The sequence below is a fragment of the Alosa sapidissima genome, chromosome 3, assembly GCF_018492685.1.
Source record: "Alosa sapidissima isolate fAloSap1 chromosome 3, fAloSap1.pri, whole genome shotgun sequence".
Taxonomy (NCBI): domain Eukaryota; kingdom Metazoa; phylum Chordata; class Actinopteri; order Clupeiformes; family Clupeidae; genus Alosa; species Alosa sapidissima.
In genome coordinates, this window is record NC_055959.1 from 38,976,679 (window position 1) to 39,035,600 (window position 58,922).

General features: G+C 41.9%; 2 protein-coding genes and 1 long non-coding RNA gene across 7 annotated transcripts; 2 read left to right on the forward strand and 1 right to left on the reverse strand.

Annotated features, from left to right (window-relative positions):
- The first annotated feature begins 8,422 nt into the window (after positions 1–8,422).
- LOC121705676 (endochitinase A1-like) lies at positions 8,423–14,044 on the forward strand. 5 transcript variants are annotated; one of them, XM_042086845.1, is made up of 6 exons: positions 8,423–8,522; positions 8,729–8,809; positions 10,172–10,198; positions 11,056–11,615; positions 11,664–11,716; positions 13,832–14,044. In XM_042086845.1, exons 2-6 carry the CDS (start codon positions 8,770–8,772, stop codon positions 13,845–13,847), a joined length of 696 nt encoding a protein of 231 aa, XP_041942779.1. In that variant the 5' UTR covers positions 8,423–8,522; positions 8,729–8,769; the 3' UTR covers positions 13,848–14,044. The 5 variants fall into 5 exon arrangements, with proteins under 5 accessions (XP_041942779.1, XP_041942780.1, XP_041942781.1 ...); XM_042086846.1 differs by having other exon boundaries at positions 11,056–11,606; positions 11,691–11,716; XM_042086847.1 differs by having other exon boundaries at positions 11,056–11,504.
- Positions 14,045–18,878: 4,834 nt separating this feature from the next.
- LOC121705678 (integrin alpha-M-like) lies at positions 18,879–39,782 on the reverse strand. The gene is made up of 8 exons (XM_042086849.1): positions 39,663–39,782; positions 37,467–37,517; positions 35,195–35,313; positions 34,945–35,087; positions 34,515–34,665; positions 33,698–33,848; positions 32,079–32,216; positions 18,879–19,509 (listed from the first exon to the last, which is right to left on the reverse strand). The coding sequence occupies exons 3-8, from the start codon at positions 35,246–35,248 to the stop codon at positions 19,475–19,477; spliced, it is 672 nt and encodes a 223-aa protein (XP_041942783.1). The 5' UTR covers positions 35,249–35,313; positions 37,467–37,517; positions 39,663–39,782; the 3' UTR covers positions 18,879–19,474.
- A 310-nt stretch (positions 39,783–40,092) lies between these two features.
- LOC121705689 lies at positions 40,093–41,200 on the forward strand. The gene is made up of 4 exons (XR_006030862.1): positions 40,093–40,105; positions 40,430–40,516; positions 40,754–40,834; positions 41,147–41,200. It is a non-coding gene; the product is annotated as an uncharacterized LOC121705689 (long non-coding RNA).
- The last annotated feature ends 17,722 nt before the right edge of the window (positions 41,201–58,922 follow it).

The window sequence follows — 58,922 nt, forward strand, 5'->3', positions numbered from 1 at the left end:
CTACATTAATAAGGAGAATAGCAATAATAAACAATAATGTGAATGCAATATCAATGGGCAATAAATGGAAATCAACAAATACTATAACATACAAACAATGACTCAGAACAGCCTAAGTGCATGGTGAACAAATATGTCTTTACACCCCTGTAGACAGATGCATGCAAAAACACAGAAATCAGACAAGGATTTTGTTTTTATAACACATGTAATAAGCAATGAACATTTGAAGATGTATTGTTTTGTTCTTCTAACATCAATAGTAGTTGTGCAGAGGTTGTAACATAATGATAAATACATGCTGCCTGTCACATTATGAATATATACCCTGTCTTGTCTTGCACATCAGAAGCAGCAGCACTATGCTATTACATCGTTCACCGTAGGGACTAATATGAGGGAGACTGAGCTGCCAATCTCTCTTAACAGGTCCTGCACCATATCTACAAATATCTGTTCTGCTCTGCACAAACATAAGCAGGGTCTGATTTAGCATGGCAGAGTGCTGATTGACAATAACATGGTTCCCTGCAGTGTTTGGTTGATTCCCATTGATGTTTGTGGGTTCTGTTTGACTGTACATTTTATGTGTGGCATCTCATTCCTCAGTTGTCTAACATGTTTTCTGACGGCCACTGATTGCATTAGCAGCTGAAAGACCAACTTGTAACAAGGTCCCAATTGTGGATACACCCATTAACAGTCCTTGCGACCAATGACATCCGGATCAACTACAAACTTTTGATTGATTTTCAACAATGAACAGTTAGTTCAGTGTAATATGTCCAGCTCTCTCCCCCATCTTAATAAGTCAACATTATATGATATGACCCTATTTTTACATTATAGCCTACATATGTTATAGCCTAACCCTTATCTATAGGTGACTGATGAGATTCATGTTAGCATATATTTATTGGCGACACAATTAATATTGGAGCTATTTCACTGTCGCAGACAGACGTGCTTGGTAGCCTAGACTACGTAGTCATAGGCCAACATGAGACTTAAGCCCTCGTGTCGTCATGACTTAGGTTAGCCTATGTTCTTCTTACTGTTGTGATTATCTGTAGGACATATTGTCTGTGCAACACAATTGTAGGCTAGGCCTATATTTGATTTTTCAGTAAGCTTATATATCAATGATAAAGCTTCTTTACTTTTTTGGTGTAATTATTTCGTTTTTTTTTTTTATCTAAGGCTATTTTTTTAATGTTACATTATTATTTTGTTAATACATGGAATAAATCACCACAAACACACGCGACTGTAGCCTATTGGCTTCTTCTGTAGCCTACCCGGCTTGCGCAGCGTGGCTAACAACGCCCATAAAACAAGTGTAACCGTCGGCTCCTCGAGGCTTAATACTTAAACGAAGTTACAGCAGCTATTAGGCCCGAGGTGCAGTGAAATGGCGTCATCTGGTGGTCATACAATTCACCCGCTATTAGACCCGAAGTGCAGGAGAAGTGGATATTCAACCACGCCATCCTTCAGGTCGCAGCGACACGTAGGTGTACTTTATGTGCTGTGTCATGCTGCCATCTAGTGGTTGTGGAATATTTAACACCCATTATAGTTCTGGGAATAGATGTGCCCTCGAATAAATGTTACACTTTGTTACAAATTATTTGGGTAATCCATCTGATAAATTGTGTTTTTCTTTTTATACTTCGTACCTTTATAAATTAAAGTGTATCATTAAGGTACCTTTTTCAATGTCATTACTCTGACATTCGACATTAGTCGACCATAAATTTGGGCAATGGGCACATTGTTAGGGGTTGACACTTTGCATAAGATTTCTCCACATTACTTGATCCAAATTCTGTGATTTTTGTTGTATAAATGTTGTACAATTATGTAGTTTCGTATCAAAGTGGAATGGTGGTTTTCATAAGTCAGCGGCGTTAGTTTGAGCACATAATTGACGTTTTGTTTACATGTGTTCAATGTAAGTCAATGGGAGCCGGAAATCCATAAATAGCGGCGTCCAAAGAATCTTTTGCCGGATAGCATGACGGCGGTATATTAGAACCGTGTTTCGGTGGCCAACCTACTTTCAGCAGCTGCCGACAACACCCCCACCGCCTCAAAATAAAAATGATAACTGGTTTTGCCAATACTCACTATACAGGAAGTGCATTTTAACAGTAATGTATAGCAGACATCCCAACCTAACCTACTTAGATACTGAAATTCAGTAAATTGGCAACTAGCCATCTTGTATAGGCCTGAGTATGCAAATGAAATTACACTTGTTAAACTCACCTCAACAAGTCTTTTGCAATCATTTAACCCGCTGTGAGCAATGCTAAAGTCGCTGTTACAAACAGTGCAGTGTGCAAGACTATCATTATGTTTTAATCTTATGAGACAATTGGGTACACTTTTGTGTAGTCTGATGTGAAATGGGTCTTAATTCTTCCTTTTTGAGGGGCACTGACGCTGCCATGACGCTCCTAGATACACTGACTGAACTGATTAATTAAGTTTGGGAGAAAAGAGATATAAGCACACTTACACTGAAAACTGATTGGTTGATTTAGCAAAACAGACCAGGATGCTCTCTGTCTTGGATGCGCTTCAGGCACAAACGCACCACCCCTCTCTCTCTCCTTCTCCGTTGTGTGCGCGTTAAACTCATATGCACACGCGATTTGAAGTCCGGACTGGCTTGCGTGCTCTTGTTCGCTCTGGTTTCCGGGAGATTTTATGTAATTTGCGGGCGTCAGGAAGCCGCTATCAATATGTGGGAGACTCCCAAAACTTCGGGAGACTTGGGATGTCTAGCTAGACAGCACTTTGTCGCCAGCACAGAATGTACAATGTACCTTAATGTTGTCATGTTTAGCTGACACAAACTCAAAGTAATGACTGATGAAATGTGCATCTCTCTCTCTCTCCCTCCATTGTTGTTTACCTTTGTGTCGCTGCGTGGTTTTACACGTGAATTGTGCTCATGCTGAAAACGTGAGCATAGCCTACATGACATTAATCCCCAAGACAAGAAGAAAGCAAAGAATATATCTTTTTACTAAAGAAAATTACAAAAATAGTAACGCACAGTAACTTAGATAAGTCACTTTAATCTGATTACTGGTTTGTAAATAGTAGCGCGTTAGATTACTCGGTACCGAAAAAAGTGGTCAAAATAGACTAACGCGGTAACGCGTTACTGGCATCACTGCACACACACACACACACACACACACACACACATATCTGACTTTCTCCAACTTTTGCACATCTCCAGAGAACTTTTTATTTATTATTTTGTATTTATTATATTTCTCCTCCATCTATCTACCCATGTCCTTGATTGCCTAGCCTTTCTTCCCCACCCCACCCCCATCCCCAACACACACACAAAAAACACACACACTTACATCATCACTGTCATCACCTCACATACATACAGCACACTGCTTGCTACAGTAAGCCTCCTCTACATACTTGCTGCACACTGCCCCCCCCCCCTCCCTACATACACAGCACATTGTCTTCAGGATCTTCTCCAACACACATCCTCTACATACTTACAGCACACTGCCCCCACCTACCCACACACACACTACACACACACACACACAGTCACTGCTCCACATACAGTACAGTAGTACTCTGCTTGCAATAGTAAGTCCCTTCACCATACTTGCAGTAAACTGCCCCCCCCCCCCTCTCCCCTACCTACACAGCACATTATTTCATCAGGAAGCTTCTCCAACACACATATTGCACACTGCCCTCTCCCCACATACACAGCACACTATCCCATCTCCCCTGTCATCCCCCCAACACACACACCAAGACCCCTGGCAGTTGGGTTAGCCCCTTGAGCTGTGGATCTGCCCAAGGTTTCTTCCTTGGTAAGGGAGTTTTTCCTTGCCCCTGTTGCTCTTGGGTGCTCCTTGTTGGTGCCCCCCCCCCCCCCATGTCATGCTACATTTATATGTGTATGTATGTAATGTGTGTGTGTGTGTATGTATGTATATGTATATATGTATATATATATATATATGTATATATATATATATATATATATATATATATATATATATATATATATATGTATATATATATACATACATATATATATATATATACAGAGATATATGTAAACACACTTGTCACGCTACATTTATATGTGTATGTATGTAATGTGTGTGTGTGTGTGTGTATATATATATATATACATACAGAGAGAGAGGGCAATACAGAAGTTTTTGCTGTATGTAAACACGCTTGTCATGCTACATTTATATGTGTATGTATGTAATGTGTGTGTGTGTGTGGGTGTGTATATATATGTACGTATATATATATATATATATATATATATATATATATATATATATATATATATATATATATACACACATATATATACATATACATATATACAGAGAGAGAGAGAGAGAGAGAGAGAGAGAGAGCAATACAGAACAGGTTGTCGGTCTGAACTGAAGTTAGTATATATATATATATATAGGTAACACTTTATTTTAATGTGTCACAGTGTACCTACCTAATTAGGTACGGTGGTATAACCTGTGTAACAACATATACTATCATTGTACTTGCATTATGTATTTGTGGGTACCTACATATAAGCTTAGTTGTTACATTGTAATACTGAGTGCTTTTACAAAACTTTGCCAATTGGCCTACATTTTCATCAGAGGCAAAGAGCTGACCTGAGACCTGCTGGATGGGGTAAATCTGGTGTACATGTTTTTTTGCTCTTGGGTGCTCCTTGTTGGTGCCCCCCCCCCAATCCCAATCCTCCCCCACCTTTCTTATGCAGCCCTTGCCACTTAATCTACTAAACCCCTCGTCTACTGCACTCCCCCCCCCCCCCCCCCCATAAATGCACAAATAGGCTGACACCAGACATAATTTCACTGCATTTCTTACTTCCAGTAACTATATGCATGTGAACTTCCTTGTATCCTTGTATCCTTGTACCTGCTGTGTGTTTGTGAGTGTGTGTGTCTGTCTTTCTTTATGTGTGTGTGTGTGTGTGTGTGTATGTGTGTGCGCGTGTGTGTATGTGTGTGCGCGTGTGTGTGTGTATGTGTGTGCGCGTGTGCGTGCGTGTGTGTGCGTGTGTGTGTAAAGCTGTATTAGGTGATGAACTTCTGCCCTCTTCTCCTCACCTGTCTCTGTCCCAGGAGCTGGTACAAGAAGACGCCAGAGCACCGTGTGAAGCGCTCTGACAGTCTGAAGAAGCAGCACTCACTGGGTTAACACACACACACACACACACACACACACACACACAGTTCTGTGCCATACAGAAATTACTCCAGCTCATATTGTACTCCCGAGGTGAACCTTATGAGTCCCAGTCAGGCCTTAGCCTCAGTTTACCCCCCACCACCCCTCCCACACACACACACACACACACACACACATACACACATACACACACAATCACACACACACTCACACACACACACACACACTCACATACACACACTCACACATGCACTCACACACACACACACACAACACAATGCACACTCCTAATCACTCCTGTCAGACATCAACAAGATTGAACACTGTTGCTCACACACTTCCCATTAGTAGCAGCTGCTGTCCCTACTGAATGAGGATGTCTTCACCTCAGTCCTCTTGCTTCTGTCCCTACTGAATGAGGATGTCTTCACCTCAGTCCTCTTGCTTCACGCTTTAAACACAGAATTACTTTTAAAGAGCTGTTGATCAGCAGCTCATCAATATCCCACCTGAGCCTGTTTCCCCACACTACAACACACCTTATGCCCTCCTAATCCATTCTGCCCCCGCCAGACGTCAACAAGGGGGACGGAACACTATTGCACACATGCTGCTCTCTGTACTGCATGAGAGCGTCTGAAGGTCTGTCCTGTCCACTGGGTTTACATTTTACACAGCGTTACTGCAGAGTGTACTGTACATACTCATCACCCATAGTCGCTCCTATCGGACAGCAAGAGGAGGGAACACTGTCCCACACGCTTTCCACCAGTAGTACCTGCTCTGTGCACTGTTAGCAGGAAATAGGGTTAACAGTCCACTGTTTTTACATGTTTACATGCGGCGTTACCTAACGAAATGTTGATCGACAGATATGTGCTATGTAGGATATTAGCGTAGGACATTTACCTTGGACAGCTTTTGAAAGGACTTGTGTGACTATTGCCTTTTAAGTGTCAGTATTGGATTATTGAAATATGATTGTATGTTTACTTTTGATTTATTTTGTACGCCGAATTTGCAGTTCGCTGTTCTGATGAAACACACCATAAACTGTGCCTGTAAACACCAAACAAGCATGACTTTAGCTTACTGAAATCACCATTAGCCATTTTCTCATATAGAGGAATTTATTGAGTTTAGGTAAAATCCCGAATGTATTCTGCTTTTGCTAGCATTAAGACTAGTATCCTCGAGCCACAAACCATATAATCTGAAAAACAATATGTGCTGTAGACCAGAGAGGTTGTCAAATTTCCAGAGATGCAAACACTGCTTGGTATAACAAGGACATATTAGTCAACATGTCTCCTAGGGCAGAATCTAATTCTGTAGATCTATGGGAAGTCTCATAGAAAAAAAGATCTGTCCAAGCAACTGAACTGCTTGAGTGGCCCTGAACTAGTATCAGACTGCAAGGCTCTGGTCATCGCTAGAGCTTTGTGGCACCTCCATAGATTTGACCGCTCACTCAACAGAACAGCAGGTCCTATATTCACTCAACAGAACAGCAGGTCCTATATTCACTCAACAGAACAGCAGGTCCTATATTCACTCAACAGAACAGCAGGTCCTATATTCCTTGGACTGACCTGAAGAGGCCTGGGGCTTCCTTCATTCAGATTCAGATAGTATGCCTCCTTTGTAGTGAGTAGTGTGTGCACATTTACTTGAAATAAGTATTTATGAGGATGGAAATTAGGGCTGCTGGTCTGTACTTTTTAGAGAAGCTCTGATGAAAATATTGTGATGTGTATTTATTTGAACCAATACATTATTTGAAGTCTTTGGAATAAAGTTATTGAAATTTACAAGTGAAATAAAAGAATGTGAGTTTCTGTTTATATACCGGTTACAAAGAATACATATTCACTATGGCAACACATATTTTAGTATGATGAACCCCATATCCACTGGTGCATCTGCATTTGCTCTGCAAGTCAGTCTGTCAGTTTTCCATATACCCAGGAACTAATCACAATTGCTTATCCGGCATGGGGCGGGCTTCATACACAATAGCAATCATTTTGCATGATAAATTCCAGATTCATACACATATCAGTAAACCTCAACTTCCCTTGAGGTCAGTGGTACCAGGGATTTGATGTACCGGTAACTCTGTGTAGTTTCTGAGATAGCCTATAAGCATTTACAGTATGTGGGCTTGTGAGTGTATTTGTGTCTGTGTATATTTGTTTGTGTGTGTGTGGGGGCAGGGGGGGGGGTCTGTCTGGGTAAGAGAGGGGATCACAAAGTGTCAGAGTTGCACAGTTGTGGTGTAAATGTGAGATTTGAAACATTTGTTCTGTATAATTCCACAGGAATACAAAATGGATATGCACAGAATATTACTTTATCATATTTCAAAATGGGTTTTGTGGATATCCTTGTGTTTGTATGTGTGTATAAAGACGTAAAACAGATGTATTATTACAGTTGAAAATCTAAATCCCATTAAAAAGGTAGCTCTAACTTATACACAATGGCCATACTAGACTGAGATGAGCATCCAATCATGATTCTTTTCTTTTGTCCGTGTATAGAACCAGGCCCATCAGGCGGTTGGGCAAAACATATTTTTGGGTGGGCACTGGGCAGAGCTGTATTTTTTAAAAACCATTTTCAAGATCAAAACCACAACCCGAGCATAAATAATAGACATAAGATATTGTTCTTGATTCTTTATGGAACTGTAGGCCTACAATTCTATGATTGACAACTGAAATGACACCCACTTGAAAAAAAAGACAACCAGGATGGTGTGTCCTCATTTAAAAAGCTTTTTCAGATCAAAAAACCTGCCTTGACTTGTCCCTCACTGATTTGTGTTTTGCTAAACGTGTAGCCTACTTTAAGTGCTGTAAGGGAATTTTAAACGGTCACTATGGACATTAATGGGTTAAAATGAATCGCAGAAAACCCTGGTAACTGCATGTATCCATCATTATCGGGAAACCGTGCACTGGACTGTTTTTTGCCACCCTGGTGGCCATTTTGTATATTGTCCTGTGTTTGTTATGTGCTTTTGCTGTTCCCCATGTGCTCTGTGTTTACCTGCCTGCTTACTTGGAACTGTCTCCGCCCCTTTCCTTATTTGGTCTGCACTTCCTGTCTTATTAGTTTTCCCTCCATTTTCTGCTCACACCTGTTCCCTATTGTTGTTTTGTTGGTCTCGTCCAGTTATCTGTCAATCTGTTGGTCTGTGTATTTATAACCTCTCTGTTCCTCTTCTGTGCTTAGTTGGTTTGTTGCACTTGTTGGATAAGTTGAAAGTGAAGTCTGTAAGTTTTAGTTTTAGTTTTTCTTCTTTTTTTTCTGATTTCTGTCTGTTTGGATAGTCAGCCTGTCAGTGTTTCGTTTTTTTCTTCTTGTGTCGATTTACCAACAAACAAAATGTTTGAATGTTCTGGATTTAATGAGTCTTTCGCTTGAGTCCTCCTGCAAAACCCTGACATGTACATAACATGTGTTATGTGTGTTTTCACAGGTGCAGAGTACAAGATTTGGTCAAGAGAAAGGGAACCAACAATGATTTCATTTCCACTGTGGCTCTTCATGGTGGCACTGAGTAAGTTTCCTCAGATCCGTTCATAAAAATGTTTGTTTATACAATTACTGGCAAGTAGAGTTTTTTTTTTTTACTTTCTGTTTATGTTTTCACCGGACAAAGAATTACAAGAAGTTAATATGGAATGAGAAATTAATCTTTCCTAAATATGACCTCTACTAGGGAGTCATGTCCCTTTGTACACACACATAACATGAAGACACGCCACCCGCTGGTAGTGGGCAAAGGCATCATGAATAGTATGACCCTTGTGTAGTGGGCAGAGGCATCATGAATAGTATGACCCTTGTGTAGTGGGCAGAGGCGTCATGAATAGTATGACCCTTGTTGCTGAATGAGTGCAGTAAGGAAGCAGTGCAGGCTGATGTCTTTATATTTCCCCACCAGCTGGCCCAGTAGCAAATTACTTCTGTAAGATTGTGGAATGTGTGCATCTACTGTAATGACTCCTGTAGGACTTTGTGGAATGTGTGCATCTAATGGCTCCTGTAAGACATTGTGGAATGGGTGCATCTAATGCAGGGGTCGGCAAACTTTTTGGCTCAAGGGCCACATTGGGCCCCCCCCCTCCCCCCACGACACACGCATAAAAAAAAAAAAAAAAAAATATAGCCTATAAATTAGTATGAAAAGTATTTGTTTTAAAATGTGAATTGCTTAAAAATACTGCTAATTTTATGCTGTTTAACAAATGTATAAATTGTGCACTGTTGCTTTAAGACAGTCGCTTTAATTCACGTTTATTTCTTCTGCCTGTTCCGCTATGGCTAGTGCTGTACCTACGGCTGGGCCCTCTCTCAGTTTTTAAATGGTCAGTAGTGGGAACTACTGTTGCCTTCATGATTTCCTTTTAAAAGTTTCTTATAAGAAGCACACATCACTTATCAACAATGACGAGCCAGAACCTGCGGCTCTCTCCCTCTCTTCCCAATTAAATGGATCGCATAATGTTCACATTAGATCTGCTGCAAAGGAGATAACTAAGAGTTAACTTAGTTTAACATGATGTTATCTCTATTTAACATGATGTTTTGACATTGACATTGTAAACGTTCTCTAAGGAGAGTGAAAAGCAGTTTGCAGTAAAGCTAACCAACTATCGCAGGGAAAAAAATAGCAGGCAGCCTGATAACCAAATGAAATGCTCGGCGGGCCGGATGAAAGTGCTTGGCGGGCCGGATCCGGCCCGCGGGCCGCAGTTTGCCCACCCCTGATCTAATGGCTCCTGTAAGATGTTGTGGAATGTGTGCATCTACTGTAATGACTCCTGTAAGACATTGTGGAATGTGTGCATCTAATGACTCCTGTAGGTCATTGTGAAATGGGTGTGTGCCCCTAATGACTTCTGCTATATCCCAACAGGTGGGTGTTCCACTGCAGTACACACTGGTAAATACTCTTTTCTATCTTAATGTCTGTTTACACACTGTCTGCACAGATAAATGCCCACTTGTCACAGGAAGTGAAATGTTAGGCAATTTGACCAGTTTTTTCGAATCCCTAATTTTTTGGAGGTGTAACTTGTTTATTTATCTTCTGACTTATTGATCAGGAGAACGTCAAGGAACGCCAGACTTTCCAGTTTTATCAAACTAGTGTTGTGAACTCTGTCCTGCTTTCTAGTTTCTGTGAATCAAATGTAGAAATAATTACAAGGAGGTGCATGATTTCATTACAACAATACTATGATTAAGGGGGATGACTGGGGGATCCACCAATACAAATTTCTCAGGTGTAGTTGTGTGTGTGTGTGTGTGTGTGTGTGTGTGTTCAAATTAAAAGGGAATGAGATGCACAGGCACATTGCTTCAGTGTTTAAGGATAATAGTAAGCAACGATTCTAGAGCAGAGCTCTGTTCTAGAATCTTTGATAGTAAGTGGCATGAAACAGCTGTTTGAGCTTCACTTTCAATAAAGCAACAGTATTGTCAACCGTTAAAGGGGAACTATGCAGGTTTTTTTAGCATAAATTTTTTTCGGGTCGAATGGTGGCCGTCTCTCTTCCCCCTAGCCCCTGTGAGTGAGGGGAAAAAACACCCTTGCAACGCTTAAAAAATGGTTCTGGTATAAATCAGCCAAGGTTGGAGTGTTTGTACTTTAGAATTGGCTTAATTCAATCAGGATATTATGTATTCTAATGGATACGAAGATATCTCAAGGTTTACGCACAGTTGCTATGGGTAAAAGGGTTTGCCAAATGACTAAATGTAACATCCACCATCTTTGTCTACTGTGCCATCCTCTAGGCCTACTTGGAGGGCACCCCTGCTCTACAGTGCTCGCCTCTGCAGCCTCTACAGTGCCCTCCTCTACAGCCTCTACAGTGCCCGCCTCTACAGTGCCCACCTCTACAGCCTCTAAAGTGCCCACCTCTACAGCCTCTAAAGTGCCCACCTCTACAGCCTCTAAAGTGCCCACCTCTACAGCCTCTGCAGTGTCCTCCTCTACAGTGCCCACCTCTACAGCCTCTAAAGTGCCCACCTCTACAGCCTCCAAAGTGCCCACCTCTACAGCCTCCAAAGTGCCCACCTCTACAGCCTCCAAAGTGCCCACCTCTACAGCCTCCAAAGTGCCCACCTCTACAGCCTCTGCAGTGTCCTCCTCTACAGTGCCCACCTCTACAGCCTCCAAAGTGCCCACCTCTACAGCCTCCAAAGTGCCCACCTCTACAGCCTCCGCAGTGTCCTCCTCTACAGTGCCCACCTCTACAGCCTCTAAAGTGCCCACCTCTACAGCCTCTAAAGTGCCCACCTCTACAGCCTCTAAAGTGCCCACCTCTACAGCCTCTAAAGTGCCCTCCTCTACAGTGCCCTCCTCTACAACCTCTAAAGTGCCCACCTCTACAACCTCTAAAGTGCCCACCTCTACAACCTCTAAAGTGCCCTCTACAGTGCCTCGTAGACTCAGGTGGAGGAATTAAAACCCACTCTACGACAAATTAAATACGTCGGCAGTGAACAAAGCAAGGCTGTTGGCAACGTATTGCAGATCGGGTAGCCTAAATGCCTAAAATTATTCCCACATGTTCTTCAAATATGTGTTACGAAGGATTAGTAGCTTGCGGAATGTCTGAAATGAGTTGAAATAATTAAATGGCCTATTTTGAGTTCATAGAAAGCCCTACAGATGCAACCCAATTCAGAAGTGGGCATATAGATTATAGTAATATAATATAAGGATAATTGAATGTTTAAGTAGCCCCCTTTGACTGATTTAGTGTATGCCTAATCCTGTGAACATTTCAGATGCAACACCAAACGCACATGGCAGCAGGTGAAAATGAAACACAAAAACATTATTCAGAATAGTAGGTTTATATAGTTATAGCTTGCATTAATATTTCTTAATTATGAAAACATGTAGGCCTACTGTAGCTTATAGCCTTCACTTGGCCTCTGTTTTACAGCTAACAAAAAGGTGTCTCTGAACACTACTGTAGGAGGAAAGGCACCAGAGTTTTTTACAGTAGCAGAGGAGTTGGCCATCGCAAATAATGGTGGTAGGCTTATGGAGGGGGTTGAGGGAGGCATTCGGTCGGATTCTGGTGCTGTGGAAATGTGTAGCCTTTATGTGCAGGGTACAGTAATATGACCTTCAATTCAACAAGTTTGTTAAAATGGTGATTTTTATTTATTAGGCCTGCTGTAGGCTATGTCCGATTTATTTTCCGGACATACAGTATTCTTGCATCACCGATGGAATAGCCTACATGAATGTCCACGTACGGGCATTGTCAGATGATCTAGGAAGACGTCTCATAGCAAAGACGACGAATTCCCTCGGCTGACAATCTATCTTCATAGAGAATTTCGTCCGGGTAGGCTATATATATTTTCTGGCGGTCTCTAAAACCCCTCGCCCTGCGACGAGTCCCTCAAGATTTGCGCTCCAATGTCGTATGGATCATCCAGGTACGCCAACATGTCTCGAGAAATTGTTAGTGGAGGGGTGGTACTTATAAAGGGTGTGGTTAACGGAAACCTCGGGTTAACCAAGAACATAACCTCGGAGCAGGTTTGAGATGCAGCGTAAATTGCCATGGCAGCATACCTCGGTTAAAACCTATCCACCTTTCGTAGTACGGGTTAATCGGGAAGTTACGCCACACGTGATCAAGTTACTCTCGAAGTTACCCAGATAAGCCAGTAACCCCACTTCGTAGTACAGGCCCCTTGAGTCTGAGAAAGGCGCTATATAATTAAAACGTATTATTATTATTATTATTATTATTATTATTATTATAATAAAACACATGAAATGAAAATGTCACCTCTTTAACTGGTGGACGCCACACCTCATAACCAACTCTTATTGAAATCGGACCTTTTTCTCCTGAACCCCCCTCAGGGGAAATGGGGAACAACAGACTTTGACCTGGGCTGAAACAAGAGGAAGACAATTTCTCAGGTCTTGCTGTCTCAGCCCATTTGTAATTTAAGTTCAACTTACAGGCTAAAAACACGCCAGTTGCCTTCTATTATTTCTCCTCATAGGGGTGTAGGAGAAACCGGTCGGATCTCATTTCAAATTTGGCTTTCCTATTGGTGAGGTTTCTCCGTTAATCTGGAATGTTGCTGGTCTAAATTGGTACATTGAATCTAGATGTCGGAATGAAAAACGCTTAAACAGTTCTGGAATAATTTAGCCTTTTCAATTGATTTGCCAACTGACTGTTATATAGGCCTAATATTGAACCGAAGATTCAACTCTTATCAGTTGTAGACCAGAGTCAATTAAACAGTGACTTTATAGCACTTTACTTTAAACTATTCAAAACAGAGCATCCGTCTGTCTAGCTAGCTATAAGAGGTCTCTCTGACTCATTTACTTTTAGGCTAAATTTCAGAAGCACCACTATTGTAGACGCCCTGCCAGCTGTAATGACCGACCAGACCCATTTAAAACCAACACTGCAGCACCTCACTCTGTGCTATTAGGTGGAAAAAGAGCCGAGTTATTACAAGTATTATTCCCTCTTTTACAGTTCATGATGTATTACGCTGTGTCTTTTGCTGTTTCCAGGCTTGCCCACCGTTAATCGAGATGCTGGAGGAGCAGCTTGTGTCTTCCCTTTTGTGTACTTGGGGACACTCCACTGGACATGTACTACAATCAACCATAACAAGCCTTGGTGTTCAACCACAGGCAACTTTGACCAGGATGGGCAAGGGGGAGAATGCTGCGTTGAAGCTGGGTAACAGTATAATACTGTTTAATAAAACATTGAAAACAGAACTTGTTGCCCCAATTTATTTATTTATTTTTTTTGCCCAACATTGCACATCAACTTAGGAGGGCACTGCTCCCACATACTTTAGCCCATCATAAAATGCTTGACCTCTTCTGAAATCTGAGACCCAGTAGAATTCTCAGAAAGTCAGAGTGACTGGTGTACTGGCAACGAGTTACAGAGGCTTGAATGTTTTTTCTTTCAGCCGGAAACATGCATCTCTGGAACTGCCCACATCTGGGCCCCCTAGGTCACTGGTTCCCAAAGACTTGGTCGTGAGTGTGGGTCGCAGGAGATTTTATTTGGGTCGCCAGCACTATTTATGTTGTGTAATAGGCCTAACTTATACCATTTAGCCAGGAAAGCTAACAGTTTTCTATTAGGATCTAGTTTGTTACAGTTTTTCCTCGATCGTTTTGATACCAGTCAACTCTGAAATCACACTCTCAAAACAGTTAACACCCGTGTCTGAACAAAAGCACTCTGGACAAAATGACACATTTTGCTTGCAAAATGCTGTTACTCTCTCTACACTTAAAACATGCAGCAAAAGCAAATCTTGCCTTCAAACACTACAACTTGTTGCCAATTTAAAAAAACACTCTTTAATCCATCATTACACACTGGACAACAAAATGCAAAATCTAGTTCTCAAAATTAGCATTTTTGCTATGTCTGTTCCATTACTTTCTCATTTTTCTGGTAGGCCTATCAGAAAAAAACTGAAAAGACAAAATGTACTGAATAAAAAAATAATTTATTCATTCCTCCCAAGACGCAACTGCCATTGACCTGTAAGACATACAGTAAATACCTAGCAAGACAGTAAATTTCATTGAACTACAACTTGTCATTGTTCATTCATCCAAATAGACCTACAGTAAAGACCTTTTGTACTGTTTTCTCCACCAAATAGGCAATACAGTACTTTGTCTAAATGTGCATTAGATCCATACTTGCAAATAGCAACACAGAACAGACATCTCTTATGGATAATGAATGCTGATTAAAGAATTGTGCAAAGGAGTTTCACACAGGTGTATCAGATTCAGACTTAAGCAAGGAATCTATACTACCTGTGAAAAGATGTTTTACTTTTGTTTAGCATGGGAAAACCAAGAGTTTGGGGCTTTTGAATGACACCTGTGTTAACTGTTCTGCAAAAGGGGGTGAGAAATGTGTGAACCCAATGAAAATGTGTGAACACATTCGCAAGAGATGGCTACTTTCTTTGCACTGCAGAAGTCATGAAGACCAAGTGGGTTCTAGTTTACTTAAGCAGGTAAAAGCAATCGAGAAAAACTGTAACTACAGTCACGGCCCTCTGTGCAATTTTGTATTTAGAATAGCTCAAACTGGGGGGCGAACGCGTCGCAGAGGGGACAGCGTGGACATCTCACTTGCAAAATGAAACTTTTTTGTGGGGTGCCTGCCATGGACCTCGCAGTTGCAAAATTCAAGGGACATGAATCAGCCTTTTTGCACAAACATTAAAGGGGCATAGAAAAGTTTGAGAACCTATGGCCTAACACAATATTGGTGGTTGCATGTTTGCTCTGAAGTGAAATGGTCTGTCATTTTTAAAAAGTGGGTTCCCAGACAAAAAGTTTGGGAAACACTGCTCTAGGTCACGTGAACTGGCCTTGAAACACACCTGGACCTGGTCCCAGGCCTCAATTAAGGTCTCAATGTAGATGACTATAGAGGGGGGGGGGGGTAGATAGAGTATCTATCTAATCTATCTATCTACTGTGACTATAACCGTCACTGCCATGCAAGATACAAACAAAGAAACTCCAGAAGGTTAGCCTTCATTTGACACCAAAATTATGATTCTACTCAAATGGGTTCTTGTGTAGTAAGAGTTGGGTTGTCGGTATGCATCAATAAGTCCTTTTGAATTTTCCATAAAAATTTTGCTTTGAAATGTGTATGACTTTTGAGGGGTGTTTAGTAGGGTTCTTACGGTAAAATGACATATCCCTGAAACCAACTACTCCTTGGCTACAAGAATATCCATCTTTGAGGCTTGCTGTAGGCTCAAGATATCGTCAATCAAAGCTGGGGTGCCAATCCTGATTGACAGCTTGTTTGCCCAATTCCCTGTGGTTGCTTATATCTCGATAATCATAGGTCGCTCAGGCACATGAGTGGGCTCTATCTAACCGAGTCTCGTGAACACGCTGGTATGAGTCAACCTAAATATAGATATTAGAAAGCATTGGGCTCAAGATCTATTAGGTGGCATATGTAAAAGTGGCCGCGACATTGCTGGGGGCAACACGTTTACTGTCTATGGGCAACACTTGCCGGCAATCAGAGACCCCTGTTTGATTTCCAGTCAGTCACATGCTTCTCCATTGGCCTCCAGTGATTGTTGCCCTCACCAAGATGGCGGCGCTATTAACCCAATGCAGCATCTAGCTTTCTAATGTCTATGACCCTAACCTTGTGTTGAGGAAAACACCTCCAGCAAATGGGAATCACTGGAAAATAACTTTGCAAACACCATTTTCTTATTCTTTTCTTTTGTATGAGCTGGAATATACAGTACTCTCCAGACTTATTGGAGAATATTACAGGCTGTTTTATTGGCAAAGGGAGGGTTAAGAAGGTATTACAAGCAGGGGTGCCAATAATTGTGAGCAACATATTTTCATTAAAATATTTTATTTCTTTGAGATTTTCCTTTCTCAAAATAAGATTTGCATCCCTTCAAGGTTGGGCTTTTCCTAATTTGTTTCATTGTGAGATTACAACAAATCACCAACAGATTCTTTCTCCAACAGGTTTTTAGTCATCATTAGCAGAGGTGCCAATAACTCTCCATTGGCTCCCTATAGTAGCCAGAATTAAATTTAAATCTCTCACTTTGGCCTATAGGACACTAACTAGATCTGCTCCTAGTTATTTTAATTCAATAATTAAGCCTTACATCCCCAACTGCCCACTGCGGTCTTCTGGTGAGCGTATGTTGTGTCGACCAGTCATGAAAACTGGGTCTAATTCCAGACTCTTTTCTTCAGTGGTTCCATGTTGGTGGAATGAACTGCCCAGTGCTCTCCGTTCCTGTGGTAGTTTTGGGTCGTTTAAGAGGGGTCTAAAGACATTCCTATTCAACATATACTTAGTTGTTTAAGCGCTTATGTGTTATGGTTTATATAATGTTGTTTTATTTTAATTGGGCTGTTAATTAATTTGACATTATTGTTTATTATTGATATTCTCCTTAATGTAGTCTTAGCATGTCATTGTTTTTATATTATTGATTGAATTGACATTATTGTTTTATTATTGCCTTTCCCCTTTTTTACATTGCTTTTTATTAGGCTATTGCTTGAATTGATATTATTGTGTACTACAACTATTCTCCTTACTATATTTGACCAACATTTTAATCTGTTCCCTGTTCAATTTTAAATATTATGTTGTTTTGTATTTATGGGTCGCTTTGGACAAAGGCGTCTGCTAAATCCATAACCATAACCATAATTCTGGAGGGTACTGTACATCTACCAAAACATATTATGAATAAAACATGGATATTCCATTACTATGGGTTACCGACATTTCAAGAGCGTTAATGACGGGTTGGGATATTGCCATCCTTGTGTAACCCAGACTAAAAGGAGAGGCACGGATTCAGGAGGGGGTGGAGGGGGGCATTTTATAGCATTTTGATGCCTGTGGCAAAGGGAAAATTATAATAAAAGAGACGTTGAACTTTAAAGTCTGTAATGTTGGTTTGGCTCTTCATTGATTCACTCATCTGCCAAAATTGTCTTTAAGATCACAGAGTATGTAATTAATTAGAGTCATTCAATTGACAGACCTAAAAAGGTAAAAAAGAGGAAAGACTTACGGTTGCCACTCTCCTTGATAGTAAAGGGCTTAAAGCAAAGGTGGCGTCATGGTGGCTTGGTGTCATAATTGACAGTGATCTAAATTTAAAACAGCCATATGAAAGCACTAACTAAATTAGCTTTTTACCACCTCAAAAATATTGCCAAACTTAGAACAGTAGAAAAACGTATTCATGTATTCAGCTCCAGATTACCATTTCAGTCAAATAGTATTTCACACATCTCAATTTTCCAACAATGTTAATTTGTATATGGATGAGAGAAGCTCTGGATATGTAGCATTGTGGCATAAAGCTTAGTTAGCTTGGCAGAAATCTACAGTGTTCTTGTTCTATGTAGTTTCGTGTTGCAGCCACAGGGACGCAGCAACAGCAGGAAAATTGAAAGATTTTATCTTATTTTATTCTCTCATGCAAAACATTTTAGTCATTTTTTCGTCAACAATAATGCATCTTAAGATAGTCTTAGTCAGTGTTTGAGGACATTAGTGCAGTCTCGTCATCGTCTCGTCTTAGTCATGAAAAAAAGGTCGTTGACGAACATATTTCCCCTCATCTCATTTGACGAAATTAACACTACAAAAAAGTTCTAACGCTGCTGTAAGGGGCGGCAAAGGTTTAAACGTGTATTGAAAAGTAGGACAGACTGGTATAGCAATGGTAATATTACGAGAAACCACGATTAATCTGACTCCATAAAATGAAGAACTTGACCTCGAATAATTACGTAAGTAGTTAATAAGTAAGTAAATAAGTAGGAGGACGCAGTGCGTCGAAACGTCAGTCGACTGTGCACCACAATAAAAAAGTTAAAATGTTAAAAAGTGCCAGTCTCTGACCCTTTGGTCCTGGACTTTGAGCACCAAAAAGGCTTGACACCAGTCTTACAAGTAAATAAATAGTTTATCAACTATAGCAGAGTAGTGGCATGGCATATGAGAAGAGATATATAAATGGTAGGTGAATTCATTTATTTACCAGTAAATCATAAAAGGTAAATGTGACCAATATCACTTAAATTGAATGTAAAATAAAACTCAGGTAAATATATAACAAAAGAACAAAGTAAGCTTAACCAAATAACATACTTAAACTTGACAAGTTAACAAGTTAGAATGTCAAATACACCAGATAAAACAATTCATCAAACATAAAGTAAAATACAGACCAAACCCAAAAGCAAGGAGAGCAAGGGTGTGAGAGCGAGAGAGAGGGCGAGAGAGAGCCAGAAGTAGTAAGACAGCAGCTTCCGCTGCCACTGTCTGGTTCGGACGCAACGCTGTCGGACACGGGCCGGTTCAGGCATAAATCGCGCTCTAATTGGAAGATTCAGCCAGATCTGCACAGTGCTGCAAGATTGAACTGATTTGACGATACCAGACCAGGAAGCCATGGAATTTTTATTTGGAGTAAAAGTCTAGTGGAGTTACATGCCCACCAAGGTTCATGTGAGCCAGGAATCCATATGGTATGTGCATCCATAGGTACACACACACACACACACACACACACACACTGTTCTGGTCTCTTACAAATGATGTCGTTTTGTATCTTAAGTCATCTTGATGATGACTTAAGTGTCTGATGCTGTTTGTTCCTGATCTGTTTCTGAAATACAAAGAGTGGCACAAACATGTTACACATTTATCAAGGCTGACTGTTTAACGTCATAAACATTTTACACATTTATGAAAGCTGATTGTTTAATGTCATAAACCAAGCCAAAATCTTGAAAAATTATTTGTGTAATTGAATTTGCAAACATAGTTTGCTTAGATCAGAACAGCAATTATTAATTAATGAACTCAACTCAAGACACCTACAACTCACATACAACTCACCTTGGTGTGTGTGCTCTTCAAGACTGCTTTGACACAACAGACTGGGAAATGTTTAAGCAGGCAGCCACTTACAACAACCGGACAGACATAGAGGAGTATACAGACACTGTAACCTCTTACATCACCAAGTGCATCGATGATGTGACCCACACAAAAGACATCATCACTCGGGCTAACTGGAAGCCATGGCTGACAGGGGATGTCCTCAGGCTGCTGAGGGCCAGAGACAAAGCCTACAGAGCTGGGGATGAAGCTGGCATGAAAACAGCGAGAGCCAACCTGTCCCGTGGCATCAAGGAAGCAAAAAAGGAATACACTCACAAGATAACCACCCACTTCAAAGACAGCAGGAACGCACAAAGCCTATGGCAGGGCATTCAGGCCCTCACGGACTACAAGCCCGCGCCACAGAGCTGTGAGAGCAACATCCCTCTGCTCAACAACCTGAACCGCTTCTTTGCTCGCTTTGAAGCACAAAACAGCACCTGCCCACAGAAGACCCATCCCCCTCTACATGAGCAGCCCCTGTGCCTCTCTGCCGACAGCGTGAAGAGGACACTTGCTGCTATCAACACCCGTAAGGCAACAGGTCCAGACAACATCCCAGGTCGTGCGCTGAAGGACTGTGCAGGGGAGCTTAAGGATGTCTTCACAGACATCTTTAACACTTCCCTGAAGCAAGCCATCGTCCCATCATGTTTCAAAGCTGCCACCATCATACCTGTGCCGAAGAAAACTGCTCCATCCTGCTTCAATGACTACCGCCCTGTGGCACTGACACCCATCATCATGAAGTGCTTTGAGCGGCTTGTCATGTCACATATCAAAGCCATTCTCCCCCCCACCCTGGACCCCTTCCAGTTTGCATACCGAGCCAAGCGGTCTACAGAGGATGCAATCTGCTCTGCCCTCCACCCAGCCCTCACCCACCTGGAAAAAAGAGACTCATATGTGAGATTGCTGTTTATAGACTTCAGTTCTGCATTCAACACCATAATACCACAACAACTCATCTGCAAACTTGACAAACTGGGACTCAGTACCTACCTCAGCAACTGGCTACTGGACTTCCTCTGTCAGAGGCCCCAAGTAGTACGTGTTGGCAACAATACCTCAAGCAGCATCACACTGAGCACAGGGGCCCCCCAAGGCTGCGTGCTCAGTCCGCTGCTCTTCACCCTGCTGACACATGACTGCACTGCAACCTACAGCAACAATCACATAGTGAAATTTGCTGACGACACAACTCTGGTGGGTCTCATCACCAAGGGCGACGAGACTCAATACAGGTTGGAGGTCGACCATCTGACCACGTGGTGCAGGGACAACAACCTCCTGCTGAACGTCAGCAAGACCAAAGAGATTGTTGTTGACTTCCGGAGAGGTCACACCCAACACCTGCCACTGACCATCGACGGTGCTGTGGTGGAGAGAGCGAGCAGCACCAAATTCCTGGGGGTGCACATCAGTGAAGACCTCTCCTGGACCACCAACACTGCATCACTGGCGAAGAGAGCTCAGCGCCGCCTGTACTTCCTGCGGAAACTCAGGCGAGCAATCATGACCACATTCTACCGAGGCACCATCGAGAGCATCCTCTCCAGCTGTATCGCTGTGTGGGGCGGAAGCTGCACTGAATACAACAGGAAAGCCCTGCAGCGCATAGTGAACACAGCTGGAAGGATTATTGGTGCTTCACTCCCCTCCCTGAAGGACATTTACACCACCCACCTCACCCGCAAGGCGACCAAAATTGTGAGTGATGCAAGTCACCCCGCTCACAATCTGTTTGATCTACTGCCCTCTGGGAAGAGGTACAGAAGCCTGCGCTCCCGCACTACCAGACTCACCAACAGCTTCATACACCAAGCCGTAAGGATGCTGAACTCTCTCCCTCCTCTCCCCCCTCCACCCTCAGCTACATAACATCCTGGACATTGGACCCAAAAATGGCCGCCTGCACTACTCCACTTGCACACTTGCACACTTGTACACTTTACAACTGGTGTTGTTGTCCTGAAAACACAACACTTCTGCTGCTCTTACATAACTTGCACCACTATGCCACTTTCTTCTTACTTAGGTCAAACAGAACTACCCAAGCCTTTTATTGGCCTGAATTTGCACTAGTATTTTTATTGACTGTCTATGCACAATTTCAACCACATTTTGCTGCTCTTATTTTTTCATTATTATATGTGCCCTCTTATTTACTTATTTACTCACTTTTTTGTTTACTTGAATGTTATGTTTGTCTGTGGACCTAAATTGGTAAAATATGTCTTGTCTTCACCGTGGGATAGTGAGAAACGTAATTTCAATCTCTTTGTATGTCTGGAACATGTGAAGAAATTGACAATAAAGCTGACTTTGACTTTGACTTTGACTTTAATGGTTGCACCATGCACATGTTCACCGATTATGTGGCCCTCAGTAACCTATAAATTCAATGATGTGGCCCTAGATGAAAATGAGTTTGACACCCCTATTTTAAACAATGCGCCCAGGGGTGTGGCAATTAACAACTTAGGGAGTGGCCTGGCGCATTGTATAAAAAACGCTATTGTACACCTGGTCAAAAGTCTATGGCGAGTTGTTTATATGTTATTATGACCGCCGCGCAGCGAAGCGGCGGTTTAGTCAGATTTTTTTTTTTTTCTTTTTCACTTGTCCAAATTTCCGTCAAGGATTCCCAGGACACTGTAAGACCGGGGTACACGAAACTTGGTGGGCATGTAACCCCACATGGATAGCATGGAACCTCCTGTTTTCGTTTTGGTCTGTAGCCCCCCCGCTGGACTGGACCCCCCGAAAGGAGGGTAGGGCAGACACAGTTTTCTGTGAATATCTCGAGAACTGTAGGGTTTAGGAGGACCATTTTTTTTTTTGTATGTTGATTTCAAAGGGCCATGTCAACCCATTCCATAACCACTCATTTCATGTATAGCGCCACCTAGTTAAACACAGCTGAAGACGCACTGTCACGACATATAAACAACTCTTCTGCAGGATAAATGTTTTTTTATTCAGTCATTTGAGCAATATTAAAGTAAGTGTTGCTTTTTCCAGGCTATGTTTTCGATGGTAACCCATTGTCAGTCAATAGTGAAAGTAACTGCATATAACTGTCTAGTCGTTGACCGACACCATGGTGAAGTTAGTTTCACTTTGCCAATGAGAGTAATAGAGGAGTGCAAATGCGTGAAGACTATGCTAGGTTTAAGTAAAGCATGGTTTAGTGGAATGACTATTCCATACGGTCTTGCAAGCAGCCTCCTTCAAATGCGCCGTTGAATGTCAAAATACCGATGCATTTATTTGAAATCACGTGTTGCGCCATTAAAGGGAATGACAGATGTCATTCTCATTGGTTTAAATTATGTTATGCGCCCCAAAACACACCCATGACTGATTAAAAAACCTATGAACACCTTGTTGCGCCATGCGCTCAACGTTTAATACCGAAAACCCACCCAATGTGGACATCCTACTAAATTTGAATAAGCTTTTGACGAGTGACGATGCGCTTTTGACTGTCATGATAGGGCCCTTAATGTTGATTTTCACCAATATGTTTGTTCTGACTGAAAAATGACACTACCACATGCCAATAGAAAATATTAAAAAATAAGCATTTTTATCTTTTTTAACATTTGTATGAAAAATGGCGTGTCCACAATTATTCATACCTTTTTAAAATAATCACTGGAAACATCTTTATTTGCAATCAAATCTCTCAAAATGGTTCTTATAATACGTACCAAGCTGCTCCATGTCTCCACAAAGATTGTAGACCGCACCTTTTTAGCTGCAATCGGGGTTTTTAGGCAGGAGCGATTATTTGCCATCTCTCTGGCCTTGTACTCACTTTTTTGAGACTTTGATCTTCTCAAAGTAAATGGTAACACTAAAGCAAGGGGCAAATTGAGAATTTTGGAGGAGAAGTTCAGGCTGTCTGCCGAGAGACCTGCCCCAATAGGCGGCATTGGACCATTAAACCATACAATGATCCAAAACATACAGCTAAAAAAGGCAAGAAATGGTTAACCGAGAACAATACCAACATTTTAGAGTGGCCCAGCCATACTCCAGACCTCAATCCGTCAAAAAAGTGAGCACAAGGCCAGAGGGATGGCAAATAATCGCTCTTGTCTCAAAACCCAGATTGATGTTAAAAAGGCGCAGTCTAGAATCATTGTGGAGACATGGAGAGGCATGGTAGGTATTATAAGAACCATTTTGAGAGCTGTGAATGCAAATAAAGATGTTTCTACTTATCATTTAAAAAGGGTAAGCTTACTAATCATTTTGGACACGCCATTTTTCATAAAATCTTAAAAAAAGGTGAAAAATGCTTCTTTTTTTGATTCCATGTTTCTACCAAATTGTCTTACAACCTTTTGACATGAGGTAGTGTCGTTTTCAGTCAGAACAAACATATTGATAAAGAGAAAATCAACATTGAATGAATCAATATTTGCCAGGGGTATTAATAATTTAGTTCTTAACTGTATCTATTAGAGTTGTCTATAAGGTAGCCCATCTCTATACATCTATTAGAGTTGTTAATAAGGTAACCCATATCTTTTTCTCTCTCTCTCTCTCTCTCTCTCTCTATCTATGTCAATCAGGCAGTCCTCGGTGAAGTCAGGTAGTCCTTCATGTCTACATGTGTGCACTCTGACTCAGTCCATCTAGGGAGTAATTAAGTGCTGTAGAATCACAGACGCCTAACTGAGCAAGCGAGGGACAAAGCCTTTATTTTTTATACTTCCAGCCCTCTGCCTCCAACTCCCATTCTCTTTTCTTTATTCAAATACAGTACACATTTTTCTTTTCTCGGCTTTTGTCTTCTTTCCGACAATGTGGCCTCGTTGTCTGGCTCTTTCTTTGAATCCCTCTTCTCTTCAAAGAAATATTTTCAGGTTGTCTACAGCCCTGTCATGATAATAAGGTTACTTAACCCATTCGCACTGGATGCTGCATGACACAACACTGACCCTCCCGCTGGATGCTGCGTAGCGCAACATTGACCCTCCCACTGGATGCTGCGTAGCGCAGCATGCTTTTTATTTCATGTTTCTAGGTGCTACAGAGGCTTAGATATTACATTTTGGTAGACGTTGACAATTTTTAGTATGTTTTCAGAAAACCCTCAGGAAATAAGGTTATTTAGTCTAGAATGCCATAGGATTCTATAGGCGTTTTTAGCAGGCATTTTAGGAGTAAATGGGTTAATCGACTTATTGTGCTATATATGAAAATGACCTACTTTTGCAGACTTTAATATCTCTCGACCGCTATGTTTACATTTGCTTCATAGGTTTTCAACATAATTCAACATATTTGAACATATGAAAATAACATATGAAAATAACATATATTTTTCAAAGATCGAGGCAGTGTCCTAAAATATAGCAAAACTAACCTAAAGGCCTAAGTGCAGCCATACGGTTGTGCTTATCAGTGTCCAAAGTATACTCCTTTTGCTGCTGTGATACGTCACAAGAACTTGCATCATCCAATCACAGTGTTTGAAATAGTATCTCTGTGCCGTACAAATCTATGGAACACACTGTTATTTTGTATCTAGGTCTAAATACTTTTTCCACCCCTTCATAACCGTTTTATTTCTCCATTTAAATAGCAAAGTGCTACCTAGTTCAAAATGCTGCTGGTAATCTAATTAACATAAAATAACTTGTTTTATCATCTGGTCTCCTCTATTCTCAATTCCAGGGAACAAATGCTCAACTGAATATGTATGCGTGCCTTTGCATGAAAATGTCTTCTAAAAGAATAATTAGCGCATATTGTCTTGTCCTGATCAGAGCCAGTGGTTGAAAACGTACAGGCCAGTATGAACAGTCAAAGCGTTTTCATAATTCATAGCCAATGTATTTTCAGTATCTAACAGGAGCAACGAAGCATGGCAACTCAATTAACTGAAGTTCATCTGGAACATCACCATCACATCCAGTTTTCTGAGTTGGGAACAGCTCTCCCTTCCTCCCTCACATCCTCTCCCTCCTGTCTCTTATGTGCCGTTGTGGTGTGTGGAGGCAAGTGGGTCTGAGCTCCGCAGCTGTTGCCAGAGACGGCTGCCAGTGCAGGGGAAGCAGCCACAGCAGACAGCGCACCAGCTGCTAATAGAAAAGCTTTTAGCAGGAAGCTCACATGAAACCCACTGCGCACCAGAGCAGCAGTTCTGCTCAAGCCATCAACGCGACCTAAAGGTTTATTTATTTATTAATCTATTTATTTGTTTGCTTATAGCACCAAGCAATTTCCATCATCAACCTAAAGGTTTACCAACATTATCAAGTGAAAATCAGTATTATAAAGTGAAACTGCATAAGGTATAAGGACGCATTAACAACAGTCCCTGGAAGAGCTAGGCTATATCGGGATCAATTTATAGCTGTATACATAGCAGGACATCTGGGTAATGTAGTTCGCCATGTTAGGTGTGAATCTGCATCTTGTTGATGAGAAGCACAGCCAAACATGGGTCTATTATTAACCAATTCTGTATGTGGAGGTGTGTGGAGGTGTTCACACTGGTTGATGAAAGCATGTGGTGAGATGAACCACTGATATTGTATTTTTTGTTGTCGTTGCGAAGCCAACCTGGAGCTAACTGAGTTGCGATAGCTCACTCTCTCAACTGAACAACAACAAAGAGGAATTTTAGCCTGAGCATACGATGACACTGACAATATCACTTGGATCATCAATATCACCAAGGTACTTTACTTCCTTACATGTCATGAATGGGGTATTCATAGATACATGTATATGCATACGGGGGTATTGCATGTAAAACTGAGAGAAATGTAGTTCCCTGTCCTCTTTGCTTCTGACTATCATGACATTACCCTTTTTCACATTAATGTCAATAGGTACAGGAATTATGAAAAGAAAGAAAAATCAATGTTCCATCCATTTATGCTTCTCTAAACTAACATCCATCCATTTGCGTAGACTGTTGAATAACTGAAGGGCAAACTGACCTACACACATGCAAAATGCAGTTCTTTCTCACACACACACACACACACACACACACACACACACACACACACACATTTTCTTGTAACACACTGACCACAATATCAAAAATGTCCTTAACCATGCCACAGTTGTCCACAAATGTACACAACCATGCCATGCCACACACTTTCAGAACCAAGACTCACCACGGAACCGCCACAGAATAATCACGTTGTGACGTTGTAAATAACAACATACCTGACGTTGTTATGCAACTCCATCTTACCCCTGCTTTAAGAAAAACGTATAGGATGATTCATTCCAAATGAATTGAAAACATGAATTGACACATTTTTTATTTTTTATTTTTTAATAATGTGTTATATCACTGTGCTTTCGAGAGGGGAACAGGTACTTAACCGCCTGCCCCCACACACACTCCCTATTCATCACTGGGATAGTAATTTCCCAACTACTCTCATTCATACAGGTATATCACATAGCTGGTATATCACATAGCACGTTGTCATGCGCACACACACAGATGCACGCACACACATGATTACGTGCGCACACACACACACACACATGCATGAATACCGTCACACACACACAAACACACACATATGAAGGCACACACACACAGGTGATATGACATACACACAATGCTGATATTATATAATTGGTGTGTATGTGTGTGCTGTGCGCTATCAAGGAAGATTATGTCACAGGTGCGTTCGTGTGTGTGATGTGTTAGTATGGTGGCATTAGTGACTGTCACTGTGTGTGATTTGCGTAAGCATGAGGATAAGGAGGGTGGGCATGAGAGTGGGCATGAGGATAAGGAGGGTGGGCATGAGGATAAGGAGGGTGGGCATGAGGATAAGGAGGGTGGGCATGAGAGTGGGCATGAGGATAAGGAGGGTGGGCATGAGGATAAGGAGGGTGGGCATGAGAGTGGGCATGAGGATAAGGAGGGTGGGCATGAGAGTGGGCATGAGGATAAGGAGGGTGGGCATGAGGATAAGGAGGGTGGGCATGAGAGTGGGCATGAGGATAAGGAGGGTGGGCATGAGAGTGGGCATGAGAGTGGGCATGAGGATAAGGAGGGTGGGCATGAGGATAAGGAGGGTGGGCATGAGAGTGGGCATGAGGATAAGGAGGGTGGGCATGAGGATAAGGAGGGTGGGCATGAGAGTGGGCATGAGGATAAGGAGGGTGGGCATGAGGATAAGCACAAGTCTCTCCTTGTGTTAATGAATGTGACAGTTAAAATTCGATGGGTTCTGATTGGCTATTAGCTTTTTATCATTCTGAAAATCGCTCTGAAATGTCGTTATTGTTATAGTTTATGTGTGAACGTCGTCATTCATATTAATGATAACAATATTTATTTATAGTTATCGTTATCGTTCTTGGTGTGAATGGGCCTTTAGGGTGAACTAAAGTAGATTGCCTTTGCATCCGACATCAGTGCCTTTTGTCCATATAGTGTGTGTGTGTGTGCGTGCGTGCGTGTGTGTCCGTGCCTGCAGTGTCCGCATGTGTTTGATGTATCTCTAAGATCAGCAGGTGATATGTGATTCAGCTGGAACTTGGAGAGCACATTTCCTGTTCTCTGAACACACATAAGCATGCATACACCCCAAGGGTTAAATAAGTCTGTCTGTGTGTATGTCTGTGTGTGTGTGTGTGTGTGTCTGTGTGTTTGTATATGGCCACAGTTGAGTTCAGCAGGAAGTAATGGATTAACTGAGGCCCACGCCAAAACCTCTAGCGTTGAGAGGAAGTCACATAACAACACTTGATTGGGTCCACCGCCAGCAATAACAAAATATAGAGCAGGGACTACCGCGGAAAGTAGCTGTAGTCTATCTACTTGGCAAGTGTGTGTGTGTGTGTGTGTGTGTCTGAATACTGTCTAGCAGAATCTGGGTCAATCACAAACAGACACACATCACCTCAGACCCACATATGCACACACACATAGAGACTTCTTTAAAGGCAGTCTAATCGATGTTGGGTAATGTCACTTCTGTTGACGTTCAAACAACACATGCTTTGCACAAAGAATATCAGCTTTGGCCTTCAAACAGACGCTTTAGAGTTCATTCTTTCAATTGCAACAGACTTAAAAACTCTTTTATACACCAATCTATTCTACTGCTAAAAGAACTACATTACTGTAAATCCAGTGCAATATTCATTCAGGGTTACAAGTCTCCATGAACTTGTTGTATGTTCATGTAATTTTCTGTTGTTATTCATGCATGCTTTGCTTCCTTTCTTGTATGCTTATATCATTTGTGGTAATGTTTCATGTATGTCCTTTGGTGTTATTCATCTTATGTATCTGTATGCATGTCTATGTCCTCATTCTTAAATGAGCTGCCCAGGGATGCAAAAAGAATTTCAGCCCTGACTGACAATACAGTTGAATTGTATCGTATTGTATTGTATTGATACATATTGTATCATATCGTATCATATCAGATCGTATCGTATCAGATCCTATCATATCGTACTCCCTCCCCCTGCCTCCCGTGCAATTGAAACTCCCCTAAGCGCACATCTCGTCGGTGTCGGATAGGCTTGAACAGTTTGTAGAGATGCACAGCAATTTTCCGGGCCGATTCCGATTTCCAATTTTTCATAGAGTTTGACCTACTGATACTGATTTTAGCCGATTCCGATTTCATTTCTTCTAACCACTTTACGGCACACACAAAGATTTGTTTTCTTTCTTTTCCTTAACAGAACATTTGGTTATACTTTACTTGACAGTATCGACATAAGAGTGACATGACACTGTCATGAACGTGTCATAAACAAGTCATAAATTTTTATGACATAACGCTTCTGTTATTAAGTATCATTCGGTTTTTGTCATAACAAGTTAGGATTAGGGTTAGGTTTAGGGTTCATGTGTCATGACAGTGTCATGTCACTCTTATGTCAATACTGTCAAGTAAAGTGTTATTGAACATTTTAGCATAGAAATGTAATCAACTTTTCAATAATGGAGAGGGTGGGTACTTTAAAATAAATGTTCAAAAAATGAAGAAGTCGAAGAAAATCTTTTTGGGATCATAGAAGAGATAATTGTCTTGCAATGTTCATTTTGACATCATGATTTTAGTGAGCAATACTGACAGGCGTGACCTGAGCTAGCGGGATAGTTAGCAAAGAGCTAGCCTGGCCTTGCCTTCCTACGTACTTCCGCTCGATTTGCATCTCCCTCCACGACTCCGTCTGGGATTCCGGCCATTGGCCTCGCTCGCAACGGAGAGTTCGACTCCGAGCCAATCAGCGAGCAGGAGGCGGGAGTTGTCAGAGACGACGTCGAGATTCTGCGCTGTGTTTGAATTGTAGTCCTCAAGGAGTTGGCAATGGCATAAGTTAATGAAGCAATTCAGTCCGTGCTGGCTACGCTTCCAAATATTCAGGAATTGAAGTCTGAACAAAAGGAGTGTTTAACACATTTTATTTCGGGCAAAGATGTTGTGTCCCTACTCCCTACGGGATTTGGGAAACGTTTGATTTGTATCGCGCAGTAGCCTCGATATTAAATTACAGCATGTGCGGCAGATGCCGTTATGAACAAAGCGGCGAGTTTTCAATGATCACATCTAGCTTTGACAATTGTGATGATATTGTAGCGCCGAGGCTATTTGCCCCCGTGTTGGGCTTTCCCCTGTGTTCCCCTGTGTCTTCTGTTTTCCCGGCGTTTGTGTGTGTGTGTGTGTGTGTGTGTGTGTGTGTGTGCGTGCGTGTGTGCGAGTGTTTGCGTCTCCCTCTCCCTCCTGTGTCATAGAATGTGTCAATGAGTTCTGATGTGTTTTGATTGAGGGGAGGTGTCCGGGAGGGAATATTTAGGGGTTCAGATAGGTTAGCGATTGATAAGGGGAGGGAATAGAATAGGGGGTTCTAAGACGTCTAGTAAGTTTAGTAGAAGTGGATTACGTGCAAGTGAGTTGTGTTGTGTTGTGTTAGCCGATGAGTGTGAATGACGAGTGATTGAGACCGTGATTTATCAGCGATCCGTTTGTTGTTTTGTAGTGGACACCTCCTGTTGCCCGTGCACTAGCCTGTACATCTATAGGAAATAAACTACCAGAGTTTTGGAATATCAGCCTCCCCGTCTCCTAACTTCTCATCGGCGTTACAATATGTTATCTTCAACCTTACTGTTGAATAGTAATCTGCTATTTGCTATTCTTCCACTAACTCTTACATTTGTATCGCAAAGCTGGCATGGTCATTTACATCCATCTTGTTCGCTCTGGTGGGGAATGGTTGTTGTAGCACACGCAATTTCTGAGAGTTGCAGTGTAGCTTACTTCACGATCGAGCTGGCGCATAACATATGTCACGGCCAAACGTTAGCGATTGGGTGAAATCAGATCCAATCGTTTCAAACTTCTACAGAGTCCACGCATCCAGCTTGCAAACGTTCGTCAATAGCCGAGATCCCAGACCCTTGCAGAAGCGCAGCATACCAAGGGGATGGCAAATGGCCAGGCTAGCAAGGAGCTCTCTCCAGATGTAAAAGTTTGTCATGGTTGCGTAGCCTATTTGTGTAAGCGCAAAGTGGTTCTCTGTGTGTGTGTGTGTGTGTGTGTGTGTGTGTGTGTGTTTGTGTGTCCGTGTGTGTGTCTGCGTGAGGCTATGTTCAATTCAACTCGGTAGTTGATCCATCTGGTCAATAGCACCGCATTCATGCCACTTCATGATTAGATTAACATCATCAGACAGGCTGTAAAAGTGTATGCAGGAATTTCTCGCATTATGATGGCTAGAGTTGCAGGACTTGAACAATCCGCAATCCCGCAGTGAAATGTAGGCCCTGGACAGAGAAGAAAAGAACTTTAATCTTGCATATCCCTCCGCTACTCCCTATGGAAAGTGTTCAGATCTGCACTCTTAGAATAGTTTGGCGACGCTTATCAGCGATTTAGTCGTGGCCAGCATATTTGTAAATATCGGCCACTAATATGGGCCGTTTCCCAGATGGTCGATGGCAGCAAAAAAGGCCCATATCAGCCGATACCGATAGCCTGCCGATATATTGGTGCATCACTACTTCTCAGCCCTATGTATGAAAACAGCGCATGTCTGTTTTGCGGTGAAAAACTTCCGTCTGTTAAAAACAGGTGCAATCCAAATTCCGGTTAAATGCACCAATTATAGAAACTTTCAGAGACAGCTGAATCAGTATTAAGAGCATCAGTTTTCTTCATTGCAGGCTACTATGTCAAAAGCAAATGTTTGCCTTTCTAATATCGTATGTTTCATCTTTTTCTCTCTCTCTCTCTCACTTTGACTTTGACTTTGTTTGTTTATCTGTTTTACCTGCACGTCTTCTGCGCCACACGACTATAGCTACTGTGGCTCCAATCACACACAGCAAAAGCAGTGCAACACCAAGCCCTGCCACAAGGGGCACTGCTGCTGATGCAGTATCCATACCTGGATGAAGATCTGTGAATAATATAAAATGGAATATGTATATATAAATATATATTGTAACATTGGTGTCTTCCGGACTGAGTGCCATCCTCTCAGAATGCAATATGTGTGAATGCTAGATTGTGTATTGTCGGTTTTTGTGAGTAATTGCGCTTACCTTGTCGTGTATGTGTTAACTTTTGTGTAGTCTTTCTTTGGGTTGTCACTCATGTGTTTACCCCGTGTGTTGTATGTGACTACCCTGTTTGTGTAGTGTGCTTGTTTTAGTGACTTCCCTTGTCAGCAAGATGGAAGTGATGGATCTGTCTGCAGGGGGAGAGAGGTGGCGGAAGAGTCAGCAACAGCCCTTGTCAGGGCTTTTAAAGAGCAAGACGTTCCCCTGCAGTCATTGTTGGAGAGCTGCGGTGGGAAGGACCTGGCCAAGAGCGAGAAAGGAGCATCAGGCGAAGAAGGACCCCTGCCAGCTTTGGAGCACTTCGAGAGGCCGCAGAGGTAAATGTGCCAGCTTTGGAGCACTTCGAGAGGCCGCAGAGGTAAATGTGCCAGCTTTGGAGCACTTCGAGAGGCCGCAGAGGTAAATGTGCCAGCTTTGGAGCAGTTCGAGAGGCCGCAGAGGTAAATGTGCCAGCTTTGGAGCACTTCGAGAGGCCGCAGAGGGAGGAAAAGCCGCCCCCTTATTGGGAGAAGATCCCAGGACCCTGACCCCGCCCCCTTATTGGGAGAAGATCCCAGGACCCTGACCCCGCCACCGGAGGATGCCGAGCACCTGCCCCCACCGAGGGTCGATGGCAGGATGGTGCCGTGGTCAGCAGTCCTAGCCGGAGAGGCAGGGAAGAGAGCCTGCGGCGGTCGAGGGGGGAGGGGTCCTCTAAAGAACTGCGTGTGAGAGGCACTGTTGTGTGTGGGCGCCTGTTCTAGTTGGCCTGTTGGCCAGCGCCAGAGCAAGAACAAAAAAAGTTTGCTGTGTGGAGTTTGATAGCGCAAGCTAGAACAGGGGGTCGAGCAGAGGCGGAGTGGGGCACTAAAATCCACCAGGAAAATTCTGACGGCACCGGCCCGGCCCGAGCCACATAAGAAGCAATAATAGATTGAGAAGGGAAAAGGTATATTTTTAGATCGTACAGTAGGTTGAACTTAAAGTAGGAAATGGTCTGAGACAACAGGACCTGACAAATTGTCTTCCTCTTGTTTCAGCCCAAGTCAAGGTCTCATATGCTGAGGGTTAGATCTCAATAAGAGTTGGTTTATTATTTGTAAGACAAAGAAAAAAAACTTTCAAGACAAGAATTGAATTTGGGCAGCTCTAGGTAGGGCTTAAATTATTATGCTGTATGGTATCCACCAGTTAAGGAGGTTTCATTCCATGTGTTTCATAACATTAGTGTTTGCAACGTACAGTAAGTGACAACTGTTAAGCCTCTTTTCAGACAAAAACACCACAATTCATTGTTTGGTAAGTATAGTTAGTACCATTTATCTAAATCTGCATGCACCTTGTATGTTCAAGAGTTTATTTTCCAGTGCCTTGCTGATGTTGTTGAGTGCATCAAAGTTGTCCACTTCAAACACATGGTCTGATTCTGGTTTGGATGCAATGGCATTGAGCTGGTTTCGTGCCATCTGGCTGGTCCATGCAGTGCCAACCTGTCACAAGAGAAAGATTCATGCATTCATTCGAAAAGAGATCATGCCATTTCAGCGTTTACAAATTATAAAAACGGATATGGGAAAAAAAATGTAATCCTATATTTAATTTTGAGACTCGATCTGTACTAAATGCAAATTTAAATGCACAACTTTTCAATTTCGCCCCCATTTCTTAGGAATTTAAGATATAATTTTACGTAAGTGTAACATAATTTAACTTCACTAATTTATCACACTGAAAGACCATTCTAGAATGCCGTTGACACCAGAAACAATAACTAAGATAACTGTACAGTAGTTTTATCACACCACAACGCCACTGATATAAAGTTGAGGGAGTGTGCAACTGGCAGGCTGACTGCAATGATGTGCACTAGAGTGGTTGTACATTGAGAGAGCTCACTAGTAACATATTGCCATATTTGTATACAAATAAACTGTGTGCATGAAAGCCTTAGATATTTTACTCCAACTCCCATGAGCCTATAGTTTTGGATAAAAATGTTGCTTAAAGTCAAATTGTTGTGCATGGCACTAACAAAGATCAGTGGATCAACAGAGAGCACACATACTGATGGAAGCAGGTGTCTGTGCTGTGCTTTTGCATACTGTGGATAAACAATACAAAAAGTGAATATGAACATATAAGGTAGCATCTCATACCACAATAGCGTATCTAGTAATCTTTTGCCCATCAGCCTCTGCTGTGACACTGGGATATTCTGAAGTATTATGGATTTCCCCATCTATGATGGTAATGAGGATCCTTTTGGCACCAGGTCTTGCTCCAGCAAAAGAATTAAATATATATTTCCTGTGTAAATAAGTATAGATTCATGATGTACACTTCAAATGATCATAATAGGCCTACTAACTATTATAAGTTCTTCATCAACAAACAAATCAATAATTAGTGCCTATGTCAAATTTATCAACTTCCAATACACTTTTTTTTTTACAGTTTTGATGAAAAACATTCTGTAAATTTGAAAAAGTAGAAAGCAGAAAAAAGTTTCAAAGTAAAGGTTTGTGGCAAATGTCTAGTGCAGCAGTTAACAGATTACGGTATCAGAAGTCCTTATTTCAGACTTACACAACTTTCCCAACACCGTATCCAGGGTTTGTGCCTCCTTGCCTCTGGATCATACTGTCCACCTGCTTTTCAAATCCTGTTCTATTGAACTGATTGAAGTTCACATGTATGGTCATCTGGTCAGAGTACTGTGCAAAGGCAAACTGTGGGGAAATAAATACTGCTTAATACATGTACATCTACACAGCTTATTCATAGTTTATTTAAAGCTACTGGACCAATAATATTGAATCAGGCACGAGTGACTTACTAAGGTGTCATATGGCAGGAGACTCCGGGTCACATTCTTTACAAATTCCTTCATGAGAATGAACTGGTCTGCCTTCACACTCGTAGATCCATCCAGAAGGAAGACAATATCTGCAGGCACTGAAGAGAAAATATTACAAATGAATTTGGTATGAGTAAATAGTTCTTATAGTTTGTTATTTGACCAAGAAACATTTACTTACAAGTTCCAATTATGGTGTGTATTTTTTTTTGTGAATGTTTAACAGACTTTTCACTATAGCTGTGCTCTAAAGTCTACAACCTCTGGCAACAATTATATAATCACAACTTTTGGAATATAAAACAATATACGGCCTTAATGTGCACACGCAAACCTTTCACGTGTAGAATTTTTTTAAAAGTTTAGTTTCATGAGCTCACGTAAAACTCTCATGTGCTCACACGAAACCTTTATGTGCAGAATTTTCTTTTTTTTAAAGTTTAATTTCATGTGCTCATGTGAAAGTTTCAGGTGCGCACATGAAAATATATTTTTTTTGCTCATGTCCCCTTAGGGGCTCTGTAGTTCTTGGATGTTCATTCAGCTGTTTTATTTTGTAGAAAAAAAAATAAGACAAACCATGCACGGGAGTGCCTCAAATATTTTTCTCTAACGGATGAGCATTCTGGATTTGTGAAACCTAGCTAAAAAAAAAAATACAAAAAATGTAGTCATTTAAGACAATTTTGCAGATCATGTAGAGCAGTGTTTCTCAAAGTGTGGTCCAGGGACCACTGGTGGTCCGCAAGCTATCCCAAGTGGTCTGCGAGCAGATGTGGTAAAATATAATATAAATGAGTCGTTTGCAATATTGAACCAACTTGTATGTAAATCCAAACAGTTCTGCAACATTGTCTATGTAAGATATGCCAGTTTAAATCATATGAATCCTCTGACACAATAAGCAAAGTGCAAAGACAATAAGCAAGGTGGTTCAGTGAGTAGGCCTATTGTGTAGGCTAATATACTGTTGAAGTAGGTCTGATCTTTTTTTTTTTTTTTAAGTTAGGTGGTCCTTGAGTTTCTTTTTTATTGGTTAAGTGGTCCTTCGTCTGAAAAAGTTTGAGAAACACTGATGTAGAGGGAAACAAACAAACAAACACATAATTAGTATTTTTTTGCACCTTCTCTGGCTTTTTTTCACAGCTTGATTCTCTGAGGCATAGACTTCACTAATGTAGCAATCTTGATCAGATTCCAACTTGAATGGCAGTTGATAGATCAGCTTTGTGGGATGGAGCCTTATCATGCCCCATTTCTTCAGTTTCCACATTACATTTGATTGGAATTGAGATCCAGACTGTTTGCTAGCCATGCCATGGATTTGATATGTCTTTCCTGAAGAATGTTTTAACATTCTTTGCTCTATGGCAAGATAAAGAATCATTCTGGAAAATGCCTACCTTATTACCAAACTAGAATGACAAGTGTCCAAATGTATACTTGTGCATTTACCCTAGAAATAATGACTGCCCTCTCCCTTTGTCCTTTACCTGACATGCAAGCCCATATCAGTGACTAAACTTTCTTGTTTTCTTTAGACGGCCATCTTTGTATTTTCCATTGGAACGGCACCAAACAAAAGTTCCAGCATAATTTCCTTGCCACAGAGCTTTGGGTGAAAAAGTGATATTCAGAAATGATTCACAATCATCCACAATTGCTTCTCTTTAGCCTACTGTAACCGATTATAAATGAAAAATATAAAGATGACCATCAGGGGTTGTATATGGGAGCAAATGGGGGATGGTTTTGCAAAAGGGTTGCCTCACGAGACAAGGTTTTAATCCGGTGCTTGAGTGGTGAAGGTCAAAAGTCAGAATATAAAATTAACCAAAGCTTATCTATGGACGAATAAATAAGAAATATGTCTCAGATATTGCACATAGATTTATCTCTAATTCATTATGCCAGCGAGATGCCATTGCCAGCCTGGTAATATTAGGTACAAAGGAGGTCATGCTAGTTTAAGAGTTTAACACTGCAATATTTTTACACAAATTGTAATCACCGTCTCTCAGACACTGACATGTCTAAGACTTGAGTATATTACGATGAGGATCTCCACATCGCATCTGCTTAGGTACTGTCCAATACCATTTTCATCAAGTACATTTCACACAAGTTAATGGTTTTGAAAAGAGTATCTAATATCAGCAAAACTTATTGTAGCTCTGCAGTTTTCATGGTGGTAAACATTGATTGAGAGAGGAATTCATGAATCTGATGGTGAATGTGAACCAACTCTTACCTTGGGTTGTTGTGAGCAGATTTGAAGAGGTGGGTAAACAAGTTTGGTTGCCTGTAAATACAGAGGTGAATAAAGGAATGTCTTGTACAGGTGTCTAAAACAAATTATTAAATGAGATTCTCTTTATATTTATTGGAATTCATGAAATCTTTGTGCTATGGTTTGGTAAGATTATTTCTTGCATTCTGAGGCCCAGCATTTGTCTAGCAGTGGACAGTATGGTCACTTTAGTGCTAGTGTCCAGTCATTACATTCTTTCCAGTTAGTGGCGTTGGCTTCAACTTCAGCTGAGCTGACAGACTGCTGCTCTACTGATATGTTTCTCTGCTAGTGAAAGAGAATTATTTTGAATAGAGTATCCCAATGTCAGTCAAATTTGCTGTAGTTAAGTAAATTCGTCTGCAAATTTCAACATACAGATATGATGGATGTATAAACTCTGTTACCTTGGTTTGGACAATTTCCAATCACCCCAGTTAGACAGATAAAGTTGTGAATATAGGGATGTCAGGTACACATTTCTAAACCTTAATATTTGTTAAAATATCAATCTACATCTATATCTGTGCATGATTTAGAGAATGGGACACAGATGAGCTCATCACATCTAAAGAGCAGAAACGAGCAAATGCATCTAACGAATGTAGTGAGCTGGCACTGTGCCAGCTGTGATGTATAAAAAGGCTTTCACACATCTCCCAGGAAGCAGCCACAGTACTCATCTAGTGCAGTAGCCGCACATGCCAGATGGAGGCTCTAGACCTTGTAGATTGAGCATTGAGTCAATAAGGCAATGTGATGGCCAATGAAATAATGTGACAAGCCAATTAGATAAGTGCACATCTTATTTCCTAGCACAGGTCATTAAAACACCAGTTCACATGCAAGTTAGTCTAATAAATGGGTTTAGGCCATTGACATAGATGCATCTTGACACACATGTTGCTTGTTCACTTGTGTTTGAGGTCGTTTCGTAATAGAAGATTTATAAAGGTAGGCTACTTTAATACAGTAACTATACATGTACTTCATTATCCACCACTTTGAGAGTGAACTTCAGGCAAAGAAAATGTCCTTGCTTTAAGCCTTGCAATAGCCTAACCTATGTATGGTGCTACCCACTGCATGACAGGCCTATAAATATTTGCCTAGTGTCTCTGGTATCTTATTTCACAAATTGTTTCAGTAATTTAGACATACTTGGAAAAGGCAGTTAGATAGTGTTGGATATTAATATTCTTTTTTTATTTTTTTATATCAACTAGTAGTTCTAGCCAATTATGCAGGGGAAATACCGATTCATAACATCTGACTAAATTCATCTTATAAGGGGTCTGGGGAACACTGTATGGGCAGGTGACTTTCCAAGCCTATGGAGTTTTGATATTATTCAAACAAAGGTTAATCGGAATGATAAATAGTTATTAATCGGTTATCTAAAATTGAAAATGACGTTTTCACTCCGGAACAGGTGAAATTGGTTTTGCTCCCGTTTTCAGTTACGTCCTTCCAAAAACTGTGTTCGTTTCCGGTTTTCATTTTCATTCTTTGAACCGTTTCTAATCCCTGCTAAAGATATTTGGCCTTTAATTGTAGTGAGGGTTGAAGTAAAAACTTCCAAAGTAGTAAATAATTGAATTAGATATCCATACCCAGTACTTAGTTACTGTCCACCAGTGTGTATGTTTGCATGTTTATTAGTGTGGTGGTAGATTAATAATTACATTCTTGTTATGTACATTTGAAATTGTTGTATTATAATAAATAAATAGAATGTAAGTAAAGACTGTATAGTGATTACACAGAGAAAGAAATTCACATATTAAGACCCACACCATCCAAAACGCCAGATACATCTCCGATTTGCCTCCCACCTCATGTAATGTAGTGTAGAGAACAAAACATATTCAATGAAATCTGTAGAATTTTAATAATGTCCATGGTCCCCCTCCTGAAACCTCATGCCACCCCTTCGCTACCCCAGGAAAAAAAATCTCTAGATCCGCCCCTGCTGATTGATTTAATAGTTGACCACTAAATGATTAATCAAGTTTATTGGATGCTTAGACAAAGGTTGGACCGGTCCCTAAACGGGTCAGTCTAACAATCCCATTTCTTACATTGTATATGCACTCTGCACATGCTACATATACAGATCAGCACAATGTGATATGGTGAACGTGTACACACTCTTACCTTGTACCACCTGTGTAGACGTAGAACAACCTGTAGAGGCGGGCACTGCAGAGGCTGTAGAGGCGGGCACTGCAGAGGCTGTAGAGGCGGGCACTGCAGAGGCGGGCACTGCAGAGGCTGTAGAGGCTGCAGAGGCGGGCACTGCAGAGGCTGTAGAGGCGGGCACTGCAGAGGCTGTAGAGGCGGGCACTGCAGAGGCTGTAGAGGCGGGCACTGCAGAGGCGGGCACTGCAGAGGCTGTAGAGGCGGGCACTGCAGAGGCTGTAGAGGCGGGCACTGCAGAGGCGGGCACTGCAGAGGCTGTAGAGGCGGGCACTGCAGAGGCTGTAGAGGAGGGCACTGCAGAGGCTGTAGAGGCGGGCACTGCAGAGGCCGTAGAGGCGGGCACTGCAGAGGCTGTAGAGGAGGGCACTGCAGAGGCTGCAGAGGCGGGCACTGTAGAGGTGGGCACTGCAGAGGCTGTAGAGGCTGTAGAGGAGGGCACTGCAGAGGCTGTAGAGGCTGCAGAGGTGGGCACTGCAGAGGCTGTAGAGGCTGCAGAGGCGGGCACTGCAGAGGCTGTAGAGGCTGTAGAGGAGGGCACTGCAGAGGCTGTAGAGGCTGCAGAGGCGGGCACTGCAGAGGCTGTAGAGGTGGGCACTGCAGAGGCTGAAGAGGTGGGCACTGCAGAGGCTGTAGAGGCGGGCACTGCAGAGGCGGGCACTGCAGAGGCTGTAGAGGCGGGCACTGCAGAGGCTGTAGAGGAGGGCACTGCAGAGGCTGTAGAGGCGGGCACTGCAGAGGCCGTAGAGGCGGGCACTGCAGAGGCTGTAGAGGAGGGCACTGCAGAGGCTGCAGAGGCGGGCACTGTAGAGGTGGGCACTGCAGAGGCTGTAGAGGCTGTAGAGGAGGGCACTGCAGAGGCTGTAGAGGCTGCAGAGGTGGGCACTGCAGAGGCTGTAGAGGCTGCAGAGGCGGGCACTGCAGAGGCTGTAGAGGCTGTAGAGGAGGGCACTGCAGAGGCTGTAGAGGCTGCAGAGGCGGGCACTGCAGAGGCTGTAGAGGCGGGCACTGCAGAGGCGGGCACTGCAGAGGCTGTAGAGGCTGCAGAGGCGGGCACTGCAGAGGCTGTAGAGGCGGGCACTGCAGAGGCTGTAGAGGCGGGCACTGCAGAGGCGGGCACTGTAGAGGCTGTAGAGGCCGGCACTGCAGAGGCTGTAGAGGCCGGCACTGCAGAGGCTGTAGAGGCTGCAGCTGTAGAGGCGGGCACTGCAGAGACCAGCACTGCAGAGGCTGTAGAGGCGGGCACTGCAGAGGCTGTAGAGGAGGGCACTGCAGAGGCTGTAGAGGCGGGCACTGCAGAGGCTGTAGAGGAGGGCACTGCAGAGGCTGTAGAGGCGGGAACTGCAGAGGCTGTAGAGGAGGGCACTGCAGAGGCTGTAGAGGCTGCAGAGGCGGGCACTGCAGAGGCTGTAGAGGAGGGCACTGCAGAGGCTGTAGAGGAGGGCACTGCAGAGGAGGGCACTGCAGAGGAGGGCACTGCAGAGGCTGGCACTGTAAAGGCTGGCACTGTAGAGGAGGGCACTGTAGAGACTGTAGAGGAGGGTACTGTAGAGGCTGCAGAGGAGGGCACTGCAGAGGCTGTAGAGGAGGGCACTGCAGAGGCTGGCACTGTAAAGGCTGGCACTGTAGAGGAGGGCACTGTAGAGACTGTAGAGGAGGGCACTGTAGAGGAGGGCACTGTAGAGGCTGGCACTGTAGAGGGCGGCGCTGTAGAGGAGGGCCCTTTAAAGCAGGGGTGCCCTTCAAGTAGAGGATGGCACAGTAGACAAAGATGGTGGATGTTACATTTAGTCATTTGGCAAACCTTTTTACCCACAGCAACTTACAGCAACTGTACAAGTGCGTAAACCTTGAGATATCTTCGTATCCATTAGAATACATAATATCCTGATTGAATTAAGCCAATTCTAAAAGTACAAACGCTTTAAAAATGGTTCTGGTATAAATCAGCCAAGGTTGAAGCGTTTAAAAACAAATTGAAGTATTTTTCAGTCTGACATCTATCTAATGGAAAATATCCTCAGTAATGGGGAAGCCTCACCAATAGGAAAGCAAAATTCAAAATGAGATCCAACCAATTTCTCCTAAACCCTCATTAGGAGAAATACTAATAGATTGAGAAGGGAAGGGGTATGTTTAGATCTTAAGTTGGAAAAAAATAAAGCATTCTAAAAAAAAAGTCAAATTGCTTAACATTTGACTTCATGTGCAGACAGTGGGCTTTTATCTGGGGTGTCTATGGACTTAACTCAAGAAATGGAACCATGCTCTAAACTCTGGTATCCAAGTTAGTCATATGCCATCATGGGACTTTGCTCAGTTTATATATATATATATAAAAAAAAGGTTCTAAAGTCTGGGGTCTCAATGTGCGCCAGACACAGTCAGCTGGAGTTGGCCTTTAGGGTTTGCAGGACAATTCTAAAAGCTGTTAATTAGTTAGATATTTAAGACCAAAACTCCATGATCCTTTTTGAGGTCAAAATTTCTCATTCTTCTGTGGCAGGGGTATTTGCCATACCTTGTATGGTCAACATTTTCTTTTCCAGTGATTCCCTGATATGCGTCAGTCCCTCAAAGTTGGTCACTGGAAATACGTGTTCCGAGTCTGGTTTAGATGCAATGGATTTTAGCTCATTTTGGGATGACTGGCTGCTCCAGGCACCGCCAACCTGTCAAAGAGTTTTACCCTTTAATTTATTGTTTATTTAACCAGGAAAATCCATTAAGATTATATACATATTTTCTGAAGGAGACCTGGCAAGATCGCATGCCATTGAAGTTTGGACAAATAAGAAAAATAATCATAATAAATGATCAGTTAATTATAAAGAGACATTTCAAACAAACAAAATAATTCAGCCAGACAAAGAGCATCAGGTACATCATACTGTGCATAAAGCCACTCCGGAAAGACAAAGCAGAATTAGCATCTGACGTTAGGGGACAGTCTCAGGGGACACACATCACCTCCTGAAAAGTCCTACAGTATGTTTGAATGTGAGAATCAATCTAAAACATTTCTTTCAAAGTCAAGTTTAAGAACGAGCAAGATGAAAACCACACCAAGATCGGAGGATCAACAGGCGGCCCAAATACTAATGAAAGTAAAAAGTGTGTGAATATGTATAGCGCCTCATACCCCAATAGCGTATCTAGTGATGTTGCTTGCATCAGCCTGTGCCGCAACACTGGTGTAGCTGGCAGAATCAGAGGTCAGCCCATCTGTGATGACAATGAGGAATCTCTTGGCACCAGCTCTTGCTCCAACAGAGGAATCAAACATCTCTTGCCTGTGTAGATAAGTACAGGTTCATAAATATTACAAATCACATACCATTATGAACTCTTTTATTAACAAAAGTTAATTCAAAAAGAGTTAACTTTTTCCAGTTTTGATAAAACACATTGAAGGCAGAAAAAGTAGTTAAGTTTGTGGTGAAAGTGTAGTGCAGCAGCGTAACAGATAAATGTATCAGAGGGGTATTTCACAAAACCTAGATAAGGGATTAAGCTGGGATTTCTGCTTATCCTGGCTGAATTTAGCCTCGACTTGATGGCACATAAGTTACCATGGGGATTCATTCTGTGCACCTAGCCTGGTCCCTACCAGGCTAACAGCCAGGCTTAGTTCATTCTAATGTTAGTCAATTCAAATCAGATTGTTAAAGCTTTATTCCATTGATCTACACCACTTACTGAATGTATTCACTCTCAAAACACAGATTGTCTGTAATTGTCTCCTAATATGGTTATCCTAATAGAAACATTGTGTTTCTAGCTTTTCCTATTATTATTACACATCTTTCCTCTGCCATTGAAGTCTATGGCAGCCCATAGAACCGTCTGGTGAAAAGTTGTGAAATTTGTCACACTAATTAGGCTCACACTAATTGAGTCCCAGGATTAATTTCACCAAGTTTCGAGTCCGCACCCTGAGCGCTCTAGCGCCACCAACAGGCCAAAGTTGGACATGCGTTCATGCAACTTCTGACCCGATTTAAAAAAAAAGAAAAAAAAAAAAAAAAAAAAAAAGGGAGGTACCATTGGAATCCTTGGACCAGGCCGAGTTCAACGCACCGTATGACGTCATTTTCCGCCATGATGGATTTTCCGCTATATTGGATTTTAGCAAAAGTGAAACTAATTTTTCACAGGTCACAAATTTTGTCCGATCGTCACCAAACTTGACATACATGATCTTCAGACCAAGCCTTTTGATGTGAAAGTTGTTGAAAGTGTTGATGGCAGGAATCTGCAGAGTTCAATCTTGTCACCGTGGCTACTCCAGCCTATCCTGCTTGGCCCCCTCATCGCTGCTTGCAGCTATATTTGGTGATTTAGTGATTCTACCTATTCCTATTATTACGCAACTTTCTTCCGCAATGAGAGTCTATAGCAGCCCATAGAACCGTACAGTAAAAAGTTTGGCACATTGATTCGGGACAGTATAAAAATTAATTTGACCAAGTTTTATGCCTGAACCACAGACAGTCTAGTGCCACCAATGGGTCCATGCAATTAACTTTTGAACCGTATGTCCGATTTTGAATATCGCAACATATTTGGAAGCCTTGGATGAGGCTGAACTCAACGCACTCAATGACGTCAATTTCCACCATGTTGGATCTTCCAGCATATTGGATTTCATCAAAAACAGTTTTCACAGGTCACAAAGTTAATCCAATTTTCACGAAACTTGGCTCAAATGTTCTTCGGACCATAACTCACAAACGCATTGTTTTTTGGACCCATATGCAAAACAGGTCACCTGTAACAACCAATTGAATTTGGCGGCAAAGAGGAAGTGAACTCAGATCTCGGCAAGGCTTTCACGTATCAAAACCAAACTCAGTACTTGGGCTCAGGACCCAATTAGGAGGAGGCACAATAAATTAGGTCACTTCTGACCAATAGGCGGCGCTGTAATAAGCAAATTTACGTTTTGGCCTGTAATGGGTGATGTGTTTGGAATTAAAACATATTAGTGATGTCTATTAATTCTTTGGGAGGTCCTTAAGCTGACTGATGGCAATTTGTGACGTCAGCATCCTACCGCCATATTGGATTTAATCAAAAACACTAAAACGTTTTCACAGGTCACAAAGTTCATCCGATTTTCACGAAACTTGGCACAGACGATCTTCGGACCATAACTCACAAACGCATTGCTTTTTGGACCCATATTCTAAACAGGTCACCCGTGACAACCAATCGAATTTGGCGGCAAAGCCGCCAAACAGGAAGTGAACTCAGATTTCGGTAAGGCTTTCAAGTATCAAAACCAAACTCAGTACATGGGCTTAGGACCCAATTAGGAGGAGGCTCAATGAATTTGATGACTCTTGACCACTATGGGGGTGCTATAATCACAGGAAGTAGGCTCCTATCGCAGCAACAGTTTCACGTGTGAAAACCAAACTTGGTACTTGGACTTGGGACCCCATCCTGAAGATGCACAATAAATTTGGTGTCTTTTGACCACTGGGGGGGGCGCTATAATCACAGGAAGTCGGCTCATATCTCAGCAACAATTTCATATATAGAAACCAAAATTGGTGTATGGACTAGTGACCCAATCCTGAGGACACACGATACATTTGGTGGCCTTCAACCACTAAGAGGGCGCTAGAGATACAGGAAGTAAGCTCATCTCACAGCAACACTTTCATGTATCAAAACCAAACTTGGTATATGGACTTGGGACCCCACGGTGAGGACACACAATACGTTTGGTGTACTTTGACCACTAGGGGCGCTATAATTAGCAAGACTTTCTCGTATGAACACCAAACTTGGTACGTGGACTCGTGAACACATCCTGAGGACCTACAATAAAAATTTGGTGACGTTTGAACACTAGGGGTGCTATAATTAACAACACTTTCACCTATCAAAACCAAACTTGGTATGTGGACTTAGAGCATATCCCAAGGACACACAATCAATTTGTTGTGCTTTGACCACTAGTGGCACTATAATCACAGGAAGTAGGGTCATATTTCAGCAATACTTTCACGTATAGAAACCAAATCAAATTTAGTATATGGACTTGGGACCCTATTTTGAGGACACACAATAAATTTACCAACTTTCAACCACTAGGGGGTGCTAGAGTGACAGGGTTTTAGCTCATATATCAGCAATGCTTTCACGTAGGGAAACAAACTTGGTTCATAGACTCGGGACCACATCCTGTGAACGCACAATAAATGAAGTGACCATTGACCAGAACTTGGAGTTTGGAGAAATGGGAAGCAGAGGACTAATACAATGACAGAACAGAAGCCACCAAACAGGAAGTGAGCTCATCTCAGCAACCCTTTCATGCATCATAACCAAACTTAATATATAGACTACTGACCCCATCAGGAGGACACCCAATAAATTTAGAGACCTTTGACCTCTAGGGGGCGCTGCAATTAAGAAACATGCCTTTTGGCCTGTAGCTGCTGTTGTGTTTAGAATTAGAACACACTAGTCATGTCTGGTAATACTGTTGGAGTTCCTTAAGCCGACCCACGTCAACTTGTGATGTCATCATAATTGAGTCGGCCGCCATATTGGATTTAATCAAAAACACAAAAAAGTTTTCGCAGGTCACAAATTTCAGCTGATCCTCACCAAAATTGGCAGAGACCATCTTCAGACCATGCCTTATCAGTGCATTGCTTTCTGGAACAATTGAAAGTAGCATTGGCCTGTAACTGGCCGCCAAACAGGAAGTGAGCTCATCTCAGCAACGCTTTCATGTATCAAAACCAAACTTAGTACATGTACCTCAGACCACATCAGGAGGACGCTCAAGAAATTTGGTGACCTTTGACCTCTAGGGGGCTCTGTAATTGACAAAAATGCATTTTGGCCATTAGTTGCTGATATGCATTATACTGCAATGGAAGTCAATGGCAGCCCATAGAACCATCTGGTAAAAAAAGTTATACAATTTGGCACAATGATTGGGGACAGTCCAATAATTAATTTCACCAAGTTTCATGCCGGCACCTCAAGCGTCACCAACAGGCCAAAGTTGGACGTGTGTTCACGGACGTAACTTTTGACCCGTTGACCAGATTGTCAAAATGAGGCATCATTGGAATCCTTGGGCCAAGCTGAATTCAACACACCCCATGACGTCAATTATTGATCTCTTTGTTTAAAAAAGAGTTAAAGGGTGCAAGTGTGATCATCTCAGTCAATCTTTTATTTTTGATGTGAAACTGATGACAGCAAGTCCCATCCAGTTAATTCTAATGCGTGCGTGCAAAGGTGGGGCGGGGTGGGTAGGGGCGATTGCGGCGGTGGGTTGGCTGGGTGAGGGGGCGGTGACACTCAGCCCTGGTTCAGCCACACAAAATCAGTTATGTTTTGATGTGAAACTTGACCTTGTAACTCAGCCAATCTTGGGTTGTTTGGCATGGAACTTGTTGTGACTGCGTAATGCTATATGTCTGAAGCAACAGCATTGAGTTACATGGCAAATCTGGCCTGCTGAACCTTCTGCTTGGCCCCCACATTGCTGCTTGCAGCTATATTGTAAGTGTGCTTTTTAAATAGCTTTATAATTATTAACATATACTTGTTTTGCTTCTTTTGTTGACAGACGTTTGATGAATAGCCTAGTAATTGATTGAAAATGGAGGGCAATTTTACGAAGGTGTTGAACAAATTTAGTTATAAATCAATTCTGCCTTTGTGAAATACCCATCAGGTGAGAATACACAAGTCTTCATTTAAGACTTACACAACTTTCTTAATAGCCCTTGCGGTGTATGTGCCTCCACGACTCTGGACGATACTGTTCACCTGACTTTCAAATATTCTATTATGATACTGATTGAAGTTGACATGTTTGGTGAGTTCACTCGAGTACTGTGCAAAGGCAAACTGTGGAAACAAAATAAAAACTGCTCAGCAGATGGCACAACATCCCCTGGAAGCATAATGGATATAAGAACAGTTTATTTATAGTTTATTCAAAGCTACTGAACAAACAATAATATTGAATCAGGCATGAGTTCGACTTACTAAGGTGTTATAAGGCAGGAGACTCCTGGTCACATTCTTCACAAACGTTTTCATGATCAAGAACTGATGTGGTGACACACTCCCAGATCCATCCAGAAGGAAGACTATATCGGCAGCTGCTGAGGAGGGAAAATATCACAGAAGACATTGGTATATTAGGAGTTACTGTGTTTGGAGTTAATACATTTGACAGGTCAATCCATTTGCAATGCATTTATTATTTTTGGTGAATGTTCACAGCACAAGTATTTTGTTATTCAGTGAACTATGTTATTTGATTCACCAAAAAAATTCCAATGTTTCAAAACTAGTGATTTATGACTTACCAATTGTACAGAAGATGATTTTGAAAATGTTTAGAAAGTGCCAGTCATAATATTACAATATAGATAGCACCTATTGTTTAGGGCTGGAACTGATTATTATTTTCAAAAGTTACTCAGAAAAAAAAGTAGCTCAAGATATCATCGCCGATCATCAGAATATTGCAACAGATTCTGTGTTCTGGACTGTAGGTAACTTGTTAAGCCAGTGGTTATCAAACTTTTATTTCATTCCCCACTTTGATCAAGGGGCATGAATGATGATAGTGGAGATAACGTGTTATCCCGAGGCTTTTGCAAGTCAGCATCTTCGACGGTAGTTTATTAAAAATATAAGTTTTCGATGTCCCAAACGGAGAGCCATGCTTTATTGTTTTTAACGATCTCTATGCTACTCACAAAAATGTAGGCATGGGGACATGATGAAGTAGGTTATCCAACTGTCGTGTGTTAAATTATTGTGATTACGAGCCAGTGGTTTTCAAACATTATGCGTGACTCGGACATCTAACTAAATGCAACAGGCTCATATCGTCCTCGCATTCGCAAAATGAGGACCAGTGTTTTGTCAAATTGCAAATAGCTATTCGTTTTAACTATTTTTTTTTATGATAGTAGCCTATACAAAAAGCACTTCATACTATCTTAATCTTGGAATATGGGGAGGGAAGTGGCGCGTCTGCAGTCAGCCAAATATGAATGTAATTCTGCGGCATAAAGCAGATGTAATTGTTTATTGTACAGAAAAATAAAAATGACATGTCAAGCAGTCAATTGACTACATTGCAGTCAAGAAGTAGGGCAAATTAATTTACGAAACCAAAACGTGGGTCATAGTTGTCTAAGCCTCTATTGCGTAGCCTGTTAAAAACGTCGCCAGATAGTATTAAATCGGCAACAACATTGTTTTCTGCAGAAGCCTACCCAAGGCTACAAATTAATTCTGAACAGTTATTTCTCTACTGGCTCAATTATCACACCACTGTTTTGATTTGCGTAGTTGCGTTAACCCCAACACTGACAATAATGTAGACAGCAAATTTCGATTTCGATTTCGATTTTCGTGTAGTCAAGCCTTAAGCCATACCCAAGTAGCCTAAATCGAGGTAATGTTTAATTATGCATGATTTATTTTGTTATTGAATTCGTAGGCTGGGATTACTCTCAGCAACAATTATGTAAGGGACAGCAGGCAGAGCGATGTACAGTGGCAGAGCGACGCACAGTGGCTGAAAGTGGTACTAAAGCTTCACGCAGCTTCACGCCGCGTAATGCGCGAATGAAGTGGTCATTTGAAAGCGATGCCCACTGTAGGTATTTTATTTTGAAATACATTCTGATGTGACTGACCTATATGGGTGCGTTTGGAGATGCCTGATGAAATCAGACGTTGTTGCCACACACCTTGCATGTAGCTGTTCGCTTATTTCCTCTGTGCATGAAGTTATTGTAACCGAAAGTAATGATAAAAGGCACTCTGGGAGGACTTCTTGTCACCATGGTCAATGCATTTTTTATCTGTGAGTGTGCGCACATGCGTTACGTTGCACATTATGGCAAAGGGGCCATGCCGCTCGTTATACGTTTTCCAAAGTATACTGTATGTTGCAATAAAATAGAAATACATGAATACATTTAGATTATTATATAGCAATAATTGCATGAAATACAGCTTGTTCAGGAGTCTCGAAGCGTCCGAGTCTGAAGTCTTTTGAGTGGAGTCGCAAGTCAAGTCTGAAGTCATTGTTTTTGCGACCTCATTGTTTTAGGCTAGTGAAAAATAGTTTTCGCAAGTGCAAGGATATGTGGATTCAATTAATCATGTTTGCTATGTCATTAGATAAAATAAATGTTCAAAAAACTAACAAGTCAAAGAAAAGCTTCATGGGATGAGATCATAGAAGAAATATCTGGTGTCTCACAATGTTTTTTTTAATTTCTATGGAAATGCACTTAGTTTATCTTTTATTTCTTTGCATTGTGCAGGCTACATTCACAAATACACTGCAAGATTGGCAGCCTAGTGGCTTCTTTTCTGTGCTATAGCCTATGCGACTCTCCGTACGGCACACCCATATTCAGCATGACTCCTAACTTTGGTTGAAAGATTGCAGAAGCCAGGTTTAGCTGTGACAATATCCTGGGTAATCCTAACAGCTAATGTTATTTTACACAGTAGGCTAAAATCCCTTATTTGAAAGCCTGGTTACTAGTCGCCAGTTTGTAAGCTATGGCTATTTGCCTACTTAATGAAATGAAATGAATGCATAATGAAAAAGCTTTGTATGTCCCCTTTCTTCTTGGGTGGCATAGCTGATCTACAAACCACAAAAAGGGGCAAACATGTACATGCTGAAGGGCAAAGGGAATATCAAAATGTTTTACTTTGGCCTTTTATGGGGTATGTATTGGCAGACAGCCCTGGTAACTTACCGTTGTTGTTGACACACCTGCTCGCTTGACTGCCAAAGTAGCCTGTGCATTGGCATTCTCCATGCGTGTAGCCTGCGTGTCAGATAACCCTGACGTTTCTTGTATTGTCGTGCTGGCTGTCGGAATGATCAGCAGTACAAATAAGTTCTCTAAAATATTGGTGGGGACAATTTTGTCATCTTAAAATTTTGATTAGGACTAGTCCTTAGCGTCCCACCCTAAATCTACGCCCATGCTCGGTGTGTTCGGGGGTGCTGTTCTTGCCTTTTCCCCCTTTTATCCATACTCCCATTTCCTCCAGCCTCTTCAATGTTTCTTCTGCCAGGGCTTTTTGTTCTGGCTTAAATTCTTCTCTTTTCATCATTCCATCTCTCGACCCTTTGTTCAGCTTCTCTCTGTTTTTGGTATGCTTCCATGGCCTCTCTGGTTGTTTCCTCTATTTCTCTCCTGCAGCCTTGAATATACTCCACAAACCTTTCTCTGAAGTCCCTGTGGTTCTCTGTCATGGACTCTCTGTCTGCTTGTGGTACTGCCCACGCCAGGACTCCTAGAGCCTCCTCTGCCCATTCCTCCTTTTCCTGTCTCTGTGTTGTTTCTCTCCACCTTTTCATTACTTTTTTTATTTCGCACCACACATCTCTGCATCCCTCTCTTTGTGCCCTTTCCTCCTTTTCAGGGTCCTGCTCTTCCTCCTGATCTGAGGAGTATTGGGGCTCACCCCCTTCTCTTCCCAAGCTGCTTGCTCTCGCTCTCTGGTCTCCCTGTTTTGGTCCTTTGGGGGTGCTTGTGAGGAGTCAGTCTTCCTTCCAGTGTCCTTTTCTGGCTGCTTGGAAATCTTCCTCCACCTGTTCCTCTGTGTTCCTTACACAGTCCCTCCAGGAAGATTTTTTGAGATTGTTGCGATCTAAAATGCCTGATTTTGCGACAACTTTTCAAAAAAATTGCGATGGAAGTTGCAGCGTTTTTAGCTGTTTGTTTGCGAAGAAATTGCGAGAGGAAGTGAAAATTGCAAAAATAGTTGCGATTTTTTTTAAATTATTTTTTAATTGAGGGTAATTAAGGTTAGTAAGACCAAAATTACACTGATCATCTTGATGCTTATTAAAAAGGATAAGTAAAGGTAAATAGTAAGGGTTACAGAAAATCAAAGTAGGCCTACTTTATTTGTGTAAATACTTTGACTGGGGTAATTCACAAAGCAGTATAACCTTTCGTAGAACTGTCCAAAAAGACAGCCCCCTAAAGAGATGGCATAATGTCATATGTTTCAATACATTCATATATGTTGTAATTCATTTTAAGTTCATATCTTTTTAATAATTCATATTCTGTGACTTGCATAATTACTAATAGCCAACTAAGTATCTAGTAATTTCATATTGATTTAATTATTAGACTACACTTTTCTTTAATGTTATTACATTGGTGGTGTGTATGTCTAATTGACTGCCTGCCACTTTAAGGACGTGAGAGTAGCGTAATAACATATCTAAGTGGATTGGAATGCTTGCATCTCACTGTGTTCGGCTACGACTGGAAATAACTTTTTGCATAGTGCATTACGATATGTGGATAGAATTCGGGATGTTTTCTATGTCATTAGTTAAAATAAATGTTAAAAAATAACTCATAGAAGAGGTAAATGTCTTACAATGTTATTCATTTCTATGATTTTGGTAGCACTGCACTACACAAACTGAGCCCACAAGCTAGCAAACATGACACGAGCTAAAAAGACATCTCCAGGTGTAAAAGTTTGCCAATGGGTTGCATATTGTAGCCTACTCAAACGTCCAAGACCAAGTAGGCCTTAATTAACTTACTTTCATAGCTTAGGCAGGTTAACAACACTAGGTTGAGATGACAGATGCAAGTAAAGCAGATCATTAACGTTAGCCTTCTATTTATTGTCATCAAAACTACAGAGGAGTGAACAAGTTATAGGGCAGTCTCTGGTGTCTGCAGAAGTGTGTGGCATCTGAGTCAATATTCTGCGCGAGGGGCTGTTGTGGTAGGTGAAATTTCACGGGGAAACCATGATGATTGGTCAAATTTGCGAAAAAGTTGCAGTGTTTGGACAAAATTGCGAGGTCGCCCAGAATTCACGAGGATTTGCTGAATTTGCGTTAATTGTTGCGATCGCAACATCGCGAATTCCTGGAGGGACTGCTTACAGCCCAGTCCCCTCCTTCGTCCTGCCGTGCACTCTTAAGAGGGTGTCCAGGGAACGTCAGTCCGGTGGGGGATGTTGATGTCAGGTCAATGAGGGATGAGGTTGATCGTGCAGAGGCTCTGGTTAGGGGTTAGCCTGTTCCCTCCTGATTCTCTTTATCTCTTTCAGCACTTCTGCGCAGGTCCCTTCCAGCGTGATTCCTTTCACCACCAGTGGGGCCTGCACTGCCAGGTGTACCGTCGGGGCCTGCGATCCATATAGTGGTGCCTGTATTGCCAAGGCCCGTGGGTCCCTCTCTTCCAAGCGTCATATTATTTCCCCTCGTGGCACTTCCGGGTATAGTTTATCCTTCTCCCTGTATGGGGATGGACGCAGCTCCTCCATGGGTGGAGCTCCTGGCGCTGGTGTTTGGGTCAGGGTGTCCAGTTCCCTTCCTGAGTTTGCCTCTTCCTTCTTCAAATGCCTCTCCTTTGTCGTTTGCAGCACTTACTCTCCACCCACTATTTTCGTGTTCAGCGACCTTTATTGTCCGCGTCTCTTTTATTTCCGGATCGCCCGATGTTGCCCCTTCCTCACTGCCCGTAGCTTGGGGCTGTGGCTCCTCCTGTACCTCTTCCTGTAGGGTGTGGGGGTTCCACTCGGCCACTAAGTGGACTGCTGCGAAGTCTATGTCAATTCCATGCTGGCACCTGTAGGGGAATCTGTATCTACCCAAGTACCCCGCGTATTCCTGATTCTCTCGGTCTCTTACGCTTATCTCCCAATCGTATTCGTCGTACTCGTGGATGTCTATGGTCCAGATTACGTTCTGTTGTTGATGCTCCATATATTCTCAAAACCTTCCTGGTTCTACCTAATAGGTTCCTGAGCCTTTGCTAATCTGATGTATCGCTATCATCACTCCTTGTGTCCATTTGTATGATCTAGCATACAGAGTTTACTAAAAGAAAGGTTTTGAACAACTCACTTAGTTTTTTCTGCTGGCCGCCATCTTGCCACTCAAGGAGTGAGTTGTCCAAAACCTTTCATTTTAATAAACTATGTATACACGAACAATGTTCTCAATGCGCAAGTTCATGTGTAGAGACACATGTGTAGAGACACTGATCATACTTTGATTTTGAAAACTTTGAAAAAGTTGCATTGGCTAACTGGCGGCAGATTTCTGAGTGCAGGGGACAAGCCAAAATGAGCTATGAGACATACGTTCACACTCGGTATCATGTTTCAACACACTTTAGGTCAATATCACACCGGAATTCTCCTTTAATATTGCAAAAGAAATTGTCAATTAAATTATGAAATTTAATTATCCCACCTCTCAATAACACAAACTTTTTTGCATGCTCTGGCCATGCTGAATGTGAATGTGAATGTTGACAGTGACAGTTTTGGGATGCTCTACCTGTTTCAGCCATGCTCATTGAAAACCATTGTTCTCAGATCCATTTAATTCCATTGAGATACATTGGAAAACTAGGCTATGGATAGTCTGTGGGATGTAGGAAGTCAGGACAGGTTTTAATGCATGTTAAATCACATCTACAGGTTATACAATTTTAGAAATTGTGTAGTTTTTTACTGTTTAACCTGTTTCCCTTGAGGGTGTAAGGCAAAAATGCATAATCTGTATTAAATATGTTTAAATCAAGAAAGGAAAAGTACAGTAGTACTAGCTTTGAAAACAATGGTTTTCAATGAGCATGGCTGAAACAGGTAATGCATCCCAAAATGGTAGTGCACTGCACTGATAACATTCAAATTCACATTCAGCATGGCCAGAGCGTGCAAAAAAAAATGGTTTTAAGATGTTTCGTAAGCTACAAGGTAAAAGATCAGCATTGTTATCATTTATTCTAATACAAAACGAACAGTATAAATTAACTAGCTAGCGCAAGTCATCGGTATGTGTTAGCCTGCCACTAAACACAGTCTTACCCACTCCAAAGTACACCTGAGGCAAATTCCAGACAATCGATGTACATTAAATGTCTGTGTTGATAAAATAGTGTAAGAAATACAACTACCTTCGCATCGCGTTGCAATAGTTATACTTTATTCCCTGAAGTAGTAGGCATTTAAAGCAACGCTGCGGCGGACTGATATTACCAAGGCTACTACTAGTGCGCTTCTCTGTTTACTTTTCGGCGCAGTAGGCCCTACTACTAACCAGAGCAAGTATAATTCCGCCGCTGCTAAGAAACTAGTCCCTCAAAATGTAATGCGATCATTGAAATGCAAGAATAGAATGATGTTAGAAATAAAACTAGGGTAAGGCTATTTGCACCCCTGGTACAATTAGCAGTGTATGCTATTCGTACCCCGGTGCACACAGCAATGTGTCCTATTAGTACCCCGTCTGGTACAAATATCAATGTATGCTATTCGTACCCCGGTGCACACAGCAATGTGTCCTATTAGTATCCCGTCTGGTACAAATATCAATGTATGCTATTCGTACCCCGGTGCACACAGCAATGTGTCCTATTAGTACCCCGTCTGGTACAAATATCAATGTATGCTATTCGTACCCCGGTGCACACAGCAATGTGTCCTATTAGTACCCCGTCTGGTACAAATATCAATGTATGCTATTCGTACCCCGGTGCACACAGCAATGTGTCCTATTAGTACCCCGTCTGGTACAAATATCAATGTATGCTATTCGTACCCCGGTGCACACAGCAATGTGTCCTATTAGTACCCCGTCTGGTACAAATATCAATGTATGCTATTCGTACCCCGGTGCACACAGCAATGTGTCCTATTAGTACCCCGTCTGGTACAAATATCAATGTATGCTATTCGTACCCCGGTGCACACAGCAATGTGTCCTATTAGTACCCCGTCTGGTACAAATATCAATGTATGCTATTCGTACCCCGGTGCACACAGCAATGTGTCCTATTAGTACCCCGTCTGGTACAAATATCAATGTATGCTATTCGTACCCCGGTGCACACAGCAATGTGTTCTATTAGTACCTCGTCTGGTACAAATATCAATGTATGCTATTCGTACCCCTGTGCACACAGCAATGTGTCCTATTAGTACCCCGTCTGGTACAAATATCAATGTAATGTGTCCTATTAGTACCCCGTCTGGTACAAATATCAATGTATGCTATTCGTACCCCGGTGCACACAGCAATGTGTCCTATTAGTACCCCGTCTGGTACAAATATCAATGTAATGTGTCCTATTAGTACCCCGTCTGGTACAAATATCAATGTATGCTATTTGTACCCCGGTGCACACAGCAATGTGTTCTATTAGTACCTCGTCTGGTACAAATATCAGTGTATGCTATTTGCACCCCTGTGCATTTAATCTGGCATATTGATCACACAATGTCATAATATATATAAAAAAAAAGGTGTTTATAGTACTGCATGCTATTTACACCCTGGTGCATGAACTAGCTAATTGTTGCAATAAAAACTTCCGTTTGAGGGTTACATGCAGCTATTCCGACATGCTGCTACTTAGACATTGGCGTCTAATTGTCGAAGTGGCGACATTAACATTGATTTTCAAGCGTCCCACTATTGCGACATTTTTTTCCCCATTGTCGGAGTAGCGACACTTGACCTTTTCTTTCAAACGTCCTGCCATTCCGACACGAGGTCATTAACAGTGGCGTAGCCAGGATTTTTCAACGGAGTGGATTTTTGCGAGGTATAGGCCTAGGGTGGGCCTTTATTTTTTTATTCCAATATGGGCAGCATAGGCTTACAGTAATCGTCCCAACTTTAAACAACACACGACACACGAACAAAATTCAATCAATTTGCAATGACCACGGCTGAAGAGTATAATATGACTATTCATTAGGCCTACATAATTAGCCCATATGAAACTTGTGCAGCCTTTATTGGTGCGGATTATGCATGATGCAGCGTATGCGGGAAATTACTGTATTAATATAAATGTCAGTACAATTATCATTGTACTTAAATCAATGAATGTGATTATGTCCTAGTTACGTGCGTACACTGACATTCGTCAATGGGGATAGTCGCCGACCCTCATTCGATGTGGATATTTGAAGGCAAGGATAGCCTTCAAGAAACAAGGTTATCGCAGTTGCTGTATGACATTCGGCCCTTCTCCAGTCTCTCTCAAAATCAACACACACCCAATTCACGCTTGGACTTTTCTATTATGTTTCTAAATGTTGGGACTGATGGACACTGAACTCTGGGGGTTATTTGAACGTTCGTTGTGAAGTGGTTTACTGTAAAAGGAGCTTCGGATATCGCGTCTGTCTTTGCACAATTATAGGGCCATGATAATGCATGCGCTAGCCTAGAGTCGAGAGAAAGAAGACTAAATAAATATGCAGACATGTTATGTGCAATTCAACAACTGCACGCATGACATGTAAAAAATATAGGCCTAGCCTACATTATTGTGTATTAAATTGAGTTTATCCAACCTGCTGGCAAGCCAAAATGCGTTGCATATGGCTTTATCATTGTCCTCTAAAATGCAATAACCTATAAGCGTATTTGAACGTTTACTGAAATGGTTTAGGCTACTGGAGCGTAAGAATTCCGCCCGTCTTTTTGGCGCAATTGGTCATTGATTGACGGCCATTAATTAATTAATATAGGTGGCCTGCACGCACAGAGTTTGTCTGATGCATGGAGTTTCCGACCGTTCTCCCCTGAGAGCTTAGAGAAAAAAATGAGGAGAGCTACCTGTGTTTTACATAATGTGTAACATTTATTCACATGGCCAGTTCAAAATCACCTAAGGTTTTGACTGAAATGTGTGCCGATATCAATTATTGGGAAAAACATTGTTTGGAGTGGATGGCGGGTGGATTGTTGATGTCTGCAGGTGCAGATGACATGACTACAGCTCATCCATGCATCTAGGATGTTGGAATTTGATAGGATACAGGAACTGCAGAGATGAATTGAAAATGAGGATTGGTAATGTCGGAATAGCGGTACTAAAAAAAATCGGAGTAGGGGCATGTCTAAATAGAGGCATGTCGTAATAACGGTATGTCGTAATAGAGGGTCGTCGTAATAAAAAGTGAACCCCCCGTTTGAGAACCGATAGTCTCCACGAAAAGACCGTTGCTAATCAAATACGAAATATATATAGGCCTAAACAGGCCTCACGCGCAGAATCTGTTTTGTGATTGGTTGGATTGTTGCGATGTGCATATGTTGTTCACGTGATGTGCACTTGATTTTTGTCCATTATAAAATGACACGTCTTGTTGCCTAGCATTTAATGTTCCTATTGTTCATCAAAAAAAAATATTACAACCAATGCTGATGTGGTAGTGTTTTTTTTACCCAACCAGTCTCCTATTGCTTGGGCTAAATCTGCTTATTAATAAAATAGGCTCATAGGGACATTTTCTTATAATTCCTGAAGAAACCAAAACAGCACAGAAATGGGCTCGTTTTTTTATTTAAGCAATATAGCATGAGTGGCCTATATAGCCTACCCGGGGTTGTAGTTTTTTTTTTTGTTTGTTTTTTTACTGTGTGTGTGTTGGGGGGGGGGGGGGGGGGGGGGATGTACGGTCATGGGGGCGTTTGCTCAAAAAAGGTTGAGAACCACTGAACTAGAAAGACGGGAGGAAATGTGTTGAGAACGGTCTCCACTGATACATATCACACTTGCTAACTTGGAAATGACGTCCTATGTCCAAAATCCTGAACCACCCCTTTAATGTCAACCAAGATGGTTTGGAAGGAAACTCAACATTGTATCAATGTCATCTTAGGCTATCTGGGTTGATGTAGCGCATTCCATACACAATGATATGTGCTCAATAATAAAAGCAAAGAAAATATGGTCACCTACCACTTCTGTCTGACGATCCTTGTGTCTTCGAGGATAGTGCACTTGGAGCCTGCCCATAGGATGCCCTACAGTACAGTGCACACTAACGTATAATCTTGTTCCATAGGAGCGGTACGCAAGTGTCCAGTGACGGCCCAGGCAACAGACACAGACATCCACCAGTGCGCCATACGCTGGTTCGCTCTGGCGCATGACCGGGAGGGGGCCGTAGCAAGCGCCAGCGCCAGCGTGATGAAAGAAGCCAGCTAAATGTTGGATTCTATGTTTTTTGTTCATGTTTTGAATGGAGGGGGGCGTAGCAAGCGCCAGCGTGATGAAAGAAGCCAGCTAAATGTTGGATTAATATTTTATGTTCATGTTTATGAATTGTTTCATGTTCATGTTTTAAATAAAGATTTTTTTAAATGTAAACATTTTCTTCGATTCTGAT

Excerpts from the sequence above, each read along its gene's own strand:
- LOC121705676 (XM_042086843.1), top strand. The coding sequence starts at position 8,770 with ATGATTTCATTTCCACTGTGGCTCTTCATGGTGGCACTGA. Across the intron at positions 8,810-10,171 it reads GCTCTTCATGGTGGCACTGA|GTGGGTGTTCCACTGCAGTA; the intron begins GTAAGTTTCCTC and ends ATATCCCAACAG. Across the intron at positions 10,199-11,055 it reads TTCCACTGCAGTACACACTG|GCCTACTTGGAGGGCACCCC; the intron begins GTAAATACTCTT and ends GCCATCCTCTAG.
- LOC121705678 (XM_042086849.1), bottom strand. The coding sequence starts at position 35,248 with ATGAAGGAATTTGTAAAGAATGTGACCCGGAGTCTCCTGCCATATGAC. Across the intron at positions 35,088-35,194 it reads TCCTGCCATATGACACCTTA|TTTGCCTTTGCACAGTACTC; the intron begins GTAAGTCACTCG and ends ATTTCCCCACAG. Across the intron at positions 32,217-33,697 it reads TAAACTCTTGAACATACAAG|ATCTTCATCCAGGTATGGAT; the intron begins GTGCATGCAGAT and ends TATTATTCACAG.